Below are 65,645 nucleotides of genomic sequence, written 5' to 3' on the forward strand. Positions count from 1 at the left end.
GAACACTTTTCACATACCTTGTGGACTTTTGAATATTTTTTTGAAAAAAAAAAACTATTGTACATTCTTTAAATTAAAGTTGTTTGGTTTGTTGATTTTTGCTATTGAGTTGTTCAGGCTCTTCATTTATTTGGGACATATCTAGTTTTCAACTATTTTCTCCCACTCCATAAATTGCCTTTTCATTTTGTTGATGGTTTTCATTCCTATACAGAAGTTCTTTGTTATACTATTATCCCATTTTATGACACTTTTAAGGATAGAATTAATTAAGTTCTAGGACTAAATCTATTATGAAAAAATATTTTATTTAGTCCACAAATATTTCTTCGTTGTCATAAAATGAGTATTTAACATGATGCTTCTTTGATTATTTTTTAAAATAAAAAATGAAATGTAATCCTCACATAGCAATCATCAGTGGCTAAGTTCTCTTGTTAGTCAGAGAAGTCACTTTTCTGCTTGTCAGATGGTGACATTAACTTCTTTCCCTGGTCCTTGCCATATTTTATGTTTATGAATTCTTCTACAATGTAGATGACAACCAAAAATGGAAATTGCAAGATTCTAGCATAGATACAACTGTTATCCAATGACCATCTAGCAGGTCTAAAATGGAACTGCAGAGTTAAAAATATATATGTATTTGTGTATTCAGTCAGCTACTATGTACAAACAACTATGCTAGCTTTTGGAAGAGTGGGGGACAAGATTCATATTACTTTTGGTCTCAAGTTGCACGTATTCTTGTGAGATTATCTGCATATGCAAAAATAATTATAATAGAATGCAATAAATGAAGTCGTGAGAAAAACACATCAATGTACTTGAAAGTTCATACTTTATAGATAGTAAAGTCTTTCTGAGAGTACCCTTTTTCTACACACATCATAAAGTTGAAACAAAAAGAATGATTTGCACAATGCCAAATGAAGAGGCAATAAAGGAAGTCTTACTGTCATAGAAAATCATAGGTCCAAACAGCTTGGTGATTAAAAAGAGAGGTGGATGACCTTGTAGAAATAACAAAAAGATAACATTGGTCAGAGTGTAGACCACAACTCATAGTGACTTACTTACAGAAGAATCTTAAATATATATCTATCTATATCTATATATAAAGGAATTAAAATTTCAGTGCACAAGTAATCAGAAACTGTTGAATAATTTTATGTGGATAAGTGATTTGGAAAGTTTTATTGACCTTTGTTACCATGCAGAAAACCAATCAAAGGACAAGAGGTTCAGATATGAGCCTAATGCAGTGAAGCAAGGGGCACATCTTGAACCAGCAATGGTAGTTGAAGCAATGAATAGATTTTCCACATATTTAAGTTGTAGAATTAATTGGATTTGATAGAGGGGTGAATGAAGACAGTGAGGCATGACATTCATTAAAGATACTGTTCATATGTTCTTGTGTAGGAAACTAAAACAACTAACTGATACTATTCGTGGAGACAGAAAATATCAGAGCCATGAACGGTCTCGTTGGTGAATAATATATTGAATGAGAAAACATGGGTAGATGGTGAAAAAACTTTTTAGGATTTTCAGAATAATGAATTGATTTTGTTGACAATGCACATGAAATTATTTCACTGAGTTTTATTCTCTGCTTTCTTTGCATGTGTATTCATTTAACTTACAGGTACATCTATGTATTAAAAGGATTTGTAATTATTTCACTTTCATGAGTTAGACAACATGTAGTAGTCATAGGATGTCAAATATATGTTCTCTCATAAATCTTAAAGTTTAAAAATATTTTTTGTTTCTTAGCTTTACAGATCCAAGCCAGTTTATTTCTTCTCGTAATGCTGGGAAAAAGACTAAAGCTGTCAGTTTTGACTTGGTGTTTCAAAGAAGACCGTGAGGTTTCAAAAAGGGAATTTTGCAACAGTTACTAATTCCAAGTTATTCTAAGGGGGGTTTCTAATGAACCTGTTTATAATGTCAAATTATCTTTTCCTGTGATCAAAAAATTCCTAGGAGGTATTTTTTCCCTAAATAAATGTAGTAAAACTCAAATTGTGCATTTTGGCTTCACTTCACAGGTTTTAACAAACTTTTAGTTTCAAATCAAAATTGCATACTTAAATCAGCAAAGGGTAAAATAATAAGAAAGTTATGGATGAAAGGATCAGCTCTAGCACCTGAAGATACAGTCTTAGATAAATGCTTTCTGATTATCTGATCATATTGAACTTCTGATAATGGTGTTGGACTCCTAATTAATATGGGTTAATGATTCTATTTCTTGGGATAAAACTGAGGGAGAGGGGAAGTATCTCTAATTTCTCAGATTTTAGACTGCTTTACTTCCTTCACTTTAAGGTAACTTGGCAATACAGACTCTGATCGACTAGATAGCTTGTCTCAGTGAGTTTGCTCTGTTGATACAGCATCACTGTCACCAACTCATGTTTCTCATCCTTTGCTAGAACCTAACCTTTCTGTGATTGCTAGTCAGGGAGGTCTTCAAGTACGTATGCTTCCATAGGTATGCTTCTGCTTCATCCTACTTGAACAGGAACATTTGCAATTTTACATTCCTTCTGTCTATGGGGAATTTTATCCAAACCTTGTCAGATTATTACATGATTCTATCCCAGAATAACCACACTATTAAATAATAATATTAAACAGTTCTCATAGTTCATAGAGAGAACTATGTCTCTCTCCACCATATTCCTACCCTAGTCTGGTTTTCTGACTCACAGTTGGCAATCCTACCACAGTTTCCCCTTTACACAGCATTTCCAAGCCTTTTCCCAACATCCTCAAAAGCTTCCTTGAGGTTCGTCAGGAAAAGGAATTTCCCATTTTCCCAGGAAAGCTGCTTCAGTGAGTAGGATTAAAATTGAACTCCATAGAGTGGAATCAAAGTTTGATGGAGGAACAAATACATCTAGGGGCAAGCTGAGATTACTGCAGAGTTCTGTGCTCAGGTGTCTGGATGCTCTCTCAATAGAAAGAACAACTTTTACTTTGTTCTTATTGTATCAATGTGTAGATTCAAAGTCAAGTAAGCAAAAAGTTCTGTCACTGTCACTGTTCTCCCATTGTTCATCAATTTGCTCGAGCTGGCTCAGTAACGTCTCCATTTTGAGACTTGTTGTTACTGTGTTTGGCACATTGAATACTTCACAGGTAGCTTGCCAGGCTTTGCTGTGCGGGCAAGATACTCTCGGTAGCTTGCCAGGCTCTCCGAGAGGGGCACAGGAATTGAACCCTGCTTGGCGAGGCTGGCTGCATGGAAGGCAAATGCCCTACTGCTGTGCTATCGCTCCAGCCCAGCAAAAGGTAGATTAGTTTATTTCAGTATGTGTCATGTCCAGGTGATGCAGGATACCCAGAATATTGGAAATTGGTTGAAGTTGACATGACATATTTCAATTTTTTATATAACAGAGAGACTAAAATATTAAAGACAACTCTCTAGTCAGAAAAACTCTCTAGGCAGCAAAACAGGGTAATGCAGTTACTGTGAACAGCAGCACATAAGGGATGTCTGATGCAGGCACTAAACTGAGGTCCCAATGTGTGACCCCAAACAATTGGCTTCATCTTTTTGATTGCCAAATAATATGTTTGGGGAATGGGATTACAAAGATTCTTAACACACTGGGAATATTTAGGAATGTGCAGGGTTATATAATGCAATTGTAGTAATTGGAATACAGTGAAAATTTCTGGGCTCTTTTGAGAGAGATAAACTCATTTCTAATTGTGTGAAGATGATGAAGTAAGTATTCCATAGAGCCTTGGAAACTGTACTTGTGGTAGATGTCCACTATGTTTCATCAGAAGCCTTGGGGTCTTAGAGTTGGAAGATCTTAGAGGTGTCTATTCCAAATTTAATTTTACAAAAGTGAAAATGGTTAATTGATTTGTTTCAGATCATACTCAGCAAATAAATGTTGCTATATATGCCAGGACTCAGGTAAGTAGTTGCCCACAAGGGAGTGAGATACTATGTGTTGCCAGTCATTCACATCAAAGAGAAAATATGATATTTAAGAAAACAGCAGTAGATAATATGATGGGGAAATTACTTGAGACAAATGTATAATTGTTAATATTGCAAATATGTAGAATTCTTACACATCAGCACCAAGTTAATAACATACTTAGAAAGTGTGAAAGCAATGTCCTTCTCAATCACATAAAGCACTTAGAACATAATTAAGAGATGAAGCCAGAAAGATGGAGTCTTAGAAGGGAGCTCCTAACTTTCATCTCTCTGACTGAACAACACAAAAGTCACATAGAAGGGGAGATAATTTGGGTTCTCTTAAAGGATGAGGAGAATATCTTCAGTTATCATAAACCAAGAATGGAGAGATGGGAAGTAGAGGAAACATTTCCCTGAGTCATTCCACCCCTCAGTGCCAAAAGGATCCCCAATACAGGGGACTGCCAGGGTGGAGGTGGCAGAAGTGGAGAGGCGACCACAAGTGACACATTCCAACTGTTAATGACATACCACCTGGAACAGTGGACAGCATAGTGTCAGCTCTAGAGGTTAGTGAGCACTCTGCACGGTAGGCTGTTGAGATGGCAGATGCCCAAAGTCCTCATTGCTATTCCCAAAAAGAATTATGTATCACCAAAGGACTGAACTTGCTGACGGAATCATTTCCACAGTCATTGAAATATCCAACCATTATGTTTCACACCAGAAGCTAACATAATTTTATATACCATTATTACTAGCCCCCCTAAAAAAAGGAAAAGAAAGAAAGAAAATTAGCACTTAAACACATGTGGACAAAATTGAGAAGAGAAGAAAGACTAGAAAAGAGTGAGAGGTTGAGAGGAAGGTCCCACTTGTTCCATTTGCATGCACAAGAGCTGCTTGAAGATCCAGATGCCAGTGGAAGTGGGAGGGGTTAGGAGAGTGTAGTTATTTCAGCTAGAGATGACACAAGCACGAGAGGACAGGTTTAGGAGGTAGAGCTGCTTCATTCAGTCTGAACCTGTTCTGAGGCACCACCACATTCTTCTCAGAATCGAGAATCACTTTCCTCTTGTATGTTAAATCTTTCCTGAAACTCTCTTGTGGTTGAATTCTAAGTGTGAACCACTCAAGGAAGATGATTCTGGGATAGAAGGTATGAGACTTAGTAAGAAGGGAACAAATATGACGGGACACCCTCCACCGGGCAATCAGAGGCCATTTGGGGGACACTGGCTGGAGCGTCATGGGACTCCCCATCTGCTTCATGGGCCCCTCCATTCCAGGTGGGTAGGAGGAGCCGGGACAGCTCCTTCTTCCCAAGCCCCGTGCGCCTTTTCCCGCCGAATGGGACACCCTCTGCCAGGCAATCAGAGGCCATTTTGGGGGACACCAGCCGGAGCACCGCGGGACTCCCCATCTGCCTCATCTGCCCCTCCTTTCCAGGTTCCTTGGTGGGAGTGACCCCAGGACTGACCAGGGTGTGGCCACTACGTAGGGGCCGTGGCCTCCCCAGAAGTAGGCATGGCCTTCTCCAGGGTAGGCTACTGCTCACATGGCCACAGTTATATTTCCCAACTATACTTTCCAATCCCAGCACTCAGGACTTTCATCCCACCCTTTATCACCTAATAAAGGTAAAAGGTAAAGGCCCTCCCGTTGATCGTCGATTTGCTCGAGCGGGCCCAGTAACGTCTCCATTGGAGACTTTGTTGTTACTGTGTCTGGCATATCGAATACTCTCGGTAGCTTGCCGGGCTCTCCAAGAGGGGTGGAGGAATCGAACTCGGGTCGGCCATGTCGGCCGCTTGTAAGGCGAACGCCCTACCCGCTGTGCTATCGCTCCAGCCCTTATCACCTAATACCGACCAAAAATTTCTGACCACCTCTACTACAATACAACAATATTCCACTCACCTACTCCAATTCTAACAAAAGACCGGTACGAAATAAGCTGTACAAGCTCAAAATTAAAGTGCACCTCCTCCAAAGCTTCACTCAGTGCCTGTTATAATCCAAAGAATAATACCTGACTGAGAAGGTTGGACTCTAGAAGGGGAGGAGGGCGACTACCATTGGCCGACCTTATCCAGAATCCTTTCCCACAATAAGAGGGAACAGTACCTGTGAATTTCAGGGTTCTACCTCTAGACAACCAAAACAACATGAAGAAACAGCGCAAATCTCCACTACAAGGAGAATACAAAGAAAAGAATCCCAAATCCTCAACCGAGATTATCCACAATTATGCTCTCTTCAATAAAGAATTCCGGGACAAAATGCAGAGGATGTTCAAGTATCTACTCAAAAAATCAATGGAGGAGATATACAGAAAACTAAAGGAAGAAATGAAAGAAACAATAGAACAGATAGATAGTTGAGAAAATACAGGAGGAAATGAGAGCAGAAATAAAAAAGCTGCAAAAAGAAGTGTCACAAATAAAGGATTCAGTAGATGAAATTAAAAACTCACTAAGTGCCCTTAGCAGTAGGATACATGCAACTGAAGAGAGGATCAGCGAGCTTGAAGATGAGCAACAGAAATCCCATAGGAACAACAAGCAATGGGAAAAAACCTCAAAATGTCAAAGGTCAAAGAAGGAAATCACATACAAAGGAGCACACCTTATATTTACAGCAGACCTATCAGAGGAAACACTCCAAGCTGGAAGGCAATGGTGGGATATAGTGAAAAATACTCAATAACATGAACACCTCACCAAGAATACTTTATTCAGCTAAATTTTCACTCAAACTCTATGGAATAATACACCACATTGTAGATAAACAACAGTTCAGGAACTTCATGGACTCAAAAACAAATCTAAAAAGAAGGACTAAAGGGGCTCCTGTAAGATAAGAAGGAAAACACTTATAAACACAACCAATCCCTACAGAAAGATGACACAAAACCCCATGACAATAATCTCTCTTAATGTCAATGGTCTAAATGTACCAATCAAGAGACACAGAGTGGCAAAATAGGTCAAGAAACTGAAAACAACATTCTGCTATCTACAAGAAACTCATCTGAACAATCAGACTCAAAGGATGGAAAACAATCCTGGAAGCAAACAGCTCCCACAAAAAAGCTGGGGTGGCCATACAAGTATCCGACAACATTAATTTCAGGTTGAAAAAGATTAGAAGGGACAGCGAAGGCCATTTTCTCTTCATCAAGGGATATGTACAACAGGAAGAAATCACACTCTAAAATGTATATAGACCTAACAAAAGAACAGCTAAATACTTAAAACAAATGCTAACAGATTTTAAGGAGGACATTGCTAGCAACACAATAGTATCTAGAGTCTTCAACATCGCCTTATCACCTCCGGATAGATCAACAAGAACAAAACTCAACATTGGCTTTGAATGAAGAAATAGAAGAGAAAGGACTTATTGACCTATGCAGGGCTTTACATCCCAAAAAGAAAGAATACACATTGTTCTCCAGTGCGCATAGAACATTTTCCAAAATAGACCATGTGCTAGGCCACAAAACATACCTCAATAGAATCAGGAAGATAGAAATAGTAACAATCTTTTCAGACCACGATGCACTGAGTATAGAAGCAAATCACACACAGACACGGAGAACCAAATCAAACACCTGAAAATTAAACAACTCAATGCTGAACAACGAGTGGGTCAGGAAGGAAGAAATCAAAAGGTACCTGAAAACAAATGAGAATGAAGATATGAACTACCAGAACTTATGGGATGCAGTTAAAGGCGTATTAAGGGGAAAATTTATAGCTCTGCAAGCATATCTCAGGACCGTAGAAAGGATTGACATAAGCAACTTGACTTCATAGCTCAAGACCTTAGAAAAGGATCAACAGAAGGAACCCAAATCAGAAAGAAGGAAAGAAATCATAAAACTTAGACCAGAAATCAACATCATGGAAACCAAAGAAACAATTCGAAAGATAATGAAACCAAGAACTGGTTCCTCGAGAAAATAAATGAGATAGATAAACCACTAGCAACACTCACAAAAAAAAAAACAGACAGAGAGATAGAACCCTAATAAAATGAATCAGAAATAAGAATGGAGATATCACAACAGGAACCAAAGAAATTTAAAAGATCATCAGAGACTACTTTGAAAGTCTGTATGCCAAGAAACAAGAGAACCTAGAAGAAATGGATAAATTCCTGGATTCCTATAATCTCCCAAAGCTGAGTCAAGATGATATAGAGTACCTGAATAGACCTATTAACATCAAGGAAATTGAAACTGAAATCAAAAATCTTCCCAAAACCAAAAGCCCAGGTCCAGTGGATTCACTAGAGAATTTTTCCAAACATTTAAAGAGGACCTACTGCCACTCCTTCTCAAGCTTTTCCAGGAAATTGAAAAAACAGAAACTCTCACAGTTTCTATGAAGGCCATATCTCTCTAATACCAAAAGGAAACAAAGACACCACAAAAAAGGCCAGTATCCCTGATGAACATGGATGCGAATATTCTGAACAAAATACTAGCAAATAGAATTCAACAACTCATCAAAAAGATCATACACGATGACCAAGTGGGATTCATTCCGGGGATGCAAGGATAGTTTAACATTTGGAAATCAATCAACATAATCCATCATCTCAACAAAAGAAAAGATAAAAATCATATGATCATATCAATAGATGCAGAGGAAGCATTTGACAAGATCCAGCACCCGTTTATAATGAAAGCCCTCGCCAAAATGGGGATAGAGGGGACTTTCCTCAATATAGTTAAAGCCGTCTACCACAAGCCTACAGCAAGCATCATCCTCAATGGGGAAAAACTGAGAGTGTTTCCCCTAAGATCAGGGATGAGACAAGAATGCCCACTCTCTTGACAACTGTTCAATATAGTACTGGAAGTACTTGCAATAGAGATTAAGCAAGAAAAAGATATTAAGTCATTCAAGTAGAAAAGGAAGAAATCAAGCTCTCACTATTCGCAGATGATATGTTTCTATACTTAGAGAACCCCATAACCTCTACCAGGAAACTCCTAGAAACAATAGACGTGTATAGTAAAGTTGCAGGCTATAAAATCAATACCCAAAAGTTCATGGCTTTCCTACACGCAAATAGTGAGAGAGAAGAAAATGACATGAAGAAAACAATCCCGTTCTCAATTGTACCCCAGAAAATCAACTACCTAGGAATTAGCTTAACTAAGGAAGTAAAAGACCCGTAAAAAGAAAACTACAAAACACTGCTTCAGGAAATAAAAGAGGACACAAGGAATTGGAAAAATATCCCCTGTTCATGGATGGGTAGAATTAACATTGTCAAAATGGCAATACTTCCCAAAGCACTGTACAAATTCAATGCTATCCCTATTACGATACCCGTGACATTCTTCAAAGAAATGGAGCAAACACTCCTGAAATTTATATGGAACAATAAGCTACCACCAATAGCTAAAGCAATTATTGGTTTAAAAATGGGAGAAATCAACCTCCGTAACTTCAAACTCTACTACAAAGCAGTAATAATTAAAAGAGCATGGTACTGAAACAAAGGCAGAGCTGCAGACCAATGCAACAAGGTTGAACAAACTGACATCTCTCAATCATATGATCATCTAATCTTTGATAAAGGACCAAGAAATGTGAAGTGGAGCAAGGAAAGCCTTTTTAACAAATTGTGCTGGCAAAACTGGACGGCTACATGCAAAAAACTGGGCTCAGATCTTTGCCTAACTGGCACTGTCACTGTCCTCCCGTTGTTCATCAATTTGCTCGAGCGGGCCCAGTAATGTCTCCATTGGAGACTTTGTTGTTACTGTGTTTGGCATATCGAATACATCACGGGTAGCTTGCCAGGCTCTGCCGTGTGGGCGTGATACTCTCGGTAGCTTGCTGGGCTCTCCGAGAGGGGCGGAGGAATCGAACTCGGGTTAGCCATGTTGGCTGCGTGCAAGGCAAACACCCTACCTCTGTGCTATCGCTCCAGCCCCTTTGCCTAACACTATGTACAAAATAAGATCAAAATGGATTAAATATCTCAACATCAGACCAGAATCCATAAGGTACATTGAAGACAAAGTTGTCTAATCCCTCCGTGATATTGAAGCTAATGGTATCTTCAAAGATGTCACGCCACTGGCCAAGCAAGTGAAAACAGAGAGAGACAAATGGGACTATATTAAACTAAGAAGCGTCTGCACCTTAAAAGTAACAGTGACCAAAATACAAAGACAGTCTACAGAATGGGAAATATTTTCCCAATACTCACCCGACAAGGGGTTGATATCAAGGATACACAAAGTACTGGTTGAACTCCACAAGAAGAAAACATCCATCCCATCAAAAAGTTGGGCGACAAAATGAACAGAAACTTTCTCAAAGAAGAAATCCTAATGGCTAAAAGGCACATGAGAAAATGCTCTACATCATTAATCATCAGGGAGATGCAGATCAAAACAACAATGAGATATCATCTCACACCACAGAGACTGGCCCACATCCAAAAGAACAAAAGCAACCCATGTTGGCGCCAATGTGGTGAGAAAGGGACCCTCCTTCACTGCTGGTGGGAATGCTGACTGGTTCAGCCCTACTGGAAAACAGTATGGACGATTCTCAAAAAACTTGAAATTGAGCTCCCATTTGACCCAGCAATACCACTCCTGGGAATATATCCCGGAGAGGCAAAAAAGTATAGTCCAAGTGACATCTTGTTTGTTCATTGCAGCACTGTTTACAATAGCTAGGATCTGGAAAAAACTGAGTGCTCGAGATCAGATGACTTGTTAAAGAAACTTTGGTACATCTTCACAATGGAGTACCATGTAGTTGTTAGAAAAAATGAAGTCATGAAATTTACATACAAGTTGTATTACATGGAAAGTATCAGCTAAGCGAAATGAGCCAGAAAAAGAGGGACAGACATAGAAAGATTGCATTCATCTGGGGAACATAAAGTAACAAAATAGGAGACTAATACCCAAGAATAGCCAGGATAAGAACCAGGATGTTCACTCCATGACTTGGAGGCCAACCGCACATGCTAGGGGTAAAGGCAGCTCAGATAAGAGAAGGGAGCACCAAATATAGGGTGCTGAGAAGATCCACCTAGGATGAGAGATGCATGCTGAAAGTAGACTATAGACCAAACATATTTGCCACCCAATGCATCTTTTGCAAACCACAGCACCCAAAAGGAGAGAGAGAGAACAAAAGGGAGTGCCCTGCCACAGAGGCAGGGTGAAATGGGAGGGTTGTGGGCGGGGGGAATATTGGGATTGGTGGGGGTGGAGAATGGGCACTGGTGAAGGGATGGTTACTTGATCATTGTACAACTGACACCCAAGCACAAAAATTTGTAAGTCTACAACTGTACCTCATGGTGTTTCACTAATAAAAATTTTTTAAAAAAGAAGGGAACAAATAAGCCACATGAACAGTCCTCTGTACAACGTGAGGAAGATCTTCAGTGTTTTCAAAGGAGCTGGATCAAGATTTCTCTTCGCAGATGTCTTCCAACTTCAGAAACCAATCTTGTCTGTAAGCTAGAGTGGAGATTCAGAGAGGAGTGCAACAGATTGTTTTAATTACCTCTACATCCTTGAATACACCCTTCAGAAGAGCAAGTTGTCAGAGAAGAAAATGTGCTCTCAGCAAGCAGTGCTGTATGAATTCCTGTCCTCAATTAATTTGCCACTCTACTGGGGAAACATAATAAGCATCATGAGCTGAAGATTCTGAAAACAAGTGTGAATCCAGGTCATTCGCACTTGAAGAAAAAGGAGAAGCATTCAGGAAGTGGTATGGTTTGCTGGAGTGGCTTATGGAAGTCCTTGTTTAAATATTTAGAAATTTTGAAAGCTGATTAACTTTATCATCATAAAATTGACTTTGGTAATAGTTTATATAAAAATTGGTAGATACCACAATAAGAATTTTTCTCCCAATGACTTAGTTGTTATCCCTACTATACCCTGCTTCAGCTCCATAATATTTTTAAGATCAATGCATTTAAGTAGTACATTTCTAATTACATTACATTTGTTTCTTTCTTATGAGGATGCAGAGTATATCTGTATTTATTGATAAATAGTATTCCAAACTACAGAATGGCATTTGTCATTTTTGTTAGCTAATAGAAATAATGTCATAATGATGCGTGGACAAATACCCATAGATAGATATCATGTTTGGTTTTTCTTGATTAGACAGTTAATAGGATATTTGTGATGTAAATTTTCATGACCAACACTTTCAGAATCTTAGAAAACAGTTTAGGAACTGTTTACCAAAGTGGCTTATCATTTACATTCATTCCATAGCCGTGTAAAGGTAAAGGTAAAGGTAAAGGCCCTCCCGTTGATCGTCGATTTGCTCGAGCGGGCCCAGTAACGTCTCCATTGGAGACTTTGTTGTTACTGTGTCTGGCATATCGAATACTCTCAGTAGCTTGCCGGGCTCTCCGAAAAATCATTATCATTTGCTCCTTATATTACTTTATTTTTAGATTTTTTTATTGTTTTGCTCGAGCGGGCCCAGTAACATCTCCATTGGAGACTTTGTTGTTACTGTATTTGGCATATCGAATACTCTCGGTAGCTTGCCAGGCTCTCCGAGAGGGGCGGAGGAATCGAACTCGGGTCGGCCATGTTGGCCGCTTGTAAGGCGAACGCCCTACCTGCTGTGCTATCGTTCCATAGCCGTGTATTTGAGAGGATTCCCTTCTTTCTTTTTAAACTTTTTAACGACTGAAGACCCACAGAACAAGATAAGCGGAACTCTCTGAGACCTTGGACTCCAGGCTTGGCGGACCTAGGGACAGAGATTCTCTGCTTGTTCCCACCAACCACAGGTGACAAAGGGATTCTAATCAGGAGCCCCACCCTACCCTGCCCTGTCTGCTTCCACCAACCACCCAGGGATTGGATTGCACACAGAAGACCCACCCTACCCCTACCGGGACCAGATGAATACCCCACTGGCAGACACTACGGACACTGCCTCCACTACCCAGCCGCTGCCACATTCCAGGATGCTTTCCGCTAGCATCATAAGACACTAAATACCCATCTTCCGGAATTGTTGTAACATATTTGATAGGGTTCAAATATGGTAACACCTACAAGGGCGATTAGAGGTCGCCCCAAAAGCCTCTATTCCTCTTGGAAAGACTGGCAAGCTATTCCGCCCGCACGGAAGAGCCTGGCAAGTTGTCTGTTGTGTATTCGATATGCCAAAACCAATAACTACAACTGCTCTCATTCATCTGACCCTGAAGGCTTCACCGATATGGCAGCACTGAGAAGGATGAGAAAGGAGAGGCCAATAAAATCTCAAGGCCGAACTAGGCTGCCACAACGAAGGAAGACAAAAATGATCGTCTGTACTTTCAATGCACGTACGCTAGCATCAGATGCATCCATCGAGGACCTGATGGTACAAGGGCGAATGATCAAGCACGACATCTTTGGTCTGACCGAGACAAGAAGGCACGAATCTCACCATGCCGTTTTCGACACTGGAGAAGAATTGTTCCTCGGAACATGCGATAAAAGAGGTGTTGGAGGCGTCGGTGTCCTTGTCAACACAAACTTGGCCATGAGCATTGATTCATTCAAATGCCTAACAACCAGTATCGGACGTTTACATTTGAATAGATGTGGTTCACTGCCGGCAGTTTCTATCTTCATTGTCTATGCACCAACATCTCATTATGATGAAAGAGAAATTGAGAAGTTCTACATGGAGCTGGAAAAGTTCTATAAAGAAGACCACACCTTCTACATCGACTGTCAGCACAAGCAAGGTTATAGCCGGAATCATTAAGCCTTAGGTAATCTCCCTTGACCATCCACATTTTGAGTTACCCAAGTCTTCAAGGTGCTTTAGTGAGACAATACACTCCAGGAAAGGGCAATTTCCCCCAACCACCGCATCCTGAGTTATCTTTTACCCAAGTCTGCAGGGTGCTTTACTGAGACAATACATTTCAGGAACAGTAAATACACCTGAATACTGTCACACTTGGTTTAGAAAGAAGTTATGCCCTGTTCACTTTTCAAGTCCCCTCTCCCCCAGGTGCAAAGCAGCCAAGCAGTTTTACAGAAAGCAATGTTGCAAGTTAGCTGAAGCACGCAAAAATTTGATGCTGTTAGGGCGCGGATCGTGATCTCCCTTTAACGACAAAGAGACTCCAGAGACTGCAAACAGCAAGCAAGGTTTATTGTAAGACTGGCTAGCCAGGGTCAAGCTGCCTACACAGACACGCAGGTCAGTTAGGTGAGGCAAGACCCCAAACTTCTTCAAAGGGGATCTTATATAGGCCTTCACTGGCCATTACAGCAAAGCCCGCACATTTCATAGCCAATAGATTTGTAACAACATATACTTTCTTAACCAATCCATGTAAAAGTACATCACTCCTTAGCCTATAGGTTCAAAGATCAGCATTTACGTACATAGGCATTGTGACTAGTGGGCATCAGGTAACTTGGACATTTGGTTATCACCTGGCTTCCTCTGATTCTCAGCCCTGCATTCCGGAGGTGGATAAGGGAAGAGTTCCTAAGGGAGGTAACAGATAAGGAGGGCAGGAAAGGGAGAGTTAAAATTTATATAGTTTTAACTCTGGAATCTCCCTCAGTGTCCCTAGGGACCTAACAGATGCCCTAATACGGATTCTTTCATTCCCCACTTTTAATGAGCATCTCTAATCCTAGAGATCGTGGGGGGATCAGGGCCTAATTCAAGGACCTGTGGTTAAGAATAGCTTTCCTCAGTGGGTAGAGTCCGGTATTATTGCCCAGAATTAGGAGGATCTTCAAGACTCAAACCAATTCTCCCAGGCCTCCCTTTCTCTCCGACATCGTTCCAGGCCTTCCCGTAGCTTGGCTATAGAGTCTCTGACAACCTTAGTGTGGTCTGCGTAGAAACAGTATCCCTCCACCAGATAAGAGCAGGGCCCTCTGTTCTTGAGGAACAACAGGTCGAAGGTCGAGTCCTCTTAGGTTTTGGGAGACTATCTCAGTCAGGGATGTGAGAGATTTCTCGATGAGGTCTTAAAAAGAGTTAAAGCAACAGAAACCAAAGCAACATAATGCCATACCCATCTCTATCATTAAAACAATGAAAAGGATTAACTCTACAAACAGGTTTCGTTGATAATATGACTTTCTGTGTCCAGATTTTTCTAATGGACACAGAAACACCAAGCCATTCTCTGGCTTTCTCAGTACAGATTGGAAAAGCTTCTGCCCATACACTGAAGCTATCAATGAGAATCAACAGATATTTATACCTTCAACATATGAACATTTGATCATTTGCATAAGGTCAAGCTGCCGATTCACCTCTAAGTTCCTTGATGCTGAACAGGTGTTAGGAGAGGAGGCTCAGGATTTCCACTAGGTTCATTAATGGCACAGAAAGCATAGTTCTGAATTACTTCTATTTTACTCGCTGTTAATAATATTCCATTGCATTGGTCCAGGAGTTAGCAACTTTCCTTGTTGGGTAAATCCATCAACTTCCCTTTGGAAACCTCCAATGTCCATTGTTCCTCTTCTGCAGAGCATTCTGGTTTAGAGGAAGTATTCTCTGGTGTTAATCCCATGATACAACAGAAATTAAGAGCTGATAATATTCTTGTTCTCTCCAAATGACTGTTCACAGAAAATGAGATGCAATAAAGTATAGAAAGAAAATTCACAGTATTTTAGAACTAGATATTAATCTACTCTAATTTAACCAGTTTAGATGCCCTTCTCGACACTTTGGCCAATTCAAACCGGGGGAAAGCAATTCTGCACTTTGAGATGAGCTTCACCCTAGTAAAGCTCTGTCTTTCAATGCTCGGATCAGACTAGTGACAGCATGTATAACATTGAGTTCCTTTACAGATTAGGCTGTTTACCTACAGACAGTAAACCAAGTTTTATCTAAATTTCCCCAAAGGGGGTACCTTTTAGATCAAGATTAGGATACATTTATTCAATCACCTCTGTAGAATTAGAATCTGATTCTTACAAAAAGCAAGTTACAGAAACATGGTTTTCTCTCCACCTTCATTTTAAAACTTTGCAAGATAGCTTAACAAATCTGGCTTGTTCTTTTGCATAAACACAGTAAGATTAGAGAACTATCCATTTGGGATACCCCATTATTTACTGAGAAGTACTGGGGATCAGCTAAAGACAGGAGACACACCAATAGTGGCTTTAATCTTTTCTGGCACATCAGAGCTACCCAGGCCTGGCCAGAAGATGTCCCGCGATGAACTGGATGGATGGCCTCAAGCCTCCAGGTTAAACTGGATGTGGCTTTGGGCCTCATTTTCCACAGAGATGTCCTGCAGAAAGGAGTCCATCCCATCCCTTCTTCAGGGCTGGGAGAAATCCTGGTTTCCAGGTTTTTTTTTTCTTGATGCTGAAAGTAGGCCCAGGAGTTAGTCACTGCAGAGTCCTAGATCCCTCATTCTCCATAGCAGTGATGATTTCCAGTCTTTCCTTGAGCTGGCCTGCCTGTAGGGTCGCCCTGAGGTTTGTAGGGTACATGAAACAGTACCTGTTAAATCCCTGCTCCTGTCATTTAGACAGATCCCCTGACTGTTTCCTGGAAGAGGGCTTTGGGATCCCATAGTTGGTTTTTCCTGTCTGCATGAGGGGCAGACCCTATTACAGAGAGGAAAGACTTATCTGGATTTATGCAAACCAACACAGTGCCATGAAACATCAAAAACATACTGAAGGTACAAAAGAAGAGAAATGCAAGTATTTCACTTTACTCACAGAAATGTAATACACCTGTTTGCTGTGGGTTCTAGTCAGAGAAGCTAAAATCTGTAGAGATAAAGCATACCGTTTAACATGTTTTTAATCCCATGTCAAAATCCTGGATTTCCTGCAACTTTTGAAAAATTCAATGATCTTAAGAGCACTGTAACAGGAGTCTGAACAATCTGTCCAATATCTTTTCCATAAGAGCTTACCAAAAAGGCACTAGAACAATTCTGCAGGTGTACTTTAAAGTTTCTTATAACAATACAGTTTGATCAGTTCCTTTTCTTAAAACACAACCTCAAACCCTCTGCACATTCCTTAACATTCATTCTGTCCTGTAACTTTCATTCATTTAAAAATCAACTTCACTTTAACAGAACTCCTTTCCTTTTTACCTTTCTGACTTATGACATACATCTATAGTAGTACAATGTAAAATGTGATCTCCCAAATTTAGACACAAGTTACCATCTCACTTAACATGACATAACTGTACTCTGCAGTGCTATTTCAAAAGCATTAGATCGGTTCTATAGATATTCAAGAAGCCTTAAAAATGCTCACAATTAAAGCTCTTACAAGGTATATCCACTGGGCATAAGATCACTTTACATTAGAAATTAACCAGGAGACATCTTAAAATTCTGATTTACAGGAAAACACAAATACAAAAAGATTAAAACACTCATAGATTAGATGAAACAGAAAACATTTCACACTTAGGTACAAAGTTCTCAGGTCAGGACTAGTTTGATACCTGGAGACAAAGTTTGGCATGAAATAAAATTATCAAAATAATAGCATGCACTTTTAAGCAATAGACAGGCTGATTAACAACATAGTTAGTAAAATTTCCCACATTTTCCATGCAATTCTCCATTCTCAAAAACTATTACAGAAGGCTGACATCTGAGGTGAACCCATTTTATAACTCTTGGTAGTTCTAGAAATTTTAGTTACCAAGAACATGGGTAGGACAAACTTTGCAACCAATTTTATAACTCTAGAAACTCATGATTAAACTAAACCACTACTTTTGAACCAGTTTTCATGTGTCATAGTTATTTTAACTCCTTCAAGGTCGAATATTCTAATCCAATGCAGATACAAATATGTACATTAACATAACAGCATAAGACCTATAAACAATCAATTTTTATAAAACATGATAAAACCTTCTTTGGTTTAATTTCAATAGTTCTTGTACCTTAGTTATTTAAAATCATGAGTTTTCTACACCAGATACTTTTAACAATTCCACGAAAATACAAACATGCTTTCAGACACAGAAAAGGCCCTTTGGAATTTTTTTAACCAAACTTTGATATTAGCATAAGAAAATATTTAAACCTTTCACAAGTACTTTCACCAGCTACAAGCACTTGGGACCAGTCTGCTAGAGCTTGGAATCTACATCCCAAATACAAGTATCTGAGCTTTGCATACCAGAGACTAGCCTGACTAGAGCTGCGAATCTACATCCCAAAGATCAATCCTGGCTAGCACCTGAGATCTGCATATCTAAGACCAGCGAGGTTTCTGTGAGAAAAGGGAAACTGCCTCTTACAAATTTTTCATAAAAGTTAGCTGAGGGTTGTAAGATAAGTTCTTGCTTTCTCTAAACTCTATTTCACTTTAGTTTCATGCTCTAGTTCCATAGCTCTTCTAGATAGCACAGATTCTTAAGTTCAAAAATGATTTCAACTGTTAATAATATAATCATCAATGTTCTTCTAACAAGAAATTTAGATTGAGAATTCTGCTTTCTCTGTAGGCTCAACCTTCTGATAAGGATTAACCCTTGTCTAACAGCTTCCAAAAACAACTGCATTTCTTAAATCACCGGGTTGCATATCTCTAACTTCTCTAAAATTTCTACTTCTGATTTCAGCCTGGTTCCAACACTCGAGTGTTCCACATAGACACACAGTCAGACAGACACAGACAGACAGACAGTGAACTGACGAAGACACCACACGTACATGTGCACACATCTATATTGATCGATCAATCTGACCCTTCAAAAAATGGCAGGGAGAAACTGATGGACTGAGAAAGGAAGGGACAGTCCCCAGGGCGAAGAAAACTTATCAGCTGATTGGGAACTCTGCTCCTCATTTCCCAGCCTAACCAGCCAGTCTCCCACTTGTTAAAAATGGGTCAAGAAAGCGCTTTTGTTGATATAAGCCTGCAAAATAAACTATGACAAAGATATTACCATATTTTCACCAAGGCTAATTCTGAGGCAGGGAGCTAGTATCTTCTTATCAGACATGGGGATAGGCTTCTTTGTTTCTGATGTTTCCTGCCTCCTCTGCTTTGATACTCTCCTATTTCTTTTGTTACCTGCAAAGATCTGACTGCAAAATGATCTGGTAATGCAAACTGCCATTCACTGGCTATCTTTCCCCACTATACTCAGGCCACGTGGTGTTACAGAGGTCAATAAGATCTCCTTATCTAAAACTACCTAGTTGGAAGCTCCTCAGATGCTTTCCTAATTGCAAGCAATAATCTATGAAAAAGGATGGTTCCTTGGCAAAACTTTTCTCCAAGTCTATCACTTTGGCCTCTCCTAAGGGGACTCTAACCTCCCTTCAATTGGCCTTTATTCAGAGGCTCATCTCCACCTGAGTGGGCTTGGCGTTGGGCAGACCCACAGCTGTGTGCCCAAGCCGAACTTAGTGCTGTGGTCTTAAAAGCTCTGCTCCTTAAAAAAAAAAACAGTTCTGCCTTTCTTAGCTTTCTACTTTTCCCACTTTTTCCTGGCTTGCGGCTTCTGTCCATTTACCCTTTTTTTTTCTGCCTTACATCTGAACTGCCTTCATTAACATTTCAATTGACCTCTCTGCCTGGAAATTGATCTGCCTTAGTTTCCCAATCTTCTCACTAGTGGGCTTTCCTCCCGTCCCTCCCATAGTGGATGGTGGCAAAACAGACAAAGGAGGGGTGCCTCTTTGCAGAGACCATTCAGATGCTTACCTGGCCGGTGGAGAACTTAGCCTTAGTGGTTCAGCATTGTGACGCCCGATAGGAGGACATATCAGGGTGCTCATACACACACACATTCACACAGAGGTTATCACATTCCTCCCCCAGTCCCCCTAGAGATTTCCAAGGGAGCATACCTTCACAGCAGATCTTCCACAGATTACCTCCTTTATCTGAGCCACAAGGTTTGGAAAGAAGGAACCTCATGGGGGCCAATCCACACCAAAGGAAGACCATTCTGATGAACAATAAGTGTCAAATTTACCTTTCTTGATCATCAAGCCCAGATCCTGAGCTTTCCTTTGGAACTCAGAGAAGTGATCAATTCTGACCCATATTAAACAATCTTAATAAACAGAATTAGGAGAAAGATAATAAATACACACACTATGGACACACGCACAGATCACACTCCTGCACTCGCTCAGATCGGTCCACTTTTTCACACGGGTGCGCACCACACTCACCAGTCACCCTGGGACTCCTGAATATGCCCAAAGGGCGTGCACATGATTTTTCACCTCCGGAGGGTTTAGTTCTTCCAAGTGAAGAGATCGGAAGTAGGGAAAGGCCAGCGCTGGCCCGAGAGTGGCAGTAGAGAGTTCGGGGTTTAGGGGCAGAGGAGGAGCAGTCAGTGGGGGCCCCTTCTCCCACCCGGGACTCCCGCCTAAGGCTCCTGGTCCGGGTGCCCCCAGGGAGCAGGCTGGTAGATGACTCCCTTGACCTGGAAGATAAGCGGCAAGTGGAACGATCCCTCAGGGGGCCAACCAACCTGGAACGTCGGCCATTCTGCAGAGCAAAAGGTTTGCCATTTAGGCTTTTTAACAATCAGAAAAAGATTCTGAGCAGGAGAGCGGACCTCTGACCAATGGGAGAGAGTGAGTGAGAGAGGAGTGGACGGAGATTGTCCCATGGTTCCAAAGACAGTGTCTCGGTAGAGGAAAAGGATGAGCGTGATCCAACCTACGGAAAAGAATGACACAAGCACAAGGCCTTTTGGAGAGGAAAGAAGAATAGAGAAGTAATAGAGCAGCCGATGATTTCTTCTTTGACACACCAGATGTAGCCTCTCCAAGGCTACCACAAAAGAGGCCTCCAGGGGTCCCTGGCCCTCATCCACCTCTGGGGCATCCCCCAGGGCTGCGGCCTGTGTCTATTCCTGACATGTCTGTCAGACACAAGGCTCGCACGCACACCACTGTGCCACCGATTGGGTACTACAGTAAAACGGTACCGGAGAAACAAAGAGAGAGAAAGAGGCGCCTTAACTTACCCCGTGCCTCAATCTGGCGTCCCTGGGGCAGGGTCCTCGGTGATCTCGGTGGAACCTCCAAATGTTGGGATCAGGAGTCCCCTGGCCCTGGGAGGCGCAGAGAGACCAGGCAGACACAATTCCTGCAGGAGTAAAAATGGGGTTTATTTAGACCAGCATGCTGGGGCTCCACAGCATACCTCAGAGTGGGCAGGGGCTGAGAGAGCCTATATTTTATATTTTAAATTTGTATTTTAAGCCCCCTTTTCTTAGTCCAAGCAAGGTATTGGAGTTCCCACCTATAAATTTGAGGGAAGTGTGAATTTCTGCTTTTAAGTCTTTTTGTATTTGTGTCATGCAGCTAGAAGCTGGAGTGATAGCACAGCGCCGGGTAGGGCGTTTGCCTTGCACCCAGCCAACATGACTGACCCGAGTTCGATTCCTCTGACCCTCTTGGAGAGCCCGGCAAGCTACTGAGAGTATCTCGCCCACATAGCAAAGCCTGGCAAGCTACCCATGATGTATTCGATATGCCAAACACAGTAACAAGTCTCACGATGGAGATGTTACTGGGCCCGCTTGAGAAAATCGATGAACAACGGGAGGACTGTGACCGTGACTGTCATGCAGTTAGAGATTCAGATGTTAGCTGTCAGTGCATTTACATATAACTTACAGGCTGGAGTGATAGGACAGCGGGTAGGATGTTTGCTTTGCACACATCCAACCTGGGTTCAATTCCTTCATCCCTCTCGAAGAGCCCGGAAAGTTACTGAGAGTATCCTGCCCCTACGGCAGAGCCAGGTAAGCTCCCTGAGGCGTATTCAATATGCCAAAACCAGTAACAAGTCTCACAATGTAGTATTTGTGCCCACTTGAACAATGGTGCTACAGTGCATTGCTATTGTGAAATAAATTTTTCCTGATCTGATTGTAGCCACTCCAAGTTTTAGGAGCCTTGCTGCCACACAATGGATATTATTTTATTCTTTTTCCTTCAAAATCAGTTTTTTTGAGGTTTCACGGTTGACAGCAATACTGATTTGATAGAAGATGCAGTTGGCATAGAGTGCCTGGGTAAGAAAAATTTCAATACCCAAGAACCTTGAGTTTCTTTCTCCCCCGACCTTTCATTATAGAAAACTCACGCATTAGAGAACCGTATAAACAGGCGAAAACTGAAAAAAAAAAAAAAGAGATGGATCTTCAGCAGAACTGTATTAGGGAGAAATAGAATCACAATTTTGAGAGAGACCTGCTACTCCAGGATTGCTTTTCCACTCACTCTGTTAGAGAAGGCAAAGAGGCCAATTATATTGCTCTTGGACTCCACAGTCCTTTTCTGCTTATGGGAATCTCTCCTCCTCTAAGTCTCTTGGATATTAAAATGGAGACCCCCAGATAACTCTTGATCCCGGTGTTTAGATAGAAGGATAGAGAAGGAAAAAAAACCAAGGGGAGAAGAAAATGAGAAGTAATGATTGAAAAGGCATTAGATGGGTGAGTTGGCAGAACCATACATCCAAAACACAGACTCAATAACACTGAAAACATGAGATCTAGGCTGCAAACACTGAGAGTTTGTGATGTGCCTGTCAGGTTGATCAGCAGAGATGGGTTGGGTTGAGGTGCGGAAGGAATATCAAACACTGGTTGAGGGAAGTTGACACTGGTGTTGAGATTGTTGTCAAACTATTTTGTGCCTAAAATTCAACTATCAATAACTTTGTAAATCATTTTTTCTTTAATAAAAAGTTAAATATTAAATATATTTTAAAAACAATTTATATAAAATCATGTATGGTGATGAACGTTCATCGATTTGCTTCAGTGGACCCCAGTAACGTCTCTACTGTGAGGCAAATGTTAAGAAAAATTAAAATCAAAATGAGTGCCCCCCTATACCCCAGTTAATTTCCAGGGAAATTCTGCTTCTATTTAAATAAAATGGGAAAGCTTAAAATGAATGAAGAAAAGTAAGGTCAAAGAAACCAAATCTTGGAAAGGCCCAGAGGCTGCAACAGCCCAGTGCTACACCACAGTTCCTGGGCACAATGTGAGGGCTGCCCAAAGAGACATTTGTCCCAGCAGCTGCTCTTGTGCCTCTGGTCTTCTCAAAACTTTGATATTTATTTTGATTTGGAAAAACTTTCCTCGACATCTTAGATTTCCACTCTCTCTTTCATAATAGCTCTGGTTTTTATCCAGTCTGTTTTAGCCAGGTGTCTTCAGAGAACCAGGAGGAAAGGACTGTGCACAGACAGTGGCTCAGTGGCTGTAAGGTCTCGGCTGATTTCAGAGTCCTGCATTTCCTATGCGGGTTAATGCACTAAATATCCAGTCCTTTTGAGACTCTTTTCTCACCAGTCAGTATTATTCACACCAAAAAATTGTGGAAAGAGCCATATTTTGCAATGGCTATTTCCTGGTTGGACTGTCAAGTTTTCTCCTAAAGCTTTCTAGAAGACCCTTTAGGGTGAAAACATTCAAATATTATATATTTAGCACGAGTTATGTAGCATTTTTCTGGAGCATTTTATCACCCATCACCTATAGTGAAGAGTTCAGCTGTTAGCTAATCTTTAATATTTTTAAAATGTTATTGCTGTGGGGACCATGAGCAGAGTTGCTAGGGATCAAACCCTGTGCCTCTCACATACCCTGACACTTGTAACTCAGGTCTGTTTTTGTTGTCTTAATCAAATCAAAAAGAACTTGAACTGGAATGAACATGAAATGGAACATTTCTCTTGCCTGTGCCATTTGCCAAGAGTGGTGCTAGCTGGCCATTGCATGATGGAGCTCATTTGGCCATTTGTTGATTATGGCCAAAATGCAATCTAGAATGTTGTACAGTTCAATATTAAATGATGTATGACAAAAGCATTTGGTGGATTAAAATTCTGTGTTATCAGATAGGACACAATACTGTAGTAGCAAGGTCAAAGAAGGAAATCACATACAAAGGAGCACACCTTAAATTCACAGCAGACCTATCAGAGGAAACCCTCCAAGCCTGAAATTAATGGTGGGATATAGTGAAAAAACTCACTGAAATGAACGCTTCACCATGAATACTTTATGTGGCTAAACTCTCACTCAAACTCAAAGGAATGGTACACTATTTTCTGGATAAACAGGAACTTCACAGACTCAAATCCAAACCTAAAAGAATGACTAAAGAGGCAAGACAAGACAACCCCCTAAAAACACAACAAACACTTACAGAAAGAGGACCAAAAAAAAAAAAAAACATAACAATAATCTTTCTCTACGTCAAAGGTCTAAATTCACCAATTAAGAGACATAGTGTAGCAAAGTGGATTCAGAGACAGAACCCAACATTCTGCTGCCTACAAGAAACACTCATCTGAACAATCAGAACAAACACAGACTCAAAGTTAAAGGATGGAAAAAAACCAGGCTAGCAAACAACTCCCGCAAAAAAGCTGGAGTGGCCTTACTAGTATCAGACAACATGGGTTTCAAGTTGAAAAAGATGCAGCACCAGTTTATGATAAAAACCCTTGCCAAATGGGTATAGAAGGGATTTTCCTCAATATGGTTAAAGCCATCTACCACAAGCTAATGGCAAGCATCATATGAATAAGGAAAAACTAAGAGCCTTCCCTATAAGATCAAGGACGAAACAAAGATTCCCATTCTCTTCACTGCTGTTCAATATAGTACTGGAATTACTTACAATAGCAGTTGGGCAAGAAAAAGATATCAAGGGCATTCAGTTAGAAAAGGAAGAAATCAAGCTCTCACTATTCGCAGATGATATGATACTATACTTAGAGAACCCTAAAACCTTTACCAAGAATCTCCAAGAAACAATACACTTGTATAGTAAAGTAGCAGGCTATAAAATCAATACACAAAGTACATGACTTTCCTATATGCAAAGAATGAGCGAGAAGAATGTGCCTTGACAAAAACTGTCCCGTTCACATTTGTGCCCCAGAAAATCAAGTAGCTAGGAGTCAGCTTAATTTAGGATGTAAAAAACTTTAAAACGTTACTTCAGGAAATAGAAGAGGACACGAGGAGATGGAAATACTTCTCCTGCTTATGGATCAGGAAAGTTAACATTGTCAAAATGGCAATACTCCCCAAAGCATTGTACAAATTCATTGTGATCCCTATAACTATACCCATGACATTCTTTAAAGAGATGGAGCAAACAATCCTGAAATTCGTATGGAACAATAAGCCCCCAGGAACAGTTAAAGTTAATTCTTGGAAAAAAGAAAATCGGAGGAATCACACTCCCCAACCTCAAATTCTCTACAAAGCAGTAATAATTAAAACAGCATGATACTGGATCAAAGGAAGAGCCGTATATCAATGGAACAGGGTTGAATATACTGACATCTCCCCCCAAACATATGATCATCTAATCTTTGGTAAGGGAACAAGAAATGTAAACTGGAGAAAGGAAAATCCTAACAATTGAGATGGAAAAACTGGACTGCATGCAAAAAAATGGTCTCAGATCTCTACCTAAAACTATGTGCAAAAGTAAGATCAAATTGGATTAAAGACCTCACTATGAGACCAGAATCCATAAGGACATTGAAGACAAGGTTAGCAAAATCCTCCACGATATTGAAGCTAATGGTATCTTCAAAGATGACACGCCACTGGGCAAGCAAATGAAAACAGATGTAAACAAATGGAACTATATTAAACTAAGAAGCGTCTGCACATCAAAAGTAACAGTGACCAAAATACAAAGACAGTCTAGAGAATGGGAAAGAATATTTTCCAAATACCCAACAGACAAGGGGTTGATATCAAGGATATACAAATCACTGGTCGAATTCCACAAGAAGAAAACATCCAACCCCCATCAGAAAATGGGGTGATGAAATAAACAGAAACTTTCTCAAAAAAGAAATATGAATGGCAAAATGGCACAAGAGTAAATACTCTACATTTACATTAAAGCTCTAAATGCTCTACATTTACATTTACACTACTCATCAGAGATATGCAGATCAAAGCAACAATGAGATATCATCTCACACCACAGAGACTGGCCCGCATCCAAAAGAATAAAAGCAACCGGTGTTGGCACAGGTGTGGCAAGAAAGGGACTCTCCTTCACTGCTGGTGGGAATGCCGACTGGTTCAGCCCTTTTGGAAAGCAGTATGGACAATTCTCAAAATATTAGAAAATGAGCTCCCATTTGCCCCAGGAATACCACTCTCGGGAATATATCCAGGAGAGGCAAAAAAGTACAGTTGAAATGTCATCTGCATTTCAACATTCATCGCTGCACTGTTCACAATAGCCAAAATTTGGAAAAATCACGAGTTCCAGAGAACAGATGACTGGTTAAAGAAACTTTAATACATCTGCACAATGGAATACTATGCAGCTGTTAGAAAAGATAAAGTCATTACATTTACATACAACTGGAAACATGGAAAATATTATGGTAAGTGAAATGAGCCATAAAGAGAGAGACAGACAAAGAAAGACTGCACTCATCTGGGAAATAAAAAGTAACAGAATGGGAGTTGCACACCCAAGAATAGTTGAGATAAGTTCCAGGAGGTCTGCTTCAGGGCTTGGAAGATGGCAGCACATACTGAGGGAAAAGGCAGCTCAGATAGACAAGGGAAACTAAGAAAAGGAGAAATCTCTCGGGATGCAAGAAGCATGCTGAAAGTAGACTATAGACTGAACATGACGGCCACTCAATACCTCTATTGCAAAATACAAGACCCTGAAGTAAAGAGTGAGCAAAAGGTAATGCCCTGCCACAGAGGCAGGGTGGGTTGTTGGGGGATGGGGTGGGGGGTGGGAGGGCTACTGGGATCATTTTTGGTGTGTAATGGGCACCAGTGGAGGGATGGGTACTTGACCATTGTATCACTGAAAGACAACACGAAAGTTTGTAAGTCTACCTCATGGTGTTTCACTAAGAAAAAAAATAATTATAAAAATAAATTTTTTTAATTTAAATTCTGTGTTATGTCTGAATTACTGGGTTAGAATCTCAGAGGAAAACTCCTCTTTTCATTGGAACAGTCATATATTAAAGAGCTTTGTGATTTTTTTTAAAGTACCCCATAGGTCAGAAATCCCAAATCCTTTAAATTGCTTTCATATACATTTGTGTTGTCATTACCTTGCATAAGGTCCTTTTATTTTCTTTTCTGGAAAACATCAATGTCCCCTTAAGCTACACTTTCTGCTTCCTACCCGGCCCCCTACCTTTGTCATCTCTGTAATGCAGCCAATGCTTGTACTGGAAATGTACACATTTGATAACGCTGAGTGAGCATCATTTATGACTTCCTTTTTTCGAGATTCAGTTCAATCTTCTTTGTATGGGTCATAAAGCTGTTCAGAGTACACTATCTGCATGTTTCTGGCTAATTTTGTCTACCTTCCATCTCTACTGGGCAGCTCAAAAACAGTTTTAGCTTCATGTAGGTAAGAGATTTTTTAAAAATTCATGCAATTTTTGTCATATTAATTTGACACTGTAGAGTTCAGGCGGACTTTGACTCTATGGTTCTGAAACAAAGATTCAATCATTGCTTCCAGTTCCTATAGGCTGGTTGGAGGACAGAAAATGAAAGCCCATTTAGCAATAGCTGCTTGAGCCTAGTGTTTACCAGGACTGGACAAAACCTTCTGCATTCATCATTTCTTTTGATGTTCACAGTCGTGAAACCATGGAAAACTGGTTTCGAGTTAGCCAAGACTCAGCTAATTATGTATTCTATAACAGGGTTGTTCTGAGCATCCATTCCACATCCAATAAAGAAACAGCCACATAACTTCATTGTTAAATTAGTCTACACATTGAGGCATTTACAAAAAGTATATCTGATTCAAACTCTTTGAAAATTAGGTCGACAATATTACCAATGAAAATTTATTTTAATATCATTTTAGAGACACTGTTGAATAACTGAAAGCATGAGCTTTATGTTGAATATTAAGTTCTTCTAACCCATAAAATGTAACTTCTCAATGGCTTTCTACTGAAAGTCAAATTTTATGTTAATTTATTGAACTAATGGAAGATCAATAGAAATGAGGCCATGCTAAGTGAAACTGTAAATGAGAATGTAGCATTGTACTGCAGCACTGTTCTGTAGCACTGTTCTCCCATTGTTCATAAAGTTGCTCGAGCGGGCCCAGTAACGTCTCAATTGTGAGACTTCTTGTTACTGTATTTGGCATATCAAAAACCTTATGGGTAGCTTGCCAGGCTTTTCTGTGCAGGCGAGAGGGGCTGGAGGAATAAAACCTGGGTCAGCCAGGTTGGCCGCATACAAGACAAATGCCCTACCGATGAGCTATCGCTCCAGTAAATGAGAAAGGAGACTTTAAATAAGTGAAGGTGTATTATGATTATTAACATGTCATAATGACAGTTCAGAGTTAAAATTCCTTGTCTATAGTGTAACAGGAAAAGCTTAATATTGATAAGTTGGAATGTAGTTGAGACACCAGTTGTGCATTCACACTTTATATAACTGATAGAAGACAATTGGGGTAATATTATTAAAGGAAAGGACAGGAAAATTATAACATTTACCTGTGTTGTTTGAGCATTGCAGCTTCTTCATATGGGATTTTCATTGACCAATTTGTTTAGAGCAGAACAATTACATTCTCACAGCTCTTTCTGCTCACCTTTGGGTTTAACAATTTTTTACTATATAATTTCAGTCCTTTACAGAATATGCATGGCAATTTTAATTCGAAACATAGACTTTGACTATTAAAATCTTTGTTACCAGTATTGTTCTTAAAAGACTGAAGGCCTTTTGTGGCTGTGTAAACCAGAATTGGAGATACCATGAAACTTCTCCAGATGATGGGTGTTCAGTGCACCAAATCAGACCAGAAAATGTGCCCGTGGAACTTAAAATGTACTCATACTCAGCATGTTTATGGCAACACAGAGAAAACACAATCTGTCCCCAGGAAACATTCCAACTTCCTGGTAAGTTCTAGATAGTGTTGCAGACATAGGAGGCATCTCTAGAACTGAGACATTCATTTTTTTCCATCAAAAGGTCTGTATCTTAGTCCTTAAAATAAGGCATAAAAGCAAACAAAAACCAGGAGAAGCTATATTTCAGCAGACTATTTGGTAAGTGCTAAGCACTGTGGAAACAGATTTTTCAGAACTGAAATTAGGATAGCCTTTTCAGTAGTAGGGGTGTTGAGATACTAATTTTGCATGTGGCTGACTCTGATTCAATCCAGCACTGTATAAAGCCTCCAAAAATTGCTATCAGTGATCATGAGCCCAGATTCAGGGGTAAGCCCTGAACACAGCTGTATGTGGAGCCTAAACCTGCTTTCTCTTCATGAAATGAGGAAAGGACAGACACTTGCTCTTGACTGATCTTCCTAGCTGGCAGGAAAGAGGAAGCCAGAAGAAGTCACCTTGTTGTGCCCACAAAAGAAAACTGAGCCCAATTCTCATCTCTCTGAAGATTGTAAGCATCATCGATAAAACAGATATGTCCCATTTTCTCAAATGACTGAACCATACAGTGACAATTTTGTGACACTGGGTTGACAGTCAAGAAAAGAATAACTTCAAACTGATTTTCTCATTGTTGGCACACATAGGTCTAGCTGAATTAAAACTTAGCCCAACAACAATATACCATGATACAAATATAATAACATATTTATGCATTATTTTTATATTCTTGTTTCCAGTTAATGAACCTATGGTCCTTTGATGTCTGTATTCAGATTCTGTATATATGGACATCCTGTTACTCTTCCAGGTGTGTCTGGAAACTGTGATAATGAATTTCTCATACTAATATGTAGGGAACAGGTAGTTCAGGTGATTAGAAATGAGTTATTTTAGATCTGGGTACTGAGTAAGGGGATGGGGAAGCTCTGGTTGGTTCTTCCTATGCCTCTTCCACTTTCTTCTGATTCAATTGAAAAAGAAGTTGCTGTAGATAGATGATAGATAGATAAATAGATAGATAGATAAGAACATATAAAAGACTAGTATATGTCTTTGTCTTCCCATTTCATTGAGATCACTCTACTTTCACTATTAATAGCTCTATTATTAATACCCATAATCTCTCTCAGATACGGTTTCATTTTTTCAACTGCTTTCTTTTATTTTTGTTCTAGGCTTTCCTTTGGCTCTATTGTAACCAGTGACTTCAAGAAAATGTTTTTCTTAAATAAAACCTGTACACTGATAGAATCCCAAGTTTCCCATACCTATTCCAGAGTGCACATGCCTCCGAGCTCTGAAGGAAGAAGTACCCAACCCTCTAAAGAGTACTTCAGAAGTCGATATTCTGAGTAGAATTGAAATCTTAGCAGAATCAAATCCAAGGGATTCTCTTGGAAAGAAATGTCCCACCAGGAGCCAGTGTTGTGGTCCCAAGGAGACAGCAATAATAAATTGATTACAGTAAGTGGTGCTTGATGGAAAGAACGTTTGGCTTTGAATGTTACTGTTTCACTCTTGGTATCCTTTGAAAACAACCAACTATCTTGGGATGCTCATTCTCCATCTTATTTTATGGACTATATGGCTAGAATATTTCATATTCTTTATTTTCATGGAAGTGAACAGCAAGTTTTAGATAAGCTAAATTAGATATAAAAACTATTTCAATAACAGAATCTTTTTAATAGAATATTTCTCTTAATAGACAATAAATGTGTAGCTTGTTTTAGCTTTATCCACTTTTTAAAAATCTGTAGGAATTATATATATTATATTTACGTCTATATACATATATAAATAATTAAGAGAAATATTTGACGATAAAGTGTAAGTTCCCTCCTCTTCCATCATTGCCGACATTTCAGCAAAATGCTCTCCACCATGTTGGTGATTTTATAGCACCATAATTATTAACTTTTCTTTAGTATTGTTGGGGACACACACACACCCTACCAGTGCTTAGGGCCTATTCACAATTTCTGTGCTCAGAAGTGACTCCTGATATATCAATTCATGACAATTTTATTTGTTGTTTTAGTTATATAATTGGTATAAACTTGGCAAGGCTTAAAATAGTTTTGCACATTTTGTAACTTCTTCAAGTAAAATTTTTTAGGAATGTTCCTGAGTAGCTTCAGATCTGGCCCCCAAGCCTTTTGTATGCCAGAAAACTCTGTACTGTTTGTTCATTGTGAAGGACAGTGTTCCCTTATCCTTTCCATGCCAGCAGAAAGGCTGAGTTGACTCTGAAGCAAGAAGGGGCCAATGTGGATAACAGACTCTTGGGATTTTAAATACTCAGTTCTCACCAGGGACGACTGCCTTGCAGGTAGGAGACCTTGAGTTGGAGTCTAGGTGAGCACTCAATAACAAATGTGTGCCAACCTCTGTCATTGTAATAATAACTGCCAAGAAGGAAGGAAAATGGGGGGTAAAGTCCTCAAACCAACAACCAATGATCACTCAGACTAACTCTCAGGAGAATTTCCAGAAAGAGATTTTCAGAGAAATGGCATCCTTTTATAGCCCACCAACATTGAGCATTGTGTAACTGAAACATAATCACAAAAGTTTGTAAGTCTGGGGCTGGAGCACAGCAGGTAGGGCATTTGCCTTGCAAGCAGCTGACCCAGATTTGATTCCCAGCATCCCATATGGTCCCCTGAGCACTGCCAGGAGTAATTCCTGAGTGCATGAGCCAGGAGCAACCCCTGTGCATTGCTGGGTGTGACCCAAAAAGCAAAAAAAAAAAAGTTTGTAAGTCTGTAACTGTATCTCAGGGTGATAAAATAAATAAATAAATAAATAAATAAATACATAATAAAAAGAGAAAAGATTATGAAAGATCTGGTTCTCGGGTAACTGAAAACAATTTTTTTTTCTTTCAGGTTTTAAGGAAAACACTAAAGAACATCACCTAAGAGATCCCTTTCAACAGTATAGGGAAAATGACATGATTAAAATTCATGACTAACCAAGACAAAAAAAAAATAGCACATCCCAATGTGCTATTGCTATTGCTGAGCAATAGCACAGCAGGTAAGGCCTTTGCCTCGCACGTGGTCGACATGACGGGTTTGATTCCTTCACCCCATTCGGAGATCCAGGCAAGCTACAGAGAGTATCTCTCCGGTATGGTAAACCTGACAAGCTCACCGTGATGTATTCAATATGCCAAAAACAGTAAAAACAAGTCTCCCAATTTGTTGTGAGACATTACTGGTGCCTGTTTGAGCAAATTGATGAACGGGAGGACAGTGCTATACAATGCTATTTGTAATATGCATAATGAAAGCACCGCACACTTGAACATTGTACTTGTACCAACATACAGCACACAGGAAATAAAATAGCACTGTAGCATTTTCCTCCTGTTGCTCATCAATTCCCTCGAGCTGACATCAGTAACGTCTCCATTTTGAGAGTTGTTGTTACTGTTTTTGGCATATCGAATATGTCACAGGTAGCTTGCCAGGCTTTGCTGTGCAGGTGAGATACTCTGGGTAGCTTGCCAGGCTTTCCGAAAGGCACAGAGGAATTGAACCCAGGTTAGCTGTGTGCAACGCAAACGCCCTACCCGCTGTGCTATTGCTCTAGCCTCTTCATGAACAGGAAATAAAATACAAAAATGTATTAAAAACAACCCAGAAACAGTGCCATTAAATAGGCATCTCTTATAAACAAGAAGCATCAGAGGTTTTTAGCTACAGGAGAGAACTTAAAGCAGCCCTGGGGAAGAGAGACTGCAGAAATACAGGGTTTATGGAAACCCTGGAGCCCTTTCTCCTGATGTTCTCTGCTGGAATGATTTTGCTTTGATATAACCCATGAGCATAGATAAACAGTTACTTGGCATCTCGATGTTGCTGTGACTTGCATTCCCTATTCTTGAGTATGTCTTCATTGGGAACGTGTCTGTTCATCTCCTACCCCGATTTTTGAAAAGGATATAAACACACCTATGTTCATTTTAACACTGACTACATTTGTCAAGATAAGAAAATAATTCAAATGCCCAATTGCAGATGAATAGATCAAGAAGTTATGGTATATGTAGCACGTTAGCAGTGTGGAACAGAAAATTCTTTTTTTAAAAAATTTTTTTCTTATATTTATTTATTGAATCACTTTGGGAAAAGCTACAAAGCTTTCAAGATTAAGTTTCAGTCAATACAATGATCAAACACCTTTCCCTTCACCAGCACTTATTTCCAGAGGCAAATATTTTCTACTTAACTCTCTCTACTTTGATTACAATCATTATTTCGACAAAAGATGCACCATTATTGTTCAGAATTTCCCCCCAACATCAGAATTGCTAAAAAAAGTTTGTTTTCTATAGCTGGTTATGAGAACCATATGATGTCACGAGGCCACAATAGCAAAATTTTGGATTTCTGATATTTTACTAGGTAAGTCTGGAAGGATTTCTGCAGAGCCAGATAATTGCGTGATTGGTTTCTGGAACAGAAAATTCTTGATGCAACTATCCTATAGACCTTATGGAAGGGCATCTCCCAAGAGCACCAATGTGGGATGCTGAGGTGTTGTGGGCATAGAGGCATCAAGCAGGCTGCATGTTGACAAGGCTCAGAGAGGTATCCAGGGAACAGGGAGGGATCAAGGTGAGCAGCACTGCAAAGACACTACTCTTTAATTAGATGAATGAAAGTTACCAATCTTGGAATATGTTTCTGGCATTGTTTAGTTGTTTGGAAATAAAAAGAAAAACTTTCTAAATTGAAAAAGCATCTCCATTCCTTGTACCGAGTACTCTGATGTGTGTGTTTTAATCAGGAGAGTATGTTCCAGCTTCCTTCAGGTTCTGTGTTGAGGTATGATCACTGACAGCCAGCCCTGGGTCAGGGGTGGAAGGAACGTAATTGGTGCCAGGTATCAAGATGGGGTCACTACAATACAAGACAAGAACCTTATTTCTCACTTTTAACAATACTTTTAAAAAAACAACCAATCAGCTCTGATTTTCCTGCCCCTTTAAAATCACCAATGATTAGTTTTTCCCTTTAGCTTGCCAAGACACCACCCACTCCATCCCTGCAATCACAGAGTCTGCAAACTAAGCATGCAGATGCCCTGGTTCTTTTGAAATGAACACATGTCAGAGACAGAACCATTATCAACTGCTCCACAATTACATTTCCACCGACTTCTGTGTTCCTTCTGTTCGGGAGGAAATTACTCTAAATAGCATTTTACGGGCCATGAGTTGTCATGGGCACCTGCTAGTCCCAAGGTCCCAGAGTCACGAGGTCTTCCTCTTTATGGAAGGGAGCGATGGAGAGAAGACAGGTGTAGACCGTGGATAGGGCACTTACTGTCTGTTGGATTACAGTTTCAAGCATTTTAAACTTAACATTGGGTTGTCCTTTTCCCTCCCACAGGGAACTTAGGTTAATTGAATTACACCCACTCCAGTGTTCCTGGAGCACACCCAACTCCACTGGGGCATTGCAAATCCTGTGCACTTATCTTTAATCTCTCCTTTGTGCTCTTCTTCCCCTACCTGTTAGTTACAAATATCTCCAAATCAGACATGGCAACTTATTTAGTCAAGACTTCTGATGGTCTGGATTTTGTATATGTAAGGGAAATATTGCTTTTCTTTTTCCTTTATGTCCTTTACATATTTTTATTTTAGAGCAATGTTTTTTTGTAGATATACAGGGTGACACCTAATGCTATACTATTATAATATGGGAGTTAATTGACTCTTAATAATATTTTCTCCTGGGCATCCATCATATTTATTTGACTTAAGCTTCAGTTACCCTTAGATTGACCTTATTTCCCTACACCTCTAAAGGTGGGTCCCTCGAGGGACTTGGATGGACCTGGGACAAGCCTTGAGCTACCCTGGGGACAGCTTAAGGGCCAAAAGAAACACAATAAGTTAAGCGCAGATTATAAAGACCCCAAAAGAAGTAACTTACTAAGGATGCTTTTGGTGTTAGGAAAAACTAAACTGGGCTGAGGACTGTAGTCTAGGAAACATAGCAAGATGACCCCAGAGAGACCATTTTAATTTAATCTAGGGTGTAGATAAAAGTCTATATACCTCACTGTGTTTATACAAAGTGACTAGAAATATTAAGAAATAAATTTAATATGATTGTTTAAATGGAAACGGAAAGAAGAAAGCAATATGGGCCTAGAGGTAGTTTCTTCCTTGGGTGGATCTCCTAGAAGATTTTCCCCTGAAGGGTGGGCTTTACATGTATTCATTGTTTATATTGAACTTATTCGCTAACGTGGCTTGGCACATGCCTCAGGCAAACGTCCAAGCTGGCAAAACAATGCAGAGAAGCCATCAAGGATGACCTCAAAAACAGGAGAGCAGCAGTGCTGGTAGATGTGGCAGAAGCTGGGAAAAGCATTCGTAATGCCCGCCTGTCCTTCACCAACTACAAGACCAAGATGACTGCCCTCCAACATCATGATGGATCTATCACATCTTCCAGAAGGGCAATGGAGAAGATTATTCATGACTTCTACTCAGATCTCTTTAATAGCCACGTCCACTTGCCCACATACCACATTCCACATGATGGATATGTCGTTCCCAATGTTCTCCCTTCCAAAATCCAACATGCCATCTCGTCGGTAAAGAAACAAAGAGCACCTGGCCCAGACAAGATCAGACCTGAACACCTGAAGAACTTACCATCAGTACTCATCAATACACTGGCTCGGCTCTTCACACGTACCTGTCTGAATGCAAGGTTCCATTCCGATGGAAAACCAGCAGGACTGTACTACTATACAAGAAGGGAGACATCCACGACATTGGCAACTATCGTTGCCAATCTTCCTATTGTCTGTCATCTACAAACTGTTCACTAGAGTCATCCTGAATAGGATTGGCAGAACACTAGATGAAGGACAACCATGTGAACAATCCAGATTCCGAAAAGGATTCAGTACCATCGACCATATCCACATGATTACTAAGCTCATTGAGGTTTCTCAGGAGTTCAAGATGCCGCTCTGTCTAACGTTCATTGATTTAAAGAAGGTCTTCTGTTGAGACGGAAGCAGTCATAGTAGCCCTAGCCAATCAGGGCGTACAAACTCAATGCATCAGGATCCTTCATGAGCTCTATTACAGATTCACTACCAGGATCTCACCATTCTACAAAGAAGTAATCATCCATGTCAAGAGAGGTGTTCGGCAGGGTGATACCATTTCACCAAAACTCTTCAGTGCCACCCTCAAGAACATCACGGGACAACTGGAATGAGAAAGCATGGGAGTGAAGATAGATGGTCGGCAACTACACCACCTCTGCTTTGCTGATGACATCATTCTAATAACACCAAACATCCTCCAAGCGGCACAAATGCTGACTAACTTCAACCGTGAATGTGAAAAGGTTGGACTACAGCTGAATCTTACAAAGACAATGTTTATGAGAAACAGCCTTGTTCCTGACGCTCCATCCGCTCTCAACGGAACCACCATCTCTGAATGCAACAGTTATATATACCTAGGTCGAGAAATCAACATGATGAATGACCTGGCACCTGAGTTGCGCAGGAGGAAGAGAGCGGCTTGGAATGCCTTCAAGAGGACAAAGAACCTCCAGCTACGAGCACATCTCTTTGATTCCACTATTCTTCCTGCATTAACATATGCCTCAGAGACCTGGGCCCTACGCAAACAGGATGAGAACGCTATTTGGGTCTCTCAGAGAGGAATCAAAAGAGCTATGCTTGGAATAACACGATTCACTCAAATGAGAGATAGAATCCAGAGTTCTGATCTTCGTCAACGCTTAAGAATCAGGGACGCTGTCTCATTTGCCAAGGCATCAAAAATCAGATGGGCTGGACATGTAATGAGGTTTACAGACAACCGCTGGACTAGAGCCATTACTGATTGGATTCCACGGGACATCAAAAGATCGCGTGGTTGCCCACCTACAAGATGGTCAGATTTCTTCGTCAAGACCCTGAATGATCGGTTTGAGGCTCTGCATGTTCCTAGAACGAACAGATGCAATTGGGCTACGCTAGCACGCAACCAGGATGAATGGAGACGTTAATGGCATCCGCTCGAGTAAATCGATGAATAATGGGGATTAAGTGATAAAGTGATTGTTTATATTAATGTTCAACTATACCTATGTGTAACTGCTGTTCCCCAACCATTCACAATTTCTTTATAATTATCCTGAATTTGAATAAAATGCCACAGTTACCAAGCTATGAATTTGTTCCTTCATCCATCAGCCAGCGGGATAGTCATTGGCCCCAAATGAACCAGGCGACCCCAGAACTCTCGGTGCTGGGGTTGACTCAGACTGCTGTCCATTTCTCTTCACTGTCCAACAAGGCTGTGCTTGTCTCTGGGTCTCATTAAGAACACTGTAAAATGAGAACTTCGACTGCCTGAGTTGTTCCAGACTGTCTGGATGTTCCAGACCTAAAATGCTTTGACTTAACATCTCTCTTGATGTTCTCAAGAACATCTCAAGAGGGTCTCAGCAAAGAAGAATCAATAAAATTCCCTATTTATCCTAAAGACATTCTGTGAAATTTTCTTTCCCACAGGAACTTGAAGGAGATGTGGGAAGAAGGTCCCAGGTCCCCAAATATCTCACATTATTACCTCAGTGACTATGTAATGGGTTCCCCAGTCCCCAGTGGGCTCACAATCTACCCTTAGTGGCTGTGTTCCGTCTCTCTGCATGACTTCATTTTATTTTATATCTTTTACCCCCTCATTTTAAAGGGGAGGCTCAAACAATAGAGCACAATTAAAAAGGAAAAACTTCCAGACTGTTTTCTGTGAATTTGATCAGAATCACGGACCTTACCTGGAAACAAATTTACTGTTATCAGTAAGAAGAATTGCAGCATTTCTATTCTGTGACAAATATTTTAGCAAAACAGTTGTTTATTTGAGCAACCACAGAGACTACTGTAAGTGGCATTCTTAATGATGCCAATTTAGGAAGCATTCTTTATTTAAATATTTTTAGTTCAGTGGTAATTATGGATATACAGGCATGGAAAATGTTCAGGGAACCAAATGAATCAGTACGAGGAAAAAGGATTTCATTGGGCGTCACATTTACAGACACGTTTCCTGTTTTAGAAATGCAAGACAAATTCTATGTTAATCAAAGTTTATTTTTTTAAAATTTTTATTAGTGAAACACCATGAGGTACAGTTGTAGATTTGCAAATTTTTGTGCTTGGGTTTCAATTATACAGTGATCAAATACCCATCCCTCCACCAGTGCCCATTTTCCACCAGCATGGATCCCAGTATCCCTCCCACACCCATCCCCCCCATCCCACCCTGCCTCTGTGGCAGGGCATTCCCTTTTGTCCTCTCTCTCCTTTTGGGTGTTGTGCTCTGCAAAAGAGGCATTGAGTGACAATCATGTTTGATCCATAAAGTTTCTTTTTTTAAAATCTTACAAGGTATTATAGTTGAAGTCATAAGTTTATAATGTTGTTAACAGCTATGGATTTGATGCCACATCCACACCACCAAAGGGCGTGGTGTCCTCCCTCCATCCTGGCGTCACTCCCAGCTGTCCTTGTCTTTCACCCCACTCACTGCCTCCCTTGTTGTATTCTCAGCTTTGTAATCCAGGGGCAAGTGGTGGTTTGTTATCATGTCATAGTGTATGTTCCTGTGTTTTGCTTATCCTCTCTGGCTTATACAATGATGTTGATGCTGGTGAAGCAGAAGCGGCAGGCCTCTGTGTTCTCTCGTGATCCCCAGGTTCTTCAATATTAAAAGATAAAAATATTGAAAAATAAATATTCTCAGATTCTGAGTTGGAAAGGATAAAAGTTTATTGGAAAGTAGGAGAGAAAAGGCAAAGAGCTCCCCAAATGGGGAGGAACTCCATATAGGACTAAGTTTAAAGTAAGAGTTTCTTGTAGGCCATATTATTATTATTTTTGGGCTCACAGCTGGAGATGCACAGGGGTTACTTCTGGCTCTGCACTTAGGAATTACCCCTGGCAGTGCACAGGGGACCAGATGGGATGCTGGGAATCGAACCTGGGTCAGCTGTGTGCAAGGCAAATGCCCTACCTCTGTGCTATCGCTCCAGCCCCATAGTGTAGGCCTTTATGAATCAACAAATATCATAGAGAATGTGGGGAATCTACAGGTGGTCTGGCCAGCTTGTCTTTCTGGTCACCTTTCTCGAGTATTGTTCATTATCTCAGTGTTCCTATGAGCCCAGGCTCTGGGGCAGAATTTGATGATGGATGATTATTTACTCATTCCTGAAAAAAAGTCCAGGAATTCTTAAAAAGTAAAAAAAGTGTGGGATGGGTGAGCCAAAGGCAGAGCCTGTCACAGCAACTGTTAAGGGGAAACTGAGGCAACCTCTTTCAAATTTTCCAGATCCATCCAAATTATAGTGAATTTCCCTATTTAATATTTTCTTAAGGATTCACCGCCTTCCATTTGTGCGTATAACTATTCATCAATTAGTCTTTGGACATTTCTGTTTCTTTTATATCCCAGCTATTGTACATACAATACATTTGACAAGGAATTACTAGTCAACATAATAAAGCATTTACAAAGCTCAATAACCAAAACAAAACACACACACAAAAAACAAACCAATAACTCCATAAAAATGGGGAGAGATTATGCATAGACACTACATAGAAAAAGTATTCATCACAACTGTTAGGAAAAACTCAAATCAAAATAACATGAGGTATCATCTTATACCATGGAATGGCTTATATTAAAAAATGCTAGAAACGGCTTGCTTAGGCAGTGCATATACTAAAATTGGAATGATACAGAGAAAATTAGCATGCCCCCTGCACAAGGATGACATGCAAATTCGTGAAGTGTTCCGTATTTTTTAGCTGAGGTAGCAATCTGACCACATTGATTTCAGACACCCTCGAGAATGTAACACGACGACTGGACTGGGAAGAAATGGGAGTGAAGACAGATAGTCTGCAACTACACCACCTCTGCTTCGCTGATGACATTGTTCTAGTAACACCAAACATCAGCCAAGCAACACAAATACTGGCCGAATTTAACCAGTGTGGAAAGGTCAGAATACAGCTGAATCTCACGAAGACAATTTTTATGAGAAATGGTCTCGTGCTCTCAATGGGATGAACATCTCCGAATGCAACAGTTCTGCGTACCTAGGTTGAGAAGTCAACATGACGAATAACCTGGAACCTGAGTTGCCCAGGAGGAAGAGAGTGGTTTGGAACACCTTCAAGAGCATTAAAGAAATAGCTAAGAGGAACAAGAACCTCCAGCTCCAGACACATCTTTTCGATTCCACTGTTCTTTCTGGATTAACATACGACTCAAAGTCCTGGGCCCTACAAAAACAAAATGAGAATGCTATTCGGCTCTCCCAAAAAGAAATCAAAAGAGCTATGCTTGGAGTATCACACTTCACTCAAGTGAGAGAAAGAATCCGGAGTTCCGACCTCTTTCTATGATCAAGAATCAGGGATGCTGTCTCATTTACCAAGGTGTCAAAAATCAGATGTGCTGGACACGTAATGAGATTTGGAGAGGACCGTGGACTAGAGTATTTTTTTAAAAAATTTTTTTAGTAAAACACCATGAGGTACAGTTGTAGACTTACAAATTTTTGTGCTTGGGTTTCAATTATACAATGTTCGAGTACCCATTCCACCACCAGTGCCCATTTTCCACCACCACGGATTCCAGTATCACTCCAAAGCGCCATCTCCCCAACCCTCTTCCCCCACCCCGCTTCTGTGGCAGGGCATTCCCTTTTGTTCTCTCTCGCCTATTGGGTGCTGTGGTTTTCAAAAGAGGCATTGAGTGGCAATCATGTTTGGTCTATAGTCTACTTTCAGCATGCAACTCTCATCCTGGGAGGATCCTCCCAACACCCTTTATTTGGTGCTCCCCTCTCTATCTAAGCTGCCTTTTCCCCTAGCATGTGCGGTTGGCCTCCAAGTCATGGAGTGAACTTCCTGGTACTTATCCTGGCTATTCTTGGGTGTTAGTCTCCTATTTTGTTACTTTATTTTCCCCAGATGAATGCAATCTTTCTTTGTCTGTCCCTCCCTTTCTTACTCATTTCTCTTAGCATGATACTTTTCATGTAGTACCACTTGTATGTAAATTTCATGCTTCATCTTTTCTAATAGCTACGTACTCTGCCTAACACCATATACAAAAGTAAGATCAAAATGGATTAAAGACCCCAACATCAGACCAGAATCCATAAGGTACATTGAAGACAAAGTTGTATAATCCCTCCATGATGTTGAAGCTAATGGTATCTTCAAAGATGTCACGCCATTGGCCAAGCAAGTGAAAACAGAGATATATATATGGGACTATCTTAAACTAAGAAGCTTCTGCACCTCAAAAGAAACAGTGACCAAAATACAAAGAGAGTCTACAAATGGGAAAGGATATTCGCCCAATATGCATCCTGCTGGAGCAATAGCACAGTGGGTAGGGCGTTTGCCTTGCACGCAGCCAACATGGTCGACCCAAGTTCGATTCCTCCGCTTCTCTTGGAGAGCCCAGCGAGCTACCAAGAGTATCTCACATGTGCGTCAAAGCATGGCAAGCTCCTCGTGATGTATTAGATATGCCAAAGACAGTAGTAACAAGTGTCACAGTGAAGACATTGCTGGGCCCACTCGAGCAAATCGATGAACAATGGGAGGACAGTGACAGTGAAACATCTGACACCTTGTCGGATATCAAGGATATACAAAGTACTGGTTGAACTCCATAAGAAGAACACATCCAAACCCATCAAAAAATGGGGCGACGAAATGAAGAGAAACTTTCTCAAAGAATAAATCCGATTGGCAAAAAGACAGATGCAAAATTGCTCTATATCATTAATATTTAAGGAGATGCACATCAAAAAACAATGAGATGTCATCTCACCCCACAGAGACCGGCCCAATCCCAAAGAACAAATTCAACCGGTGTTGGTGCGGATGTGATCAAGTGATTTTAATTTTGAAAAATATTTGCTTTCCTTTTATTTAATTTTTTATTAAGGCATCATGATATAAGAAAGTTATTTTTATTAAGGCATCATGATTTAAGAAAGTTTCAGACATACAACTTTGCAACACCAGTTCCAGCCTTCCTCCTTGACAAGGATGTTTTTAAGTTTGGTTGCTGTACTTTGGATCTCATGCCTTCAGTAACGTAAATTCCGTGGTGCAGATGCTTAGATACATTATACCACTACCATCAGTGTGCCTGAGGCCCCTGCCAGATCTGCACTTACCACTGATTCTGTTTTCTTCAATATTTCATTTTTTCTTTGCTGCTTTCCTTTTGAAGGTTACACTAAATTGATTTTCCATAGAAATAATAAAAAACAAAACATTACCTTAGTTTGGTCATTTTCTTTATTCCTACTTTCACTGGATCTCTTGACATCCCGTTACTCATCTATTTACTCGAGCAGGAGCCAGTAACTTCTACATTCGTACCTGTTACGTGCTGTGTAGTCCAATGGTGTCTGCCTGCTCCAGGAACACGAAGAGCTTCAAACTGATTGTTCAGGGTCTTGACAAAGAAGTTTGACCATCTCGTAGGTAGGAGGCCATGCGATCTTTTGAAGTTCCATGGAATCCATTTGGTAATGGCTCTAAACCAGTGGTCATCTCCAAATCGTATTATGCATTCAGCCCTTCTGATTTTCGACTCCTGGCAAATGAGACAGCATCCCTGATTGTCGACGGAGCTTGGAACTTCGGGGTTTTCGCTCACTTGAATGAATCATGATACTCCAATCATAGCTCTTTAGATTCCTCTTTGGGAGACCTGAACAGAGCTCTCATCCTGTTTTTGCAGGGCCCAGGTCTCTGAGGCATATGTTATTTCAGGGAGAACAGTGAAATCGAAGAGATGTGCCTGGAGCTGGAGGTTCTTTGTCCTCTTAGCTATTTCTTCAATGCTCTTGAAGGCGTTCCAAGCCGCTCTCTTCCTCCTGAAAAACTCAGGTGCCAGGTCATTCATATTGACTTCTAGACCTAGGTACACATAACTGTTGCATTCGGAAATGTTTGTTCCATTGAGAGCGAAGGGAACGTCAGGAACGAGACTTTCTCATAAACATTGTCTTCGTGAGATTCAGCTATAGTCCGACCTTTCCACACTCTGGTCCGAGTTGGCCAGAATTTGTGCAATATGGCTGATGTTTGGTGTAATTAGAATGATGTCATCAGTGAAGTGGAGATGGTGTAGTTGCCAGTAACTTCTGTCTATCTACACTCCCATTCCTTCCCGTTACAGTCATCGCATGATGTTCTCGAAGGTGGCACTGAAGTGTTAGGTGGAATGGTATCATCATGCCAAACCCCTCTCTTGACATAGATGATCACTTCCTTGTAGAATGCTGAGATCCTAGTAGTCAATCATTAATACACCTCACCAAGGCTCCTGATGTATTGAATTTGAACGCCCTGTTTGAATAGAGTTTTGATATCTCAACAGAATCAAAGGCCTTCTTTAAATCAATGAACACTAGACAGAGTGGCATCTTTAACTACTAAGAAACCTGAAAGGTTGGTTATAGTGCGGATATGGTTCATCATGCTGAATCCTTTTCGGAACACAGCTTGCTCGCATGGTTGTCCTTCATCTAGTGTTCTGCTAATCCTATTCAAGATCACTCAGTGGACAGCTTGTATATGACAGATTACAGGCAGATAGGGTGATAGTTGCCAATGTTGTGGATGTTTCCCTTCTTGTACAGTAGTACAGTCCTGTAGGTTTGCCATTGGGATGGAACCTTGCATTCAGACAGCATGTTAAGAGCCGAGCCAGTGTAGTAATGATAAGTGATGGCATTTTCTTCAGGTGTTAAGGTCTGACCTTGTCTGAGCCGGGTATTGTTCACTTCTTTATGGACAAAATGGCGTGTCGGATTTCGGAAGGGAGAACCTTGGGAACAACATATCCATCCTTCGGAATTTGGTATGTGGGCAGTTGTACGTGGCTATCAAAGAGATCTGAGTAGAAATCATGGATAATATTCTCCATTGCCCTTCTGGAAGATGTGATAGATCCTTCAGGATGTCAGAGGACAATCGCCTTGGTGTTGTAGTTGGCAAAGTCTTAGTCTTGTAGTTGGGCGTTGTGAATGCTTTTCCTGGCTTCTGCAGCATCTGCCAACATTGCTGCTTTTTTCTCTTTGAGGTCTTCCTTGATTGTTTCTCTGCACTGCTTTGCGAGCTCAGATGTTCGCTTGCCTGAGGCTCACACCAAGCCACATTGGTGAATGGGCTCGTGAGTTTTTGAAGACAGGAGTCTTTTTTGTGGCTATCTCTCTCGGCATTCCTTGAACAATCTTGGAGGTGCTGAACCAGTTGATCATATTCTTCATCAATGTTGTCGATTACAGCATCTTCCCATGTTGCCACAATAGTGCCAACAAGCTCCCAGTTAGTGGTCATTCTGGGAGTTTTCTTTTTAAACTTTGCAGCCCTTTCTCCCAGCTCCATGAAGTAGAATTTTGCATGAAGGAGACGGTGGTCCGATTTTGTTTGGAATTTTGGGACAACGATATCGGTCAGACAAAACCATCGATTGAATATGATTTCATCAATTTTGTTGTGGAACCAGCCATCGGGAGACTCCCATGTCCAACTTCCTGTTTCCACCAATCTCTGGCGACCCAGGGATTAAACACAGAAGTTCCTCCCTACCCTGCCCTTCCTGCTTCCACCAATCTCCAGCGACCCAGGGATTACACCCAGAAGCCTCACCCTACCGCTATCAGACCTCATACTTCATTGGGTGACCTCCAATGCCTCCACTACCTCCACTACCCAGCTGCCACCACATGCCAGGCTGCTTCAGGACTGCACGGCTGCAAATCAACCATGCAACATATCATAGGACACTTAATACCCATCTTCCAAGTTTACTGCACCATATTTGATGAGGTTCAACTATGGTTTGATCCATGGGAACACCTGAAAGGGCGATTAGCGGCAAACCTAAAAGCTTCTATTCCTCTCAGAGAGCCCCGCAAGCTACCGAGAGTATCCAACCTGCACGGCAGTACCTGGTAAGTTATCATGGTATATTTGATATGCCAAATATAATGGGTCTCATTCACCTGACCCTGAAAGAGCGAACAATATGATAGCATTAATAACGATGAGGAAGGAGAGACTGATAAAATCTAAAGGCCGAACTAGGCTGCCAAAATGAAGAAAGACAAAAATGTCTGTACTTTCAGCACGTACGCTTGGCATCAGATGCATCCAACGAGGACCTGATGACGTAAGCACGAAAGATCAAGTACAACATCATTGATCTGACGGTGACGAGAAGGCATCAATCACACTGGAGAAGAACTGTTTCTTGGAACATGCGACAAAAGAGGCATTGTTGGTGTCAGTGTCCTTGTCAACACGAACATGATAATTCAACTTCCTTGCTTCTCAAAGTCTATATTGTAATACTTTATCTTCTCTAATATTTTTATCTTTTTTTCTTTACAATTTATATTTGTTTCACATTTTTCTGTCAATTTTGCATTTTTATGTTGATGGCAGCTGGAGCGATAGCACAGCGGGTAGGGCGTTCACCTTACAAGCGGCCAACATGGCCTACCCGAGTTCTATTCCTCCGCCCCTCTCGGAGAGCCCGGCAAGCTACCGAGAGTATTCGATATGCCAGACACAGTAACAACAAAGTCTCCAATGGAGATGTTACTGGGCCCGCTCGAGCAAATCGACGATCAACGGGAGGGCAATTTTGATGGCTACTGATGGCACTTTAAGAATTTATTTCTCTTAAGAATTCTTAGATTTGGTTGATTTGTATGAAGTTATCTTTGACCTATGCCATATATTCATTTAAAATACAGCCAACATTATTTTATATTACCAATGAATAAATTTTAAACTAATTATATCTAATTTCAATAGTTTCTTGGAAATCAGGCAGAAAGAAACAGAAACTTCTATGATTTTCTAATTTTGATTCTGTACTGACAATTCAAAGTTACTCTTGTACCCACTCTCTGTAGTACTCAACAGGAACTAACCTGAGAAACTTGGTGAGTATTTTTACTCTTCATTCAAGTAGAAGTTGGAGGTGAATATCGGAAGTTAAAAATACATGTTACTTTCCTTGTACATAACTGACCTCTGATTCCTAGCAAGACATGGTCCCCTGAAAATTACCAGGTGTAACCCCTGGAAACAGTGCCAAGAGAAACACCTGAGAACTGCCAGATATGGTCCCCAAACAAAACATGTAAACTCCATATGACCCACCTCAATAGTTCAGTGGGTAGAGTGTTTGCACATGGCTGACCAGGATTTAATCCCTTGAGGTCCCATATGGTCTCTCATCGCTGCCAGGAGTAATTCCTGAGTGGAGAGTCAAGAGTATCCCCTGAATATGACTTGGTGTACCCCTCCTATCTTGCCCCCAAACAAACACTCAAAATTATGATATTTATTAAAAATCATTTTCATCACAGTGTTATTTTTGCTTGTTATTGTCATTCAAGCTCTAAAAGAAATTCCCTTTTTGAAAATGTTTGAATGTACGGAATCACATGAATAATTGAGCTCTTAATTTGTTCATTTAAAATCAATCATGGGGGGTATGGCACAGTCAGCAGGTCAATCTGTACCTGTGAGGCGAGTGCATCAGCAGCCTGATGGCACCGTCAGACTTTCAGATACTCCAAAATTGCTGTTGTGTCTTTGGCCAGTCCCCAAAAACTTGGGGCAAAGTTTACCAAGAAAGTAAACGGCCAAAAGTTAGGTATGTGAGAGACACACCCACAAACCTCCTTCGGCTCAGCTATATAATTGGAGGCATGGCCTCTCTGGTTCCTAATTGAACTGCTTAATGGCCGTGATCCCAGAGACTCAGAAACGAATCTCGGAACCCAAAGGCTTTTGGCAAAAATGCGTCCTGTTCCTGCAGTAGGATACTGGTGCTGGGTCACTCCAGGTGGGAATAGGTTTTGTGCCTTGGCCTGTTCCCCTTGGCGGCCCAGTGATGACCAACCTTCACAGGCCACTTGACAGTCAGGTTTGGGCCTGCAGTGATGAGACATGCGGGGCCTCACCAGATGGGGGTGGAACTGGCCCTTTCCTCCCCATCCCAGCAAGATCCCGAGTTGCCACCAAGAAACGGCCTCTCTGGCTCCTGATCAAGCTGATTTATGGCCATTTACGGCCCAGAGACTCAGAAATAAATCTCAAAACCCAGCAGATTTTGGTAGAAATGCATCTGGACCACATACAAAGTGGCCACCGCCTCAGAGCTTATTGGAAAACCAGGTATGAGCTGGCAGTGATGGGACAACTAGCAGTCTTATGGGAAGGGGGGCGATACCAGCTCGTTCTTCACGCCCTTCTGAGGCCATGAGTTGCCCCCCACGAGTGGCTCTCCGACACAGCCATAATACCAGATCCACAGAAACCAATCTTGTAATTATCTGGCTCTTTGCAGAAATCAAAAATTGCGAGGCCGCTATAGCGACCACGTGAGATTATATGATTCTCATAACCAGCTATAGAAAACAAAGTATTTCATAATGCCTTTTCAGCAATTCTGATTGTTGGGAGGGACAGTCTAAAAAATAATGGTGCATCTTTTGTCGAGATAATGAATGTAATTAACATAGAAAAGAGTTAAGTGGAAATCATCTGCCTCACATGCATTGGGAGGGAAGGGAGGGGGGTATATTGGAGTTCTTGGTGGTGAAAAATGAGTACTGGTGAAGGGAGAGGTTTTTATCATTGTATGACCGAGACTTAAACCTGAAAGCTTAGCAACTTTTCCCACAGTGATTCAATAAATAAATATAAGAAGAAAAATAAATAAATAAATAAAATTATGGAAAAAAAAGTGAGGTGAAGTTTATGCCCAATTCAATCAGATAATCAGTGTCTGAATAAATAGCATTAATCCTACATTAAATAAATAAATAAAATAAAATAAATCATGGGGACTGGAGCAATAGTACAGCAGGTAGGGTGTTTACCTTGCATGCTGCTGCCCTGGGTTTGACTCCCAGCATCCCATATGGTTTCCAAAGCACCGCCAGGAGTAATTTCTGAGTGAAAAGTCAAGAGAAACGCTTGTGCATAGTCGGTGTGACCCAAAAAGCAATAAATAAATAAATAAGTAAATAAAGTCTTTGGGATTTGCAGAATAGTATGATAAGGTGGTGAGATAGCAGCTCTGTGGTCAGAATGAGTATCAGGGTTATCCTAGAGGAGAAAAGTTCAGCCACATTCATAAAGTCATGGAATCTATGAGAATACATTTGGTTTTAAGTGTAGGTATTGAGGAACGGCTAATTTGAGTCTGCTTATATTCAATGTGCATTAAAAATCATGTGAAAATAAAGAAGGAAGTGGAGGACAGGAAAGCAAAGAGAAGGAAGAGAGTGAGAGAGAGAAAATTTGATGAGCAATAAGTGCATAGAATTGAGTTTTACATGAAATAACTGACTGAAAACCCCAGTCTAGTAATTTGTTCATTTATAAATAAAGCAGATGGCGGGGCTGAATGAGTTTAATGAAACCGGATGCTATATACAGTATTAGGACACAGTCTTTGTCTCTCAATTGTACTTTAAATTTAAGGTAATTTACACCTAATTTAAATTATCTGACTTTCTTTAGAGAATGCTAATGAAGTCTCATTCTATTTTATTGCTAGTCCCTTGGAATGATTTTGTGAATGCTATGGAGGCTCTCCATGACGTGATGAACGGACTTCAGCCTGCTTTTCATGGCCATCCAAGAGCTCCATGGAATGATCACCAAACTAAAAGATCCAGTATCAGAGACAATTCTTTCCCTAATCACTTAATAACCACATTGAGTATAATCACTTTCTTTATATAGCACTATTTTAAAAGGATTTATCTCAGTCTTTTAAAATTAGTAGAGAAATTAGTACTTCATTTGAAAAGAGAGAGCACGTAATAAGGGCAAATATAGAGATCCCTTGAGTTTAACTTTCGTTGAAACAAAACTGACAGAAAAGCCTTGATATCCTCCTGCTAACTTCTGTACTCTAGTAAGAGGTTCCCTGGGGCCTGTGGACTAACTCTCTCATATGGACTTAGTAGGAGAGAGTTGACTACTGTCAGAGAATGAAGAAGATACTGGACATTGTGGTGGAGATTGTGGTGTGAGAACACTGTATGCATAAAACACTATAATTCACAGCACTGTAAATGATATTGCTTGGAACTTAAAAATAAAAGTATTAATAATTTTTAATATAATTTCTAGTAGTCCCTGACTTTTTTTTTTGGTCATATGAGGATTTCACCAAGTTCTTAAAAATTCTGTTCCATAATTCTGTGATTATGTCCTTCTTACTTTCTAGGGCTCAAGTACAATTTCCTTTAGAAAAAAAGCAATACTAGAAATGGTAACTTTTTCCACTGCCCCCCAACATGAACTTAATTAACAAAACAGAAATCTGGAAGTATATTATTGGTGTTCTCAATTAGAAAAAATGTTTTAATGATCTGTATAATTTGTAAGTCTGAGAGCCACTCATTTGAAAAATAATGTCCGTGTTTGATGATGAGTTTAAGGAATACTAATCCAAAATACTCCAACACCAGTATTTGCAAAATAACGAATTTGAAATGTCAGATTGTTTTATTTTTTCCTTTTCTGGCTTGAATGCAGACCTAGTTAGGATTTTCCTTGAATTTTTAAAGTTGAATTTTGTTTTACTTCACCTTTTTTTTCTCAAAGTTTCCACTAGAGTTAACTCTAAGCTAACACACCAATTGCAAATGTAATTTGTTTCCAAAATATTTTTGCCTCTAAGGATGAAGCTAATTTAAAATTCTTTCAAACAGAATATTTTCTTTTGTATTGAAAAATACAAAGTCTCCTGCCCCCGCGCCTGGCTGTCCTCGCCAGGGCCCCTTGGAGGGGAGCAGGGACTCAGAGACTATAAAACCCAGCTCACAAAACCACGCATCAGTATTCTCGGCTGCACGACATTTTATTATGACATCTTATTATCTCATTCCTACTTTGGAAAAACTGGCAGGTTACCGAATGTAACCTGCCCACACGGCAGAGTCTGGCAAACTCGCCGTGGCGTACCCAATATGCCAAATACCAGTAACAATGATGGGTCTCATTCTCCTAAAGAGCCTTGAATATAACACTTTCTTAAGCTAAGATGAAGGAGACGTTACTGGGGCCTGCTCGAGGCAATCAATGAATTGAAAAAAAACTTTTTAATTCCCTGACTTTTCTTTTTTTTTTTTAATTTTTATTAGTGAAATACCAGAGGTACAGTGGTAGACTTACAAATTTTTGTGCTTGGATTTCAGTTATACAATGATTGAGTACCCATCCTCCACCAGTGCCCTTTCCCACTTCCAATGCTCCCAGCAGACCTCCCACTCTCCCACCCCCCATCTCACCTCACCCCTGTGGTAGGGCATTCCTTTTTTGTTAATGTAGAAGTACTGCTATTTATTCAGCCACTATTAGGCTGATTGAATTTTTCATGAACTCCACCTTACTTTTTTCACATTTTTTATAATTTTATTTACTGAATCACTGTGAGAGCAGTTACAAAGCTTTCGGGTTTAAGTCTCGGCCATACAACAAAACACCCATACCTTCACCAGTGTCCATTCTCCATCACCAAAATCCCCAGTATACCCTCATCCCACACCCTCCCCCTACCTGTGAGGCAGATGATTTCCAAATCACTCTGTATGACTCTATATGATCACATTCAACATTTCAACACCACACCCACCATTATTGTTTGGGATCTTACCACAACACTCAGATCTGCCAAAAAGGCAACAGTAGACAATTTTTTTTCTATTGCTGGTCATGAATGATATATGATGTTGCACGATTGCAGTAGTGGCTGTGCAATTTTGAAATTCCGAAATTTTAACAATTAAATCTGGAGAGATTTCCTGCCCAAACCTGCTATGTTCCAAGATCTGTTCCAGAGTCTCTGGGATCATGGTTATTAAGCAGCTTGATAAGAAGCCAGAGAGGCTGTTTGTGGGCAGTGACTCAGGGTCTTGTTGGGGTTGGGAGGAAAGGGCCAGCTTCACCCCTATCCTGTGAGGCCCTGTGTGTCTCATTACCGTGGGCCCAAACCTGACTGTCCAATGGTCTCTGGTGGATGGCAGCCACCGAGCCACCAAGGGCTAGCAGGCAGAGGGTCAACACCCTTTCCTCCCTGGGGTGGCACGGCAACAGTAACATACTGCATGCCCCAAATGCATTTCTGCCCAAAGCCACTGGGTTTCAAGATTTGTTTCTCAGTCTCTGGGATCATGGCCATTAAGCAGCTTGATCAGGAGCCAAAGAGGCCGTTTGTGGGTGGCGAGTCAGGGTCTCATTGGGACAGGGAAGAAAGGGCCGGCTCCACTCCCATCCCATGAGGCCCAGCATATCTCATCACTGCGGTCCAAATCTCACTGTCCAATGGCCTCTAGAAGATGGTGGCCACCAGGCCACCAAGGGGGAGCAGGCGGGGGCATTCCCTTTTGTTCTCTCTCTCCTTTTGGGTGCTGTGGTTTGCAAAAGAGGCATTGAGTGGCAATCATGAAAATAGACTATAGACCAAACATGATTGCCACTCAATTTTCAGCATGCATCCTGGGAAGATCCTCCCGACACCCTTTACTTGGTGCTCTCCTCTCTATTTGAGTTGCCTTCTCCCGCAGCATATGCAGCTGGCCTCCAAGCCATGGAATGAACCTTCTTGTACTTATCTCGTCTATTCATGGGTGTTAGTCTCCCAATTTGTTACTTTATATTCCCCAGATGAATGCAATCCTTCTATGTCTGTCCCTCTCTTTCTGACTCATTACGCTTAACATGATACTTTCCATGTAGTACCACTTGTATGTAAATTTCATGACTTCATCTTTTCTAACAGCTACATAGTACCCCATTGTGTAGATGTACCAAAGTTTCTTTAACTAGTCATCTGTTCTCAGACAATCAGGTTTTTCCAGATTCTGGCTATTGTAAAGAGTGCTGCAATGAACAAACAAGTGCAGATGTCACTTCGACTACACCTTTTTTGCCTCTCTGGGATATATTCCCAGGAGTGGTATTGCTGGGTCAAATGGGAGCTCAATTTCTAATTTTTGGAGAATCGTCCATACGGTTTTCTAAAAGGGCTGAGCCAGTCGGCATTTCCACCAGCAATGAAGGAGAGTTTCTTTCTCGCCACATCCACGCCAGCACCAGTTGCTTTTGTTCTTTGGATGTGGGCCAGTCTCTGTGGTGTGAGATGATATCTCATTGTTTTGATCTGCATCCCCCCGATGATTAGTGATGTAGAGCATTTTCTCATGTGCCTTTTAGCCATTCGAATTTCTTCTTTGGGAAAAGTTCTGTTCATTTCATCACCCCATTTTTTGATGGGTTAGGTGTTTTCTTCTTGTAGAGTTCAACCAGTGCTTTGTTTGTCCTTGATATCAACCCTTTATCAGATGGGTATTGGGTAAATATCCTTTTCCATTCTATAGATTGTCTTTGCATTCTGGTTTTTGTATCTTTTGAGGTGCAGAAGCTTCTTAATTTAAGATAGTCCCCTTTGTTTATATCTGTTTCCATTTGGTTGGTCACTGGAGTGTCATCTTTGAAGATACCATTAGCCTCAATATATTGGAGGGTTTTGCCAACCTTCAATGTATCTTATGGATTTTGGCCTGATGTTAAGATCATTAATCCATTTTGATCTGACTTTTGTGGATGGTGTTAGGTTGAGGTCTAAGCCCATTTTTTTGTATGTGGTTGTTTAGTTATGTCAGCACCAATTGTTGAAGAGGATTTTCTTGTTCCACTTCACACTTCTTGCTCCCTTATAAAAGATTAGATGTTCATACGTTTGAGGTTGTGTGTACGGATATTTCACCCTGTTCCATTGGTCTCAGCCCTGACTTTGTTCCAGTACCATGCTGTTTTAATTATTACCACTTTGTAGTAGAGTTTGAGGTTGGGGAAGTTGATCCCTCCCATTTTTGCCTCCCCATGTCTTTTTCCCAAGAATTGCTTTAGCTATTCGTTGGGGTTTGTTGTTCCATGTGAATTTCAGTAGTGCTTGATCTATTTCTTTAAAGAATTTCTTGGGAATCCTTATAAGGATCGCATTGAATCTGTACAATGCTTTTGGGAGTATTGCCATTTTGACGATGTTGATTCTTTGTATCCATGAGCAGGGGATGTGTTTCCATTTCCTAGTGTCCACTTTTATTTCATAGAGTATAGTTTTGTAGTTTTCAATGTAAAGATCCTTTACCTCAAAAATCAGGCTGATTTCGAGGTATTTGATTTTCTGTGGCACAATTGTGAACGGGGTTATTTTTTTTTCATGTTCCTTTTCTCTCTCTCATTATTTGCATATAGGAACGGCATGGATTTTGGGGCATTGGTCTTTATAGCCTGAGACTTTACTGTAAAAGGCGATTGTTTCTAGGAGTTTCTTGGTAGAGGATTTAGGATTCTTGAGATATAGTATCATATTATCTGCAAATAGTGGAGAGCTTGATTTCTTCCTTTCCTATCTGGATACCTTTAATGTCTTTTTCTTGCCTAATCGCTATTGCAAGTACTTTCAGTACTATGTTAAACATAAATGGTGATAGTGGGCCTCAAATTGGCTCTAAGGAGAATCAGAGACCTAAGGGATGACGCAAAGAGAAACAAAATTAGAATCATTGGAATATCAGGACAGGGAGGCAACCCCAATAAAAAATCCATAGTCAGAGAAGTTATTGATGAAAAGTTCCCAGAGTTAAAGAGTGCAGACATACAGAACCAAGGAGCCAGTATAGTGCCAGCTAAAAGATACCCTAATAAAAACACTCCAAGGCATATCATAGTCAGAAAGATGGACGCTGTGGACAGAGACACAATACTACAAGCAGCAAGGTCAAAGACGGAAATCACATACAAAGGAGCACCCCTTAGATTTACAGCAGACCTATCAGAGGAAACCCTCCAAACCTGAAGGAAATGGTGGGATATAGTGAAAAACTCAATAAAATGAATGCCTCACCAAGAATACTTTATCCAGCTAAACTCTCACTCAAATCGATGTAACAATACACCATTTTGTAGATAAACAACAGCTCAGGAACTTCCTAGACTCAAAACCAAATCTAAAAGAAGGATTAAAGGGGCTCCTGTAAGATAAGAAGGAAAACACTTATAAACACAATCAATACCTACAGAAAGATGGCACAAAACCCCATGACAATAATCTCTCTCAATGTCAATGGTCTAAATGCACCAATCAAGAGGCACAGAGTGGCAAAATGGATCCAGAAACAGAAACAAACATTCTGCTATCTACAAGAAACTCATCTGAACAATCAGCACAGACTCAAAATTAAAGGATGGAAACAATCCTGCAAGCAAATAGCTCCCTGAAAAGGCTGGGGTGTCCATACTAGTATACGACAACTTTAATTTCAGGTTGAAAGTGATTATAAGGGACAGCCAAGGCCATTTTCTATTTATCAAGGGATACGTACAACAGAAAGAAATCACACTTTTAAATGTATACATACCTAATGAGAGAACAGCTAAATACTTAAATCAACTGCTAACAGATTTTAAGGAGGACATTGTGCTAACAACACAATAGTAGTTGGAGACTTCAACATTGCCTTATCACCTCTGGGTAGATCAACAAGAACAAAACTCAACAAGGAAACATTGGCTTTGAAAGATTTAGAAGAAAGAGGGATAATAACCTCTACAGGGCTTTACACCCCCAAAAGAAAGAATACACATTCTTCTCCAGTGCACATGGAACATTCTCCAAAATAGACCACGTGCTAAGCCACAAAACATACCTCAATAAAATCAGGAGGATAGAAGTAGTATCAACAATCTTTTCGGACAATGATGTGTTAAAGATAGAAACAAATCATGTGAAGACATCAAAAAAACAAATCAAACATCTGGAAATTAAACAACTCAATGTTGAACAACGAGTGGGTCAGGAAGGAAGTCAAAGACGAAATAAAAAGGTACCTGGAAACAAATGAGAATGAAGACACGAGCTACCAGAACCTATGGGACGCAGCTAAAGCTGTGCTAAGAGGAAAATTTATAGCATTGCAAGCATTCCTAAGGAAAGAAGAAAGGGTCTACATAGATAACCTAACCACACAGCACAAGATTTTAGAAAAAGACCAACAAAAGGAACCCAAAACTGGCCAAAGGAAAGAAATAATAAAAGTTAGAGCAGAGATTAACGACATGGAAACCAAAAAAACAATTCGAAAGGTCAATGAAACCAAAAGCTGGTTCTTTGAGAAAATAAATAAGATTGATAAACCACTAGCAAGATTCACAAAGAAAGAAAGAAAGAGAGAGAACCTTAATACACCGAATCAGAAATAAAAAGGGGGCATTACAACAGACAACAATGAAATCTAAAAGATCATTAGCGACTACTTTGAGAGTCTGTATGCCATGAAACAAGGGAACCTAAGAAGAAATGGATAAATTCCTGGATTCCTATAATCTACCAAGACTTAACCAGGAAGACTTGGATACCTGAATAGACCCATCCAAAGTCCCTGCCTTTTCAACTGGAAACCTATATTTCTGTGCTGTTAGCTTTTGTCTTGTAGCACTAGCAATCTGTTGGATTACAATCATTTTGCTGATGGGAGTAGAGTACTTCAGTCAGTTCAATGAAGTTTCTGTATTGGGGAATCATAAAATTATTTAAAGAATACCCCTGACTATAATTTACTGTGATTGAAAAATATTTGTTTTAATTCTTTATCCAAATTCTTTTTTCTCTTGAACACTTGACATTCTGTTACTCATCGATTTTCTCTAAGGGGAGGGGGGCTGTAAAAAAAAGATATAAATGGTAGAAAAAAATTAACTGAAGGTTAATTGACTTGTATTCTTATTCTTATTTAATCACTCATTAATATGACTTAATTGCCTAAGTAACCTCTCTTCTTATCATTTTTTTCCCATTTGTTAAGTGGGGGAATTGATTTCTGAGCAGTGTTCTGGTTAGAAGAATCTGCTACAACTGTCATAACACATTTGACCACATCTGTCTGCTAAAATTTGCAAGCGAAAAACATTATTTATGCTTTTAAAGCTTTGTACTGTGGCCACATTACTGAATATTTTGGAAAGGTCCAACTTTTAGGAAAAATAATAGAATTTTTCTCAAAACTTAATTCTTTTTGAAGGTGGTCACTAAGTCTGTCCTCTTCTTTGACAACTATTTGTTTCTCAAGCATTTATCAGGTGATTTTTATCCCATTAATAAGGAAGATCAGAGACTTTACTGGACTAAAAATATGTTTGATTTGTGCCAACACCATATATTACTGATAGGCGACACCAGCCATGACAAAAAGATTAATCACACTCTATGAATTCAAAACAAGATAAAACTCAAATTATTCTTATTAGATTAATTAATATTAATTAATATTATTTACTTCAATGTTCATTCAGGATTATAAAATGCCTTCTAAATTTTCTCTGGAATTTTTTTCTCGAGCTCGAGCGGGTCCAGTAACGTCTCCATTGGAGACTTTGTTGTTACTGTGTTTGGCGTATCAAATACGTCACGGGGAGCTTGCCGGGCTCTGCCGTGCGGGCGAGAAACTCTCGGTAGCTTACTGGGCCCGCTCGAGCCTTTTTTCTAAACTCTCCAGAATATTTTCTAAATATATCCCCAAAAGATTTTTTTTTTGTTTTTGTTTTCTTTTTTTCCCCTCTTGACCCTACCAGAGTGTATATCAGGAATTTACATTCTGTGGAAGAGTAGAAAGCATGTTATTTTCTGCTCCAGGTTGACCTCCTGGAATCAAAAATCAGTAACCGATGCTTCCAGGACCATGGAGCACCAGCTCTCTCTCAGCATCAGCCATATCACACATTATCTAAGAGAGTGGCCTTCTTTTATAGCTTCTGAGATCAGATAACACCTTGGACACAAAATAACGATGCTCAAATTCAGTGTCTACCATATACTCAGCAGCTGCTATCCTCTCAGCTATCCCAGACGTGTGAATTTGCAAAGGTTTCCTCCGCATAACAGATTGAAATCTTCATCTCAACACAAACAATGAATGAATATGATGCTTCAGATTCCTATTTAGAGAGCTCAGAGTTATCAAATTTACATATAAATAGAGGTTTTGTTGTAAATTATTCCCAGTCATTCCTTCCCCTGCCCCATGCCCAGATCCCTCTAGACCAAAAATGGTCAGTTGGACATAAGCCAAGATACAGTGATGAACTTTGATTAGACCATTGAGCCTGAGATGTAGACCCATACACATATTTTCAGTTGTGTTTAGCAACCAAATAATTGTATATATTCCCTTGGCACAGTAGAGGAGAAGGATAGAGTTATACACAGAACTAATCATTCCCCAAAGGCATATGCTTATAGCATGTTTATGTTTAAAGCATTCCTATCTGAAAGGAGACTTCTGCAATGCCATCTCTTTAATGACAAAGAGTAGCACTGTAGCACTGTCCTTCTGTTCATGGATTTGCTCAAGCGGGGACCGAGGAGTGGAGCGCGGATCTACACTGTGAGACTTGTTACTGGGATTTTTTGGGCATATCGAATATGTCACAGGTAGTTTGCCAGGTTTGCCATGTGGGCAGAACACTTGCCGGGATCTCCGAGACGGGCGGAGTTTGATTCACCCGAGTCGGCTGCGTGCAAGGCAAAACGCCCTACCCGCTGTACTTTTGTTCCAGCCCATGACAAATAGTATCTGTATAAAATTATTTATGCAAACTGAACTAGAGAAAGCATACCTAACTCCACTTACTCACAACTAAAGTCAAGAAAAATATATTATTATGGATGTAAAACAAGATCCAGGGCACCTAAATCCTAGAAGTGCAGTTATCTAGAGGGGCCTCTTTCCCACCAGACTTATTTCTCCCTCTTTCCTTCCTCTTACCCTTTCTTCTGGTCCTTATCCTCCTTCTGTATAATTATTTTTTTTACCTTTTACTGTTTTAGGATTACGTAACTATACTCCAACCTGTATTCATGGTGCAGTTCTTTAAGTAAAACTACTGTGTCAAGTTAAAAACAACCTTCTGGACTTTCTAGTGATCAGTTAAAAACTGTCTCGCTTGGGTAGGTCTGTGCTTATCCCCATGAAACTAACTCACTGGGTCAGGAATCCTTATACTATGCCATATGCGTTAGTTAATTTTTGAAAAGAAGCTATAAATGAGAATCATTTGGTGTTTGACATAGGTAAGTCATTATTATGATGTGAACAGCCTGAGAGTTATTCTGCAAATAAGTTATGACAAAGTTTCAATCAAAAGATAAGAATTGTACACAGAAAAAGTTAGGTAAGTGTTATTTTGAACAAGCCCCAGAGTACAATCTTATTTTGGAAATGCAGAATTGTTTGGATGTATCATAAAGACAGGAAACAACCAGTGTTAGTGGAGATGTGGTAAAGAAGAACCCTTAGTCATCAGTGGGAATGTTGTCTGGTTCAGTCTCTATAGAAAACAGTTTGGAGACATCTCAAAAATAGGAACAGAGCTTCCTTATGACCCTGTGATTTTGTTTCTTGGCATCAATCTCCTGTCACTGTCACTGTCCTCTCATTGTTCATCGATTTGCTCGAGTGGGCCCAGTAACGTCTCCATTGTGAGACTTGTTGTTATTGTGTTTGGCATATTGAATACTCTAGGTAGATTGCCAGGCTCTCCGAGGGGGGGCGGAGGAATCGAACCCAGCTCGGCCATGTTGGCTGCACACAAGGCAACCGCCCTATTGCTGTGCTATCACTCCAGCCTGGCATCAATCCCCAAAACATAAAAATACTAATTCAAAATAATTCTCTGTGTATATATGTTCTCTGAATTGCAGTGTATAGTAACCAGGATATGGAAACTATCCAAATGCCTAACAGCTAAGTGGGTTAGGTTGTGGTATATATACACAATGGAATACTATACAATTGTAAGAAAAGAGGAAGCCCTGAAATTTGCTGCAACTCGGGTGCCTCATGTTGAGTGAAATATATCAGAAGATGAAGACCAAAGAGGCTGATCTCATTCGTCTGTGACACATAGGAAGTAAACAAGAGAATGGAATGAACTGTATTGAATGAACATCTTAGTTAATGAAACTGAATATTTGGTTGACTTCGAAAATTTTTTGTCAATTTCTAGAGAGCTTAATTGTTATACATGAAATTTGTCAATTACAAGCAGGATAGTTGAATCTTGGGGTGGGGGGGTGTGGCTTGGGTACACCCGCTGGTGCTTATGGGTTATTTACTCCTGGCTCTGCACTCAGGAATTACTCTTGGGTGATTCTTGGCCTCAGGGATTGAATCAGGATCAGCTCCTTGAAAGGCAAACACTTTACCTTCTGTACTATGTGTTCAGCTCCCAGCTGACAATTTTTAACCAAGTATCAGCTGACTATCCACTGCAAGCATATTCACTGTAAGACATATTTCTAATGTCCAAAACTCTTCACATTGCCCTTTATAGTCAGTTTCTTTTGGCACCCTAAGTTGCAGTCCCAAGTTACTAAATCCTATTATTTTTTGCTTCCTATTATTATAGTTTTACCATTTTAAAAAGCATTTTGTATAAAAAGTCTATAATTTGAGTTTTTATGATTAAATTCTCTCATTGAGCCTTATGAGTTTCATCACTCTTTGTGGTGAGCTGCTAATCTGTAGTTTTCTCTTATTGCATGATGATGTAAAATACAAGCCTGTAGAAAAGGTAAAGATACTTCTCTTTCTGATCACAATGACTATATTGGAAGGGGTCGAAGTTCTTAATAACACTAAACCTTTGACAGAGAGAAGAGCTCTCTGTGCCCAAAAGGAATCTCTAGGAAGGCTGATAGGTTCAAATAAATCTACCTTCATTCTTAGTACTTCTTCATAAGAGAACTGTTTCCTTTTGGATGCTTTGTTAATTGGAATAGTCTCCATGCTTCCAGTAGGTATATGGTTTTCTCTCAAAGTAAATCACTCAATAGAAACCCTTTCATAGAACTGAACAAAAAAGGCCCATCCTCGGAAGCAAGACATAAACACACACACTTTTTTCCTTACTTTATTTCTCTCTTTTGTTTTTCAGTAGCATCATCTGTGTGAACTTACACTCTTCTCATGGTTTCTTTTAGAGATTTTAATGGAGATTCAGGTGTTTTAACGTTTTTTCATGCACATAATTCCAGCAGCACATTTGTCACCAGTGAATCTCTCTCCCTCTCTTAAAGACCCCAAGACCCCTCCTTCATGCCCCACTTGTGTGAACCACTTCTCATTGGTTTTTTAATGCATCACATGCATTTTCTTCATGTTCTCTCAATCTCCTTGTAGGTGGGTGCTAAGAAATTGCACCTTAAATGAAAAAGTTCTCAAAAGCCGTTCTGGAATAAAAGACCTATTCCTTAATTAGCTGTGTGTTCTATTTTTCTCAACAATATTATAAGGAAGAAACATCGAAAGAAACAAATATGTCTAGGGGACATTTCTCAAACAATAACAATAATAGAAAAGAGTTAAAGCATACAAAGTATCCTAGTATATGCCCTGTTTGTGTTTCATGCATGTGACTGATGGGAATGAAACAAAAAAATGACCTTTTCTTTACAGAAAGAAAAACACGGGCTAACCTGAGATTAACATTCAAGCCCAATACATCAAGATCCTCCGTGAGCTGTATTGCGGATTCACTACCAGGATCTCACCATTCTACAAAGAAGTGATCATTGATGTCAAGAGAGGGGTTCAGCAAGGTGATACCATTTCAGTGAAACTCTTCAGTGCCACCCTCGAAAACATCATGCGACGACTGGAATGGGAAGGAATGGGAGTGAAGATAGATGGTCGGCAATTACACCACCTCCGCTTTGCTGATGACATTGTTTTAATAACACCAAACATCAACCAAGCGGCACAAATGCTGGCCGACTTTGACCGTGAGTGTGGAAAGGTAGGACTACAGCTGAATCTTACGAAGACAATGTTTATGAGAAACAGCCTCATTCCTGATGCCCCATTCGCTCTCAATGGAATGACCATCTCCGAATGCAACAGTTATGTGTACCTAGGTCGAGAAGTCAACATGACAAATGACCTGGCACCCGAGCTGCGCAGGAGGAAGAGAGCAACTTAGAATGCCTTCAAGAACATCGAAGAAATAGCTAAGAGGATGAAGGACCTCCGGCTCCGGGCACATCTCTTTGATTCCACTGTTCTTCCTGCATTAACACATGCCTCAGAGACCTGGGCCCTACGCAAACAGGATGAGAATGCTATTCAGGTCTCCCAAAGAAGAATAGAAAGGGTTATGCTTGGAATATCATGTTTCACTCAAATGAGAGAAAGAATCCAGAGTTCCGACATCCGTTGACGATCAAGAATCAGGGACGCTGTCTCATTTGCCAAGGTGTCAAAAATCAGATGGGCTGGTCACGTAATGAGATTTAAAGACGACCGCTGGACTAGAGCTGTTACTGACTGGATTCCACGGGATGTCAAAAGACCGCGTGGCCGCCCACCTATCAGATGGTCAAACTTCTTCGTCAAGATCATGAATAATCGGTTTGAGGCTCTTCATGTTCCCAGAGCGAACAGATGCCATTGAGCTACACTAGCACGCGACAGGGACAAATGGAGACATTACTGGTGCCCGCTCGAGCAAATCGACGACTAACGGGAAGTTGAGTGATTAAGTGATTAAGTGAACCTGAGATATGAGTGAATTGTTGAGAAAGAAAGGAGTAGCAAATTCCTATATTTTCTTGGCCAGAAAATTGAGTCATTTTCTTCAACTAACATCCCTAAAACACATTATCGATGAATATTGTTTTGTTATTACCTACATAGTACAAACACGACTGAGACTCACTCCTAGACTCACTCCTAGACATAGATTTGTATACAGGTTGATACAAATACTCTTCAATTCCCCATTTTCTCCCCTTTTCCCATAATTTAAAGTACCTCTATATATTTAATTTTATAAAAGTTCTTCACAATAATTTGTTACATTTAATATTCTAACATCAATCCCACCACCATAATTTCAAATATATCCATCTCAACCCCCAAACGCTGCCCCCAAAGCAAGACCTAAATAATTTTATTTTGTAGAAAGACAGCCCACAGAATGGGAAAGTATATTGGCAAATACACATCCGACAAGGGGCTGATATCAAGGATATACAAAGTACTGGTTGAACTCCACAGAAGAAAACATCCAACCCTATCAGCAAATGGGGCAACGACATGAACAGAAACTACATCAAAGATGAAATACGAATGGCTAAAAGGCACATGAGAAAATGCTCTACATCATTAATCATCAGGGAGATGCAGATCAAAACAACAATGAGATATCATTTCACACCACAGAGACTGGCGCAACATCCGGAAAAACAAAAGCAACCCGTGCTGGCACGGATGTGGCGAGAAAGGGACCCTCCTTCACTGCTGGTGGGAATGCCGACTGGTTCAGCCCCACTGGAAAACAGTATGGACGATTCTCAAAAAACTAGAAATTGAGCTCCCATTTGACCCAGCAATTCCACTCCTGTGAGTATACCCCAAAGAGGCAAAAGAGTATAGTCGAAGCGACATCTGCAGTTGTCTATTCATTGCAGCACTGTTTACAATAGCTAGAATCTGGAAAAAACCTGAATGCCCAAGAACAGATGACTGGTTAAAGAAGCTTTGATACATCTACACAATGTACATACACAATACTATGTAGCTATCAGAAAAGATGAAGTCATGAAATTTACATACAAGTGGTACTACATGGAAAGTATCATGCTAAGTGAAATGAGTCAGAAAGAGAGGGATAGACATAGAAAGATTGCATTCATCTGGGTAACATAAAGTAACAAAATAGGAGACTAACACCCAAGAATAGCCGAGATAAGCACCAGGCGGATTACTCCATCCATGGTTTTGAGGACAACCGCACCTGCTAGGGGAAAAGGCAGCTCAGACAGAGAAGGGAGCACCAAATAAAGGGTGTTGGGAGGTTCCTCTCAGGATGGGAAATGCCTGATGAGAGTAGACTATAGTCCGAACAAGATTGCCACTCAATATCTCTTTCACAAACCACAGCACTCAAAAGGAGAGAGATAACAAAAGGGAATGCCCTGCCACAGTGGTAGGGTGGGATGGGGGATGGGAGGGAGGGGGGTGGGAGGGATACTGGGACTGGTGGTGGTGGAGAATGGGCACTGGTGGAGGGATGGGTATTCGATCATTGAATAACTGAAACCAAAACATAAAAATTTGTCAGTCTACAACTGTACCTCATGGTGTTTCACTAATAAAAATTTAAGGAAAAAAATAAATAATTTTATTTTTTACTGCTTGTTATAAATAATCCACTAAAAGTGATACCAAAAATTTCCTAAGGTATGTAAAAGTGACATGGAGCAGGGCAGGTTGTCCTGTGCCTGCCCAAGTAGAGCCGCCAGCAGCCACTTGCTTCCACAATCCAAACTCTTCGCCATAACACTGGCCTGTCCACCATCTCAGGACAGACCTCACCAAGATATGATTTGCTGAAAATTCAGATATGCGGGTTTTTTGACTGAAATCTCCAGACTTTCATGGAGTTGGGGTTGGTTACCTCCTTCCACTTCCCAATACACTGGAAGCACTGGCAATCACCCCCCATACGCCAACTCCAGCACCACCTTATAAAGTGGCCTATTAGTGGCCTTGCTTCAGAGACCCAAAAATAAATATTGAGAGTGAAAAAAAGCTGGAAGACACCACAAAGACGGAGATCTCTCCGGACCCCATGCCAAACCAATTTCAAAGGGCACCCCAGATGGAGCAGGTACACTCTCCCCGCCTACCCCAGATGATTCCCAGTGACAAAGAGCTTCCTCAAGCAAACCAGGTATACGGATTCCAGGACTAGATTTCCATGCCTCATGGTGGCAGAAGTGCCAGGCTGTCCCTCCTTTGCTCCCTGCCCACTCATCAGCCTGGCTGTCACCGCCACAATGTGCCTCTGAGCACCGTCTTAGCGCCCCAACAGCCCTGGTCCAGAGACGTCCAATTGAATCCAAAATGGATTAATGCCCTACAGATATGTCTCTGGAACCCAACCATTTAAATTCTAGGATTCCAGAAGTGCACGGCCACGCACCCGGTATATTCAAAATGAGCAACGAACAATAAATAGCAGGCAGGCTTGAATGGTGGTGGGAAAATTCGAGAAAAACATAATGCCCAAAAGTAGAGAGAGAGTATTGGGGAAATTGTCTGCCATGGAGGAAGGGTGAGGACTGGGATGAGTTGGGGGGATTTACTGGGACACTGGTGGTGGAAAGTGTGCACTGGTGGAGGGATGGGGGTTCGATCAGTATGCAGATAAATCTCAAACATTCAAACATGAAAGCTTTGTAACTGTGTCTCACTGTGATTCAATTAAAAAAAAGTAATGTGGAGTTCATGCCGAATTAAATCAGCTTAATCAATGGCTGAATAAATAGCAGTAGTATTACAGTAAAAAAAAAAAAGAATATTCGTTAGAGACTCTCTCTTTCCCCCATAATCCTCCGGATTCAGTATACATTGCTAGTGAAGGGGTAATTCTTTTCCAGTGTAGGTTATACACAATAGACCCACTAGGTTGAATTTAAGAAATGGAACCAGTATTCTAAACCAATCTCTCCTACATGTTTGAATAGCAATTTGGGGTTATATTAGGGAACCAGTAGAATAGCTTTTTCTGAAGTCTCTGGGAATTTTTGGACAGACAGGGATAATGGGGGTGGGTGTTGTGTTACTGCTAAGTTCCTCCAAACTCTGAAACAATACACTGAAAAATTCGTTTGGTATAGTGGGTGATAGCTCAGTTATCATGTTCACTTTGCACCATTCTTCTCAGTTTGATTTGATCAAAATAGATAATTTCAGTTGTTTGGTTTGAAGCTAAACAGAAGGAAAAGAACTCTTGCTTGTCCAGGAAATACTATTAATGGGAAAGAGAAAGAAAATAAACCTACCGCGATGAACTTATCCACACATTTTTTTTTCTCTCTTCCTTATAAGCCCGCCCTTTGGCAGTGCCTTTCTGCATTGACACCTTTGAATGGTTTTGACGAAGTGGGCAACAGGAAAAATAACCAGAGAAGGGACTTCAAAAACAAAGACTTGAATGCAGGAAAAGATTTCCCATCACCTCTTTTCATTAAAGAAATGCTAATTAAAATAAGGTATTACCTCACATTCAAGTTCAAGGGGCTGGAGCGATAGCACAGCTGTAAGGCGTTTGCCTTGCACGCAGCCAACATGGCTGACCGGAATTTGATTCCTCCACCCCTCGGTAGCCCGGCAAGCTACCGAGGGTATCTCGCCCAGACGGGCAGAGCCTGACAAGCTCCCCATGACGTATTCGATATGCCAAACACAGTAACAACAAAGTCTCCAATGGAGACGTTACTGGACCCGCTGGAGCAAATCGACGAACAACAGGAGAGCCTTTACCTTTACCTTTTACCAAGTTCAAGGAAACTATGCAATTAATCCTGAAGACTTCGGCCAGCTAACTCCAGACTGTTGTTTCAAGGATATAGGTTAGTTGCAGGTACTGGAAAGATTGAAGGAAAAGTCATCTAAAGTTAGTTTGCTGCATCAGGATAAGAAACAGCCCACACTGGAAGGAAAT

General features: G+C 40.5%; 1 non-coding gene across 1 annotated transcript; it reads left to right on the plus strand.

Moving 5' to 3' along the window:
• The first annotated feature begins 39,689 nt into the window (after positions 1 to 39,689).
• Positions 39,690 to 39,794, plus strand: LOC130020231 (U6 spliceosomal RNA). Its single transcript, XR_008791986.1, has one exon. It is a non-coding gene; the product is annotated as a U6 spliceosomal RNA (small nuclear RNA).
• Positions 39,795 to 65,645: the final 25,851 nt, after the last annotated feature.

The sequence above is a fragment of the Sorex fumeus genome, unplaced genomic scaffold, assembly GCF_029834395.1.
Source record: "Sorex fumeus unplaced genomic scaffold, SorFum_2.1 ptg000010l, whole genome shotgun sequence".
In the NCBI taxonomy this organism is placed as follows: Eukaryota; Metazoa; Chordata; class Mammalia; order Eulipotyphla; family Soricidae; genus Sorex; species Sorex fumeus.